We start from the raw sequence: 71,467 nt of genomic DNA on the forward strand, positions 1-71,467 counted from the left end.
AGGCCAAGAAAAATTAAAGAAGATCAAGGAAAGGAAGAGAAGAAGCACGAGGAGGGTAACAAACCCCAAAGGTTATAACCTTCCAAAGACGACGATGGAGCAACCTCTCATGACTATGATAAAACTTCATATAACAAAAGGTACGATGAATGTATACTGTTTAAATATGGTACTCCTATTAGGACATTGAAGCTATTTAAAGTTTCATTAGATGTTATCCTATAAACCAAGGTTGATTAAAAATCATCCTACATGTTGGCCTATCCTTATTCCGAAATCATAAAACAGGAATGAACTCATATGTCAAATAGCGACATAATAGATAGCGACATAATATACCTTGTGATAAATACTTTAGGAAATGAAAGCTTAAGTTCAAAGATGATAAAACATACGAAATTAATTAGGAAATATATTCATGGGAAAACCCATATACAGACAAATTTCTAAAACATGAAGAAAAAATATTTAAACGTTCTGGATTGACATGTCTTGAGGACCTTCTTCTGTTACCCCATTGACGTGTTTTGATAAACGATTTTTACCCAAGCAATTTCCTTGAGAGAGACGACTTAGGGTTTCCACTCTACTACAAATTTTCTGAACCCTAATAAAAAATAATTTTTAATTTGCACGAGTTCGACAGCTCGTGTCAAATTTGGCGCCGTTGCCGGGGAAATTGCATCGGTCTAAATCATTTTCTGAATTTGATCATCTTCTTCTTCTTCTCTAGTTTTCGTTTCTGTTTCTGAAAAAAAAAATCGTAAATTTCTATTTGCACACCTGTCTTATTTTGCGTTTTGCACTTGTTTGCGTTTCTTATTCCGATTTCTGCACCTTTGATTCTGCATCGGAATTTGATTCTAGAGAGGCATCTTTTCTCAGTTTGTGAATTTTTTGCATTACGGATTACGTTTTAGGCAATTTTGGGCAAATTTGGGAAATCGGTAAAACTCCAGTTTGAGAGATTGGTTCCGGGAGTTCTATTCCCAACTGAGCATAAATCACACCCCAAAATGGTGTGAGGTGACCCTTAATTTTGCCAAATTCTATCGTCTGCTAACCCGTTTTGCTGTTTATTTGAAATTTCAGGACGTATCGGGTATTTTTGCTATTGTTCAACTTGCTCTGATCGCTCTGAAAATTGGTGAAATGAAGAAGATGATCATCCCTGTAAAAACTCGTGGGGCTATGCCCCACGATTTAGGCCTTGATTTCGCCAAATTCGTTCATTTACTATTTTATTTTAATTTTTGAAAAAAATTATTTGATTTCTAAGTTCCTAGGATCAATTAAAAAATTTGTGTGGTGGTCTCATAATTTTTAAAAATCGTTTGATATTGTTTCTGTATTTATTTTTATTATTTTTCATAAGTTTCGTGTGTTTTCGTATGTTCAGTATCAATTCTTGCTTTCTGCCTGCGCCTATGATGCATGACTAGGAGTAATATCAATGTTAATGATCTGTTTGCATTTGATCCTGAAATAGAGAGAACATTGCATGCTGCTAGAAGAGCTCGTAGGTTGACTTATAGTAGAATTACTAAATTGGATCCTATTTCTGAGCATACTGATTTTAATTGTTCTAGTTCTTTTAATAGAGTAGATTTTACCTCTTCAAGTGATTGTCTAGTTAATTCTGAAATCATGGATAACAGAAGTTTGAAACAATTGGCTGAACCTGATGTTGAAAATTATCAGCCATTATGTATTCGTTATCCTGATTTAAATGTTGCATTTGAATTAAAATCTGGTTTGATTCATTTGCTGCCAAAGTTCCATGGTCTTGCAGGTGAGGATCCTCATAAGCATCTGAAGGAGTTCCATGTGGTATGCAGTACTATGAAGCCACAAGGAGTAGATGAAGAGCAAATCAAGTTGAGGGCTTTTCCATTTTCTTTAGATGGTGGACCTAAGGATTGGTTTTACTACCTGCAGTCATCCTCCATTGGAAGCTGGAATGATATGGCCAGACTCTTCCTGGAAAAATTCTTCCCATCTTCAAGAGCCACTTCGATCAGAAAGGAAATAAGTGGCATAAGGCAAGCAAATGGGGAGAACTTGCATGAGTACTGGGAGCGATTCAAGAGGTTGTGTGCAAGCTGCCCGCACCATCAAATCCCAGATCAACTGTTGATTGTGTACTTCTATGAAGGGTTGCTTCCCATGGACAGAAATCTTTTAGATGCAGCTAGTGGTGGAGTCCTCGTCAATAAAACACCTGTTGCTGCAAAAGAATTGATTGCAGAGATGGCAGCCAATACTCAGCAATTTGGCACCAGAGTGAACAGCAGTGCGGTGTTCCAAGTGCAAGCATCCATAGTCCAATCTTCAGCAGCTCCTACAGTAGCATCAAGCATGGACAATCAAAGAATTGAAAATAAGCTTGATAAGTTAAACTCGCTGGTGAGACAATTGGCAGTAACACAGATAGTGCAGCCTCCCACTCCACAGATGAGCAACCCGTGTGGCATCTGCTGTAATCCTCTTCATCCCACAGATGGCTGCCCTTCCTTTCATGATAACATCCCTCTAGTTGACCAGGCAGTAGCTGCAGTAGGAGTTTTTCCTGGAAAATCGCAGTATCAGCAGCAGCAATGCAATCCCTTCTCCAATACTTACAATCCTGGCTGGAAGGATCATCCCAACTTGAAGTCGAATCAGAACCTGAACCAGCAGAGCCTTCCTCCTTATCAGCAGAGGCAAAATTTCCAGTAGGCTGCACCTCCACATCAATTGCAACAGGAGCCACTAGCCCAACAGCAGAACAACTGCGGTCCTTCACTATAAGATTTGGTGAAACAGATGGCGACGAGTAACTTGCAATTCCAGCAGCGGACCGAATCTATAATTCAGAACCTCCAAACACAGATTGGGCAGTTGGCAACATCAATGAGTCAGGTTCAACCTCAAAGTTCCAGCAGTTTTCTTCCTTCGCAAACAGTTCCAAATCCAAAAGGGAATGCAAATGTCAGCGCTATATCTCTGAGGTCAGGCAAACAACTGAATGAGCCCCAGCAAGCTACAGTTGAGGATGAACTAGCATTGGAAAAAATAAGACAGCGCAAGAGAAGCGAAAATTTGACAATGAACCTGAGTTCTCCGTTCCGCTTCCCTTCCCTCAAAGTGTCATCAATTCCAGGAAATTGGCAGAAATAGCACAAGAGAAGGAGATGCTAGACACATTCAGGAAGGTTGAAGTTAACATTCCTCTTTTAGATGCGATCAAGCAGATTCCAAAATATGCCAAATTCTTAAGAGAATTATGCATCAATAAGAGGCGGCTAAAGGGGGACGAGCTAGTTAGCGTGAGCCGCAATGTATCAGCCCTCATCCAACCCATGCCTGAGAAATACAAAGATCCAGGTACATTTACTATTCCCTGCATTATTGGAAGTTCTATATTTGATGATTGCATGCTAGATTTAGGTGCTTCCATTAATGTCATGCCTGAGTCTGTTTATAAGTCCCTTGGTCTTGGCCCTTTGCGTGCTACTGGTGTTGTTGTCCAGTTAGCCAATAGGAGCAATGCATTTCTAGGTGTGTTTAACCTTACCCAACTTTAAGTTATCAACTTTAATTCAATACATGCATCAAGGTTCCATTTTTATCCATTAAAACTCATGCTCAAGGGTTGGTGACACTTTCCCAAGACTCAAACAGAGTAGCAAAGGCTCATGGAGCTCACCAATCAGCCCTCAAGGTCCCGTTTTCACAAGGACACGAAAATGACAAGCAAGCAAGGTTCTTTCTCACCAAAGGTGGCTCCTTGAAGCTCAACAAGCAAGGAACAATGGTTTTCCAACACTCAAACCAACAAGTCAGCCACAAACTCTCCCTCACAGAAGTTGTAAGTTCAGAAATGGAGGTATCACTCACTCTCAATGCTATTCTACTCTCCCTCAAGGTGCTTTGATGAAGGTTCCAAGAAGAAAATGGCCTCTAGGCTCACAAAGAAGGGGAAGAAGGGCAATGGAATAGTGTCAAGACTGATCAGCCTCCAAGTCTTACGTAGGATATTGTATGGCCTAGGGTTTTGGGACAATATATATATATATATATATATATATATATATATATATATGCGGTTTAAGTTAAAACACACTGTATTAGAACTAATAGCTACGCTTAGCATTTTAATCCCAAACTTAGGATTTTGAACCTACTCATTTTTCTAAGATTTGTCATATTTTTATTTTATTTTTCGCAACACCTTTCCGGTACGCGCCTTTCCATAACCAGTATCAGTTCTGGAACCAGTTCTCATTATTTTAACTTGAAACTTGTTTTACAAGTCCTATATATTATTCTAGTGACATATACACACTTTTCATAATTTTCCGGGATACTTCATCGGTACACATTTATACCGAGTAGCAGAATCGGTATCTGCACTTTTCGTCAGAAAAGCGACTTTCAACGTTATTAATCACTTACCAATATTATTTAAGCCTTATCATAAATATTAGGGTTAATTATGGAATTATTTCCTAATTTCACATAATTAATTAATTAACTTCCTTAATTAACGGTGCAGGTTCTTACATTTACCCCACCATTTTAAGGATTTTGTCCTCAAAATCAGAAACATACATGTCTCGGAAGTCGGGATACTGCCGGAGAAGCTCGTCCTCTCGCTCCCAAGTGCACTCCTCAGGAGTTCTCCCAGTCCACTGCACTTTGACCATCGGAATGATCTTGCTCCTCAGCTGCTTCTCGCCACGATCGAGAATCTTGAGTGGTCCGACGGGAGTTTTTAGGTTCTCCTGAACCTCCATATCATCCGGTTGCACCACGTGCGAAGGATCCGCTACATACTTGCGAAGCTGAGACACGTGAAACACGTCGTGGATGTTGGTCAAGTTCGGAGGCAAGGCAAGCCGGTAGGCAACAGATCCTACTCTACCAAGTATCTGGTAGGGCCCAAAGAATCGCAGTCTCAGCTTCCTCACTCCGAGTGCCCGACCAACACCGGTGACAGGTGAAAGTCTCACAAACACGTGCTCACCCTCACTGAACTCCAGTGGACGATGCTTGACATCGTAGTAACTCTTCTGGCGATTCTGCGCCTACTTCAGCTTTTCCCTGATCAACTGGATCTGCAGGGTGGTATCTTGGACGAAGTCCAAGCCAAACAACTCGTGATCTCCAACCTCAAACCAACAGGTAGGAGTCTGAAACCTCTTAACATACAATGCCTCGTAGGGTGCCATGCCCAGGCTAGCATGAAAATTATTGTTATATGAAAACTCCACCAATGGCAGGTGCCTATCCCATGCTGAACCCTGCTCTAACGTGCAAGCCCTCAACATGTCCTCCAATGTCTGGATTGTCCGCTCAGTCTAAGGGTGATAGGTTGTACTCAATCTCATCTGAGTCTCAAAAGCTCCCTGCAGCGCCTCCCAGAACCGAGATGTGAATTTCGGATCCTATCACTTATGATACTCTCGGGCACCCCGTGAAGCCTCACAATCTCGCGAACATACAGTCTGACCAACTGCTCGGTAGTGAAGCTCACCTTCACCGGAAGAAAGTGGGCAGACTTGGTCAATCTGTCCACAATGACTCAGATAGAGTCACGACCAGCCTGAGTCTTCGGCAATCCCACCACGAAGTCCATGAAAATGCTATCCCATTTCCATTCCGGAATCTCAAGAGGTTGAAGTTTACAGACGGCTTCTGGTGTTCTATCTTTACCTTCTGGCATATCAGACACAAACACAGCTATGTCCTTCTTCATGCCCGGCCACCAATAATTCCACTTTAAATCCTTGTACATCTTGGTAGCACCTCGGTGGAAAGTAAACTGGCCCTTATGAGCCTCTGTCATCACTTCAACAGTCAACGGACCTCGAGGAACCACAATCCTCTTCTGAAAGGTCAATAGTCCATCCTCATTCCAAGACACACCGTCCTGGTTCTTCACATAATCTAGGCACTCTCTCTGCACTTGCGCCTCTTTGATCTTCTCCATGAGTTCGTTCTTAACTTGCACGGTTTCCATTTCGAGAAGTGCACCTCCAAACAAAGAGGTCACCGTCAGATCTCGAAACTGTTCGATGATATCATAATCACCCATGGTCAAACTGGATAGACTCACAGATTTCTGACTCAAAGCATCAGCTACCACATTGGCCTTGCCAGGATGGTACTTCAACTCAAAGTCGTAGTCCTTCAGATACTCCATCCATTTCCTCTGTCTCATGTTCAGCTCCTTCTGATCAAACAAATATTTCAAGCTCTTGTGATCACTGAACACAGCAAACTTCATGCCATAGAGATGATGCCTCCAAATCTTGAAAGCAAACACAATAGCAGCCAACTCCAAATCATGAGTCGGTTAGTTCTCCTCATGAGGCTTCAACTGCCTCGAAGCATAGGTAATCACCCTGCCCAACTGCATCAACACACAACCGAGCCCCTTTCTAGAGGCGTCGGTGTACAACTTAACTTCCTCCGCAGGATCAGGAAGGACCAACACAGATGCGGTAGTCAGTCTCTCCTTTAACTCCTAGAAACATTCCTCACACTCGTGAGTCCACACAAATGGAGTCTCCTTACGGGTAAGGCGAGTCAATGGCAGAACTAGCATGGAAAATCACTTAATGAACCTTCGGTAGTACCCTGCCAAACCCAGAAAACTCCTCACTTCGGTTACCGTCTTGGGCCTCTCCCAATCTAGCATGACCTCAATCTTGTTAGGATCCACTGCGACTCCCTCTGCAGAAATCACATGTCCCAAGAACTTTACGGACTTGAGCCAAAACTCACATTTGGAAGGTTTAGCATAAAGCTTTTTCTCCTTCAGCACTTGCAAAACAATCCTCAAGTGCACAGCATGTTCCTCCTCAATCTTGGATTAAATCAATATGTCGTCAATGAAGACGATCACAAACTGATCCAGGTACGGCTGGAAAATTCTGTTCATATAATCCATGAACACTGCGAGTGCATTGGTGAGTCCAAAAGGAATCACCAAATACTCATAGTGATCGTATCTCAAACGAAACGTGGTGTTCGGGACATCCTCCGACTTCACCCGAATCTGATGGTATCCGGACCCGAGATCGATCTTCGAATACACACAAGCACCCTTCAGTTGATCCAACAGATCATCAATGCGCGGAAAGGGATACTTGTTCTTGATTGTCACCTTGTTCAACTGCCTGTAGTCGGTGCACAATCGCATAGTCCCGTCTTTCTTTTTCAAAAAAATGACTGGTGCTCCCCTTGGAGACACACTCGGTCGAATGAAGTCTTTCCCCGAAAGGTCCTCGATGTGCTTCTTCAGCTCTGCCAACTCTGGTAGCGACATCTGATATGGAGCCAATGAAATGGGCCCCACACCAGGCAATAAGTCAATGGAGAACTATATCTCCCTCTGCGGCGGAAACTCAGGGATTTCCTCAGGAAATACCTCGAGGAATTCCCTCACCACAGGAATGCCAGTGATATCCTCATGTGCCCCACTCACCAAACCTCCCAACATGACATATCTGAATGCCCCTGCACTCAAGGCTCTCCTAGCCTGCAGTAATGATATATAGGGCGAGGAACTGGATGTCGAGTCACACGGAGACATCACCACTCACTTCGCACAACAGTCAATCATCACACAATTTCTGGACAACCAATCCATGCCCAAAATAATCTCCAAATTGGCCATCGGCAATCCTATCAGATCTGCCGAGAACTCACGGCCATCCCACTGAAACGCTACATCGCGATGAACAGTGGTAGAATCAAAATTTTCTCCGGTGGCGGTAGTCACCCGCAACGGTGGAGAAAGCACAGACATGGGCAACTCAAGCCCCACAGCAATCGGGGTAGCAATGAAAGAATGCGTAGCCCTGGAGTCAAATGCTTGCAGCCATCTCGCAGCAGCAATGGGATCAAGCAACCCATCGAAGGAAAGTGGCTTATGCTTGCGGAAAGCATTAAGCCGGTGGTCTATAATATCGCGATCCTTAGCAGGCTCCACATAGGGTTCCATCACCCCAGTGAGTTGACCAGTGCCCTCAACATGGCTCTAGCTGTCATCCTGAAGACTAGGTGGAGGCGGCGGTGGTGGTGGCGGTGGAGGTGGTGGTGGAGGAAACTGACCCTCAGTGTGGCCAGCCCTCATCTCCTCCAACATGACCCTCATCAAGGTCATGTTCGCCAGCCTATTTGCCTCAAGGACATCTTCTGTGGCCTTCCGGTTCGCCTCTCGAACGGCGTCCATCATCGCCTGGTTGGCCAATCTAGTGGCCTCCTGATCGGCCAGTCTAGCCGCCTGCATCTCAGCCAATGCAGTCAGGACAGGATCCGCGTGATCCTCAGTGGTCTCACGGTTCCTCCTAGATAGTACTATGACTCTGCACAAGTTACACAAAGAATGAGTTGATCAGGCCCACACAATGTTGTCACCTATGCATTATCATAGCAGAATCCAACAGAGAGAACACACAAGATAGACTCGCAACCAAACATCCTAAGTTATTGCAATACATACAGGTTTTTTCCTTGAAATTGCTCTAATACCATAAAATGTAACACCCTGTGTTAACCCAGTTTGTTAACATGTCATCATATTAAGCCACGCTTAATTAAAAATTTGCAAAATATCTTTTTCTGTTCAATTATTACGTCATTATCATTACTAAGTTGAATTACCTAATTCATTTTAAAAATATTGCCTGTATGTAAATTGCAAATAGACACCTAACTGAAAATACCTCTGTTGGACGTTTAGCAAGTGCACTAGTCGTACAAGTAATAAAATGATGAGTAAAGATCGTTCCCACGAGGATTTGTGTCAAGCACTGACTAACCATATGTACTTGAGTTGAATCAAACAAAAGTTCATAGATTGCATAGATTTCTTGTCACCAGAAACTACACTGAATTGAATTAAAACTTGATAAATAATTAAAATGTAAATTATAATGTAAACAAGTAGTCAAATGTCATTTTCCCTCAAACATGAATTTATAGATGAACCAATTTCCATTATGAATTATCTACCATGTGATGTTGATCAACCTTTTTCTTATCATCTCAAGATGTAATCCCTTACTACCCTGATAGACACATTAATCAGAAACCCTAATCCCTTGGTGATTCCTTTCTTAATACATGCATTAATTACTAAGGTCTTAAGAACACATCAAAATCCTAGCATCAATCCCTTGACTACTAGAACACTGATGATGAAGTTGTCAAAAATAGAGAAACAATGTAAACATGTCTGTTCTACACTATTCCTTAACATGAAGAATTAATCAAGATAACTTCATACAATCACATAATAGATAAACAAAACATCTAATTAACCATTCATAAATTCAAACTTGAGTTCCATTGAATCAGACTACAAAGGACTCTACTCAGACATAATTGAAACACAAACAAGAGAAGAAAGATAGATCAAACTCCATTGTCATGATAGTTGAGTCTTCAATCTCCAAGTACAATTACATAGGAAATACTAACTATTACAAGAACTAATCCTAAAGAATTTGGAAATTCAGAGAAAATGAGGAGTCAGATCAGATCTATGAAAGACCTGATCTGATCTCCCTTCTCCTAGTGTGATGCGAAAAGTCAGAATGAGATATGATAGATTGGATCTGATATCTGGAATATCTCAGAATGTGAAGGCCCCTTGTCCTTTTATAATTTACAAATTACAACTGAAAACTGACATGGGCGCTAAAACTCTCATTTCTGGACGTTTTAGCGCTCAACCTTAACGGATGCCCAACTGCTTTTAACTGTCTTGGGCGCTAAAACGCTCAGTTTTGGGCGTTTTAATGTTCAGCACCAGCATCTTTTGTGCAACAGGGCGCTAAAACGCTCAGTTTTGGGCGTTTTAGCGCCCAACACTTAGAATTTTCCCATTCTTCAGAATCTTCTTCCTTCTCTCTTTTGCTTCTTGAGCTTCATTTCCCTACAAAAACAATGTAAATTTTCAACAAAAGCTTCAGAACTTGTATGACATTAACCTCTTTTCCATCCATTTAATCACACAAATTGATATTAATTCATGCTTAAAAACCTGATGAACTAAGGGTTCATCAACCTCATAAATAAATAAGTGAGTATCTAAGTCACGGATCTACAACACGTAGTCCGGACATAATCCTGATACGATTATACAACTTGAAGCAACTAAAAACATAAAATCAAGTCAATGTGGCATGGACAATCCCCATGCTCACCAAATAAGGCAACAACGCCCAACAACAGTCTCAAATCAAATAACATGAAAGTAAATATAAAGCAAAGTCAGCATCCAGCAAAATCATCATAATAGCATGCAATTAGCTAAGCTCCGGCCTCCTGCCGCTATAGGTCTCAACCCCCGCATTACCTGAACCTGAAATGGTGCCCCAAACTTGGGGTGAGATCTCTAAACAGAAATCTCAGTAAGACAAGGGGTCCTCAAGGATCTTCCACCCCAAGCTCACTTACATGTGCAATATAAGTTCCAAAATCAGTGCAATGCAGCAGATATTCATATCATCTGTGTTATAACTATTCTACTGATCAGAGGAATGCAGGAATACGTCTATTACCCACATAAGTACACGCTCATGCTGTACCCGCCCATAGGACCACCCCATGGCTTCCTGTCTAGGCAGAACACCACATACATATCATATAGAATTTGCACTTAACAGTTCAATAGCATTTCAGTAAAACAATACATGAAAACATATCATGCATATAACCGTCCCCCCATGGGACATGGTGGAACAAACAATGGCTAAACCGAGGACACGAAATCTTACCTTTTAAGCTAGCTATCCAAACCAAGGATCCAACCAAGCTCAAAGTCCACACACAGTACAATCACAATATGTTTTGGACCAGCAATAATATCAACAACCAAAGCTTATAATCATATAGCAAAAGACAACTCTTTTACGTTTCATGTCTTAAGGCTTCTCACAAAGCCACAAATCCTTAATCATTTGATTCTGACTTAATTCAATTATTATAGAAGTCCCACTTCATCAAACTAGGGTCCATAAACCCATAACAGCATTCTGTATAAACAGTACCGATACTGTTCTCGAAAAACCCAGAATATCCGGATATATGTCGGGGGCATATCCGGATATCTGTCTGGCAATATTCAGATATCCATATCCGGATATCATATTTGGATATCATATCCGGATATCCATATCCGGATATTTCGCGACAGAATGCAGTTCTGCATTTCGCGAGATATCCTTCCCAAAGGTGGTTCATTTCACGATTTCAGAAGCTTAAACATGCATTTCTAGGTGTGTTTAACCTTACCCAACCTTAAGTTATCAACTTTAATTCAATACATGCATCAAGGTTCCATTTTTATCCATTAAAACTCATGCTCAAGGGTTGGTGACACTTACCCAAGACTCAAACAGAGTAGCAAAGGCTCATGGAGCTCACCAATCAGTCCTCAAGGTCCTGTTTCCACAAGGACACGAAAATGACAAGCAAGCAAGGTTCTTTCTCACCAAAGGTGGCTCCTTGAAGCTCAACAAGCAAGGAACAATGGTTTTCCAACACTCAAACCAACAAGTCAGCCACAAACTCTCCCTCACAGAAGCTGTACGCATTTATACCGAGTAGCAAAACCAGTATCTGCACTTTTCGTCAGAAAAACGACTTTCAACGTTATTAATCACTTACCAATATTATTTAAGCCTTATCATAATTATTAGGGTCAATTATGAAATTATTTCCTAATTTCACATAATTAATTAATTAACTTCCTTAATTAACGGTGCGGGTTCTTATACGCGGCACCATGGCTGGACTCTGCACCAGCAGGAGAGGCTGTTGAAGGTGGCACCATGGTACCAGAGGGGATGGCATCATCAGCAGCTCTTCTCGCTGTTTTCGCCTCCAATTTGGCCAAGGTTGCAGACATCGCGCTATCTGGAATGCACAAACAAATTCGCATCAGAAGACAAATCAACATAGTAAAGATAAATACCACATCATATTAAAAGAATAATTTCATAAACTATTTACCCAAGAAAACTTTAATGTCGTCATCAGTGTATTTATTCAGAATAGTATAGATACTCAAATAATTTGTGTCAGACACTTCCCGCGCGATCTTACACAAAGTAGTCACTGTATGCCTCTCCAAGTCACTTAAGTCTTCAAAAGTTATGTTCAGTTTGTACTCTTTTGCGAGATATCACGTCCAGTACAAAGGAAAGATATGAGTGTTAAGTTCTTCTCTCAGATAGAAGGGATGACAATCCTCGCTGGGTAGATTTTAAAATATTCAGTGCTCCACCTGTGCACTTTCCTTTGATAGGAATCACATAATTTGTGTTTTGCGTTCCCCCGAAATGATACCCAACTGGCTCGCGACCCATATACATTGAATAAACATAAAAATGACTCGGGAGACTGAAATAAATTGTACACTTTACATACCATCTTATACACTCTAATAAAATCCCATGCATTGGGGGCTAGTTGGGAGGGAGCTACATGAAGATGCTCCAGAAGTTTACAGACGAAAGGAGAAAAAGGAAGCCTCACTCCTAAGTTTAAAAATAAAAAAGCATACATCATAAGAAAATGCTTGGAGGAACTGTCTCCGCGCGATGAGCACACTCGCTCATTCATGGGAACCACAAATAATTCACATTTATCATCTTGTACTTTGTTTACGGTCAGATGAATTGCAACCTTCAGCTCCTATAGTTCCCCTGGAGAGCTGTAGATAGAGACAGTGTCTAACACGATGCCAGACACCCAATCTAAAGCCTCTTCATCCCAGATGCTCCGTGTGCCTGACCCAGTTGCCTCAGGATCGTGCTTTTGTTTCTTCTTTTTCTCAGCCGCATTGCGCTTGACCATGATCTCTTTAATTTCAGGTGAGATGAAATTTGGTTCATAAGAGGAGGTATTAGTAGAGCTAGAAGAAGTAGACGAAAAACTAACGAATGTAGAATTAAAGTTGTCAAAATTCCATTTTTTATACGGATACCCAGCAAGGTAAATAACATTTAAGGGAAGTGGACTTGGACTTTTTTGGTCTGGCTGATCCCGCGCGATAGAAGATGGAGTATTGCACGATGAGGTTGAAGTAGGAGATTCAGGACTTAGGACATTAATAGGGTCGTGACAAAACCCAGAATCTGAATTGGAATCACTTGATATGTAGATAGGATTTGCCATTTTGTTTAGAGATTTTGGAAAAAGAGATGAACTTTGTTGCGACAAAGTCCTTGATATCTTGTAATTAAGTTTCCGGGATGAAGATCCGACCTCACTACATCGACGAACAGATGAACAACTATTATTAATTTTAATTCTCTCCCAGGGTGAAACACCCTTGCCCGCCAGCCACCATTCTCCAGTCCCTAGAGACCGAGACCTAGGAAAGGATCTTGGTGGAGGACTGGTGGACCCAGACCTTTCGACCATTCTGATAAAATTCACAAATTTGCGATTATCAAGCATACCTTAAGCTCAATAAAAGGGAAGAAACGTAATAAAGACAAGAGAATAGTAGAATAAAAGAAAGGGTAGCAACATACCTTAAGTTTTATACTTCAACGGTGGAGTGGACAGCAGGACGTGTCAAAGATCCAGGAAGTTCACCGGAGAAGGAATACTAGAGAAGAAAGCCTTTTGCAACAGAGATAAGTGCTTAGAGTGATTTCCCTCCAACTAAGTAGCTTAGTACAAATACGAAAAGTCACCACAAGGAAACCCAAAAGGTTAAAACGTGTTGAGTAAAACAGATGAAAAGGGGGGCATGTGGAAAGAAGGCAAATAGATTAAAACCTAAAACATCCCATGTTTGTCACTAATACACCCACGTAATTACGGTGGCATTAGATACCCCTGACAGTTAACATCCAATCAACCGTCCCAAAACGACAAGGTAATGATGGCCTTTTATTGTGAACACTGCTTGGTCGAACCGAGAGCTGCTCAGGGATATTTTTAAGGAGAAATAATACAGAGTGATAATCGAGATTGCAAACAGGAGCAATCTACTCTGACGGAGACCAACCCTCTTCAACTATACGCAAGCGTACGTGTCAAGCAATACATGGTGTTGTTAGCCCCAGATTTATCGTCCTCAAGGAGCAGTTGTGAAGAAGGAATCGTTCAGGGAAACTTAATTCTTAGAAAAATGAAAGGAAAGTAGTTATTCTCAACCAAGCTTCACAAGGAGCAATCTCTAGCCAGCTAGTTAAACAGTGTTAACCATTCTGAACTAGATGAGAGCAGTGAATAACTTAGCATAGTCATCGAATATCAAGGCATCAAATTGAAGTAACTCAAAAGAAATTAGTGAAGTGATTATAAAAGCAGCAATAGATAAGCACAATTTGGTTGTCGTGAAGAAAGTTATAACAAAAGTTTGATGTGAGATTGAGTTTAGAAAGAGTTAAGTAGGTGTTTCGGGTTCCACATTTTCATCCATTTGGTTAACCCTGCTTGGTAGCATATTTTAAAACTGGATTCTGCTCCTTTCGTCGTTTTGCCACAAGTAAGTAAAAGAGCAAGGCCTTACTCTCCACATTACTCCGTAGAACTTAGGGTTAAATGCAAGGAAACCATGCTGCCTTCTCAAAAGAGCCTGGATTCACATGGCAGTGCTCTTCATTCCAGGTGTTCCTCCCTCTTTTCTTCAGGCTGAACTACCCCAAGATCTTGAGACTGCTCCGCACGCCCTTGTCAGTGTTTCATCGACCGAGTGGTCCCGGGATGAGGTTGCCAGCCCAAAGGGTTTCACAGAATCAATATATTAAACCAAAGAATAGCTCAAAATTCATTCATAAAATATGTGTTCCTTACAAAGTTATCCTAAGACAAAAGGGATTACTTCTATGGAACCCTCACCTACTTAGAGGAAGTTAGCTCCTAGCGAGCATTACAAAAGAAAAATATCAGGAAAAATAAATGGCAAGCCCTCGAATGGTGTCCCGATCCCTTCTCATGAAGGTTGATTCTTCCTTTTATAGAGTTCTTCTGTCAGATCCTCATCGTCCCTTTCATCAAGGGTTGTGCCTTCTTCAAATCATCTCCAATAGTCGGTCTACTTTCTGCCAGCTCAGCTCTGCATGGCAGTGGTCCCCCTTGCTTTTGGTGCTTTTTCTCGGGTGAGAATTTCGGAATCAGGGAGACACCTCCACCTTCTCTGTTGTGGCTGACGTGGAGGCTCCTAATTGCTGCCTTTTAGTGCTTTTGTACTGTAGCAGGCTTTTATGCTCCCTTCTGCGCAACATTCTTCCTTCTTTTCCTTAATGTGTGGGCCCTTCTGTTAGGTCTCAGGTTTCCTGATCAAAACAAATCAACCCAATAATCATATGTGAAAAAGATAATGTCAATTTGCTCCAGGCCTACTCTAATTCTCATTTCAAGTATTGCTCTGGTCCACTTTTCAAGACAATTGCTCTTCATGGAAAAAGAAGGTTAAAGAGAGTGATTTGTGACCAAAACAGGGATTTTGTGGAGTGATATATACTTAATGGACCTCAACTTTTGAGGACCATCAAACACCACAATGCAATGCAAACGTGCTAAAGACATATCGCGCTTAAAGAATATCTATATCTCCTAGCTTTGAAAATACAAAAGCTGCGAGCTAGGGGGCAACTGATCTGGATAAAGTACAGTAGGCCCACCAAAGGTTAAGGTCCAAAGATCAAAGCCCAAACCCGCAGGGCCCAAAACAATGCGCGATGTCTTCATCGCATAAAGGATCAAGGGGCGCGATGGTTTCATCGTGCCCGAACCGCCTTTAACATAACTTCAGAGATAAGGAAACGATCAACGATACAAGTAAAGATCCATCGCGCCATAGAACCAATAAACAAAAGACAGCACCAGCTTGCCACCACTCTATCAAGATAGCATGATCTATTGAGATAAGGCCAGGAAGACACCACCTGAACCTGCAGCCTATCTACTGCCAATCAGAAGACACACTGTCTGTTGAAGGCGACATCAGATTTACTATATAAACAAAGGGTACAAACCCATATATGACAATCTAATTCAGTAAGAATACCACGTAAGCCTGACTTTGATACTGACTTGAGCATCAGAGTGTCATTGCAGGTACCCCCAGTCAGGATCATCGCGCCAAAGGAGAATCATACACATCATATCCTCAACAACTATCAACAACCCAGAAAACAGACAACCAAACTCAAAGTCTTCTCACGTCAACTGTGTGTGACTAGGCCCGGTACATATTGGCTAGCCCATATTGTATTAGATCGATCAAAAGCATATTAGAGTGTTGACCACATGTTGGTATCCGACACAATTTTTTTTTTCTCCCAAAAAAAAATATTCGTGCATAAGAGATAATCATAAGGAACAAACTAATAACGGCTATGTTTGATTTCTGTTTTGCAAAACAGTTTTTTAGTTTTCAAAACAAAAAAACTAAAAAACTCGTTTGGTAAGACCTGTTTTGTAAAAAATATTTTGAAAACTATAACTATTTTTTTGTTTTTAAAATCAAATTTAGAGAACATGTCTGAGTTGTTTTTATTTTCTGTTTTGGTTTTTAACTTTCAAAAAGAAAAAAATATAGAAAACAACTGTTTCCATAACTATTTTACAAAACAATTTTAAAACAAAAAAATCAAAACACAATCAAACAGAACATTTTTCACCTTCTTTTTTTTTCGGCACTTTTTATAAGCTTACCAAAAACAATAAACACAATGAATAAGCGAATAATATATTTTTCGCATTCTTTTTTGTAACACTCTTTATTATTAGAGTAAACACCCTTTTTAGTCCCTGGCAATATCTACGAAGTCCTTTTCAGTCCCTGACAATAAAAAAGGACCAAATTGGTCCCTGAAAGTACAAGAAAAGGGCCACTCTACATATTTGGGAGTTGACATAAGGACTAATATGACCCTTTTTTTGTAATTTCAGGGACCAATTTGGTCCTTTTTTATTGTCAGGGACTAAAAAAGACTTCGTAAATATTGACAGGTACTAAAAATGGTGTTTACTCTTATTATTAAGTGTCGATAATATTCGGACTCTTGATTGCATCATTAAACACCATGTCGGTCGAATAACTATAGACGATTTCCAAACGATGTCGTTTTACAAGAAAACGACACAGGTTGGGTGGTATAAAATGGTCGTAAGAAAAGAAGCTTAAGCGAAGTGAAAAATCGCAGGGATTGATGGAAGAAGATTTAGATTTTGAGAAGAAGGTTTCGATAAAGGACACGATGGAGGTTGATCCAACCAAAATCGTTGCTTTGCTTCGCGGTTTCCTTGGAATTCAGCAACGCAGAGCCCAAGCCTATTCCAAGCTCAAAAGGTTTGTTTCAGTTAGATTGCTAGGTTTTGTTTGGATTCCGCGGAAGTACTTTGAAAATCAACTCTCGTTTTTCTTGCTTTCTATTTTCCCCTTTATGACTGTGTCTCGTTTCTCCGAGTTTCTTTGATCTGGAATCTAGGGCTCCGTTAATGTTAGTGATAGTGATCCTTAAGGGTTCGTATTTGAGCTTGAGGCAGAAACCAAAATAATAAAAATTAAATAAAATATAGAAAACTCGTTAAATAAAAAATATGTGCAAAGCTTGATTTCAAGTTTGATCCAGGGAAATGGGCCAATAGTATAGTTCCATTTTATTTCCTTTTTTTTTACTCATTGTGATTTCGTGAATAGAAAGGGATTCCATAATATGTAATTAAAATTCCTAGATCTTTGCTATTCATATTTTGTTTTATTTTATTTTTCCTATTTTTAATTTATTTTGTCTTTAGCTTTGAGATGCATATATCAAAGGGGTAATGCTACATATGCATATTTTTATAACTTGAAAATTCATAGCACGGTCATTGGATCTCTTATAGTGTGTCAAATGTTACTTTTCCATGAATCTTCAATACAAAAACTCTCTTGTGCTAGTGTTTACATGGTGGTCCAATCTCTAACTTGGCAGGGGTTTTTCTGACTACATGACTTCTGGAGGGGAATTGGCTTACCAGAAGCTTTGCAGTGAAGTCACAATAGAGTTTAATGATTGCTCAAAAAAAGTTCGACACATGATCCCAAAATTATCTTCTTCTTCTTTTTTCTAAAAAAAATAAAAATAAAAATAAAAATAAAAATGGGGCTTTTGTTTAATTTTACTTCATTTCTTTAACTTCTTTATTTTCTGCTTTAGCATAGGTCCTTGAAATGGAGTCACTATTTCGGAGCCCTGACTACTGCCGAGTCGATCTAGCACAGCTCCTTAGAGCTGTTCAAGATCAGGAAAAGCAGAAACTGCATCTGGTATGTCAGTGTTTGTATCTATGCATGAAATTTATATTTTTCTATATCAACTTATCTTCATGTACTGTGCTTTTTATATCTTCTCTCTAGGTGGTGTTGATCATCAAACTAAAACATGCTACCCTATATATTTCAGACTTTCTTTATGTTTATTATCTGGATATCAAGTGAGAACTCTTTGTCCATTGGGTATCCAGCTTTTCTATTGTTATAATTTGTTGAAGTCTTTAACTAACTTAGTAAGCATAAAAATCCTGTTTAATTCGCTATGAGTAGTGTCATAATAAATTGACTATGTTGGCATGCTTAGCCTGGGTATTGAAGTTTCATGCCCCCAAGTAGTGTCATAGTTGCGCAACCTGTTAGGGTTCCCTCTTATTTACTTCTTCCATTTTTTTCTCTTTACTTATTTTTCTTTTCCTTCAATCTTTTCTTGTTTTTTTATTTGGGTTCATTGACCGCTAATCCCAACTAATTTCGGATAAAGTTGATGTTGATGTTGATGCTCAATGCCAGACCAAATGTAAGATTCAAACCACTTGTTTCAGAAAAACAAAATTTTATGCACTTAGTTACACTCTTGGTTGGACTAGGTTTGTTTCTCCAACTTAATAACTAAAACTTTAGTCCTAATGCAAAATCTGACTGCACCACTTTAAGCTTATGTCGGTTTGGCCACCAAGAACAGGCTAATACATGTATATTTAAACCCTACTAATTCTACCAAACAAAAATAGGAAATTAAACCCTAAAAGGGCTAGTCTATATTTAGACATCTTTTGTTAAAAATGATTTTATGTTTCTTAATTTCTTGTACGTCAGTTCTATGTAGTAAGTGTTCTATGTGGAACTGATCTGGCTTAACACTTTTATTCCATACAGATACATACCCTATCACGCAATGTCGGTTTGGCCACCAAGAACAGGCTAATACATGTATATTTAAACCCTACTAATTCTACCAAACAAAAATAGGAAATTAAACCCTAAAAGGGCTAGTCTATATTTAGACATCTTTTGTTAAAAATGATTTTATGTTTCTTAATTTCTTGTACGTCAGTTCTATGTAGTAAGTGTTCTATGTGGAACTGATCTGGCTTAACACTTTTATTCCATACAGATACATACCCTATCACGCTATAAGGTAAAAAATAATAGTTCTGTTGAATGGAACAAATTCATTTATTTTGCTTCCTCTTCCTCTGGTGGTGTTGCTTGCAGTTTTTTTACCTTGAAAATTTTGCACTGATCACATATATCAATTAGTTATTCTGCTTGCTCTTGATTGCCTTCATGAATTAGAATTCCTTATTCTTTTGAATTGCACTTTGCTGTTTCTGACAACTCAAAATATAAGTGTCATTCATTCAAATGTTAAGTCTTTTCTGACAATTACTTTAATTTAAAGACAGCTACCATTCAGATGTTAAAGAAAGCCGGCCGCCCATCCGAACGCCTGGTGAGCCATGAGAATTGCAAATATACAAAGTTAACAGAGCATGAATGTGTTCATGTTCAGGAGATTACTGAGGCTTCTGGAACTGAAGAGGCCGAAGCTGATGCTGAGTATGATAATGCTTTCAAGGAAGCTATTAGAGGTGTCCAGGATGCTGTCATGGCCATAAATGAACATCTAGAAGAAGTCAGATATGAAATTGCTGCCCTTGAAGCTGAGTGATTCTTTGCTAGTTCATTTATTAAAATGTTAATGTCTGAGATTCACATTCAAGCTTAATCATTTGCCTGTGAATGGATAGGTAGAGTCTAGAGACGCTTAGTGCTAACAAATATTGCTATGTAAATAGACAGCCTAAAATGAAGTTCATGAATTTTGTTCTGTCATCAACAATTTGTAATAATTACTAAAATGGGAAAAAATTCAAGCGTTATTATTAAAATACCTTGTTTAAACTTTGGTACTCAATGGAAATGGATGGTTATTTGAATATGTTCTTTGGTTCAGACTTGTCCTGCCAAAAACGAGCAGAAAATTTCAGCCATCGGTATTTTTCCTTTTCGATATTTGAAAATGAAATGTCCTTTGTCCAACATTTTAAAATTAATTTCAGCTCCAAATTCATGGAAAATAAGGTTAGTATCGGTTCTGCAATGAAAAAAGCTGTTCGACAATCCTTAAGGGGGCGTTTGGTTCAGGAATTTTTTTGGAATAATAGGGAAATGAGATAGATAGAGAAATGATTGGAAAGATAAATAAAGTGAGATAGGTAGAAAAATGTAAAAAAAAGTTGTTTGGTGGGGAAAAACTTTACTGGGAAAATTAGGTAACTTTATGAAATCAACAGTGCATTAAAAGTCAGATAACTGGTTTTCCGAAAAATCTCACCTTTAAATTGGGTTTCTAAACAGTGCGGATATCTATGTTTCTCATAAATCCAGACAAATTGGATAGATAGGTTTTTGGTGAAAAACGTTGAAACAAACATGGTATTTCTAAAAGCCATACTTGAGAAAGATAGATATCCGCTGAAAAACTTTCAACCAAACACCACTTGAGGGGGTGTTTGGTACAGGAGAAATTTTTATTTGTCCGGGAATCTCGATTTTCAAAAATATGATTTTTATATTCAGCTTAAGATAATATCTGAAAATTTAAAATTTTAAAAATTTCAGTTTCTCGAGAATCTAAGAAAAATTCGTGTACCAAACGGTCGCTAAGTGTTGCAAAGGTACGAACTACAAAGAAAATCCCATTTTCGGCTTCTGTCAGTGAAGGAATTGATGACCAAATAGGACAAATTTTTTTGGGGGGAAATATTAATTTCATGTTGTAATTTACTATTTCATGTTATAGACATAAAATATTTGGTATCCATTTATTTATTTATTTTGTTACTTTTCTTAAAAGAGTGGGCCCATATATTTCATATTTATGACGTAAAATATTAGTCTTCTATATTATGGGATTAGTATATTTCAATTTTTTATCTAAATAAAATTTAACATTATAAAATCGCCAATTAACGATGCAACTATGCCCTCTGAAAGTAAAATCAGAGCCAGAAGCCCTTCCCATATATGCGGGAGCTGTAAGTCATCATAGGCGTTAGTACACTTTATTTTATTGTTAGCTTGTTTAGTGTGAGATATAACGTCTGATAGTATAAGCTTATATTATACGTTATAATAATTTTAGTTGTTTAGTGTGACCATCGTATAGTATAAGCTAATACAGAAGGATCCCTTTATACATCAAAACTAGTGTATTACCTGTGCGTTGCATGGAGAGAAAAAAAGTGATTTGTTTGTCTCGTAAAAACTAACGAACACATAAAAATATATTGCTGCATTTTACCTTGTCATGTAGTCATTCAAAAATTATAAAGTTTGACTCAATTTCTTTCAGTATTTCCCAGAGATGATCAGAACATATAACAGCGTTTATCTATTACATGTCTGTAATAGAGTCAAGCATAATAAACATAATAACGCAACATGTGAACAAAAAATATTTAAATGTTGTGCTTGACATGAAGGTAATAAGAAAGATGCCGAACCTATACTTGCAAAAGTTATAAAACCCATTCCGCGATGCACTTGTGATTCTTCCTCCTCTTAGAAATGAATGATAAGTAATCTATGAATGAAAGTATGAAAAAAAAAAAACATTAATCTGTGAGTACAAATCAAAAGTGTTATAACAATACATCAATCTATTGATTACCATGAAATATTGTTTGTGCAAAAATAGTAGTTAACAATATACCTATTGTGCATGAAATACGAATCATCCTGCATGACAATAAAAAATTAGCAATTAAAAAAGACCGAACGTCAAACCAAATGGCAACGAAGATAAGTAAAAAAGGACTCCCTTACTATTTTTTTTGTCTTTACCTATGTTGGGTCAAAGCTTGTTGGGTGGAAAATATTTTATGCTGTAAAACGTTTCATTAAGAGAAAACACATTTGCTCTCTTAATTTCAACCCAAGTGCGCAAGTGCACGCATCAAGTAATAAATGGGAGTATTAATGCCCAGATTATCGTTCCCATGAGGATGGAACTCTAATTAATGCCTTATACTATTTTACAAAGAATGAAAATGAAAAGAAAAGTTAGTAATCGACCTATTTGGTCAAACGTTCCCTACTGTCTTGACAACGTTCCTCAAGGACAGTAAGTTCAATCTGACAGCAAACAGTTCATCGCTTCGTTATGTATGTTATCCTTCTTTTTGAGGGAAGGAACAACAATATTCATGAGAGGTTTATAGATACAAGATTAAATAAAGAAAAATACTACAAACAGTAATAACAGTAATTAAGAGACAACAAGGTGGATGGTTTGAAAACAGTTTTAACAGAAGGAACGGATCCACTGCTCCTTTCTTAAATAATTAGTTTCTCTACTCAAGACTCAACATTTTTGTATATGTTTCAATCTCTTTACTGCCAACTCTGATTCCTCAGCTCATGGACTAGATGGCTTCCAAGTTTCCATATTCCTATGGCTTCCTTGACTCCAACAGGTACTGGGTACAGGACCTTTGAGTGAACGAGGTGGTCCCTTATTCCTAAGGCAACCAGCAGTATTGTTTCCACAAGACTGCCTTCCCCCTCTGGTTAAGTTGTGTGAAATCCCTTCCTTATGGAAGTTCCTTTCTCAGTATGTGTTCAATTTCCATTGATACACAATGAATATAGCTCACTTAACCAGAGAAACACAAAAGCTGTAATACAAGAGCTTTGAAAGTAATTCTTTAAGAACTTTGCAGTTTTTTCGCTCCACAGATAGTTTAGCCCATGGCTACTAGTTTAAACATAATTATTCCAAACTGAAGTCTCATAGACTCGAGATTCAGTTCAGAGATAACGAATGGAAAGGAGAGAAATAACACTTGTATTGAAATGAAAACAACTTGATTACAACAAAATGAAAAATGGAGAATATGATTGCTGCTCGTGAGGAGTCTCAAGTGGATGATACAGAATGAAGAAGAAGTGTTGTCACTTAACTAAAGTTAAAACTATACAAATATAAAGAAAACTATAAAATAAACTAAGTGATCTCTTCTTAAGGAATTCGATCCTTGTCTTCGTGTTGGAACGTCCTATTTATAGGCAGAAGAGTGAATGGCAAGCTTGTAAATCTCTTGGAGTTGTTTTCTTGATTGCATGAAAGGGGCAGTGTGAACAGTGCTTTGAGGGGCGCAAGTGGCTGGATGGGATAGTTATTGTTGAGATTTGTCTTTCCTTCTGATCTCCCCCATGCCTTGCTTTCCTTTTCAGCCAATAAGAACCGTTTATTCCCTGCTACGCACATTTCTCCTTGGTTGATTGCTGCCCACTTGTGCTTAATTGGAAACTTCTTTTCAACATTTCCTGAAAAGTGGTCAGAAATATTGAGTAAGTGAAGCAGGTGTATTTAATGTTCCAAATCCGTTCCCCTTTATATATATTTTCCAAAAGATTACGTCACCTTTCGTTTCCCACTGTGTTTTTGTAGTAAAGATATAAAACATGTGTTTTTAGTGCTAAAGTTGCTCATCAGGTGAGGGAACGAATGGTATTTTGCCATAAAAATAGGCTTAGATGTGAACGAATTTTCGTCCCATCAAACACCCCAAAACTAAACTGTTGGTTGTCCTCAAACAACTAAGAAATAGTTGCTTAGGCTGCTCAATTTCAAAGAATAGTTCAACTTCATAAGCTTGAGCCAGTAAGTAACCATAATATTTTCAAAGAATGAACTACTTTCCACAGATGATAAGTAAAAAGAATTTGTTCCAAGGTAAGTGAAGATTGCTGATCTTTTGTCTCCCTATCACTCAGGGCTTGGTGTTTCTCTGTCTATTCCTGGATGTGATTCTTCAAACTTGCTTATCTGCTGCTTTCCTAAGAAGTGCAGGGGTCTTTCATATCAAGGATCTTTGTGAAAAATGATTGATAGAAGGTTTTTAGAAATGGACTGGTCACAGGTCTTGGGTCAAGGACATTTTTCAGTCCTTCTGTTCCGGAGATGGACTTTTTCTGTTTGAGGGAACACCTTATCTTTTTGTACCTTCTTTTCTTCCTTAGGAGGAATCTTTTCTGGTATTTTCTTCTGAATTCTTTTGAATGGCTGTCCCTATTTTGTTTTCTTATCTTCTTGTCCTTTTTGCTCATTTTGGATTTGTTCCTTGCCCTTTTTTGTTGACCTAGGAATGAGTTTGAGTGTGTGGGGTGGTGCTGTGGTATGAATGAAAATGGAAGTGTTTGTTTGATTGTAACGGGTTGAGTGTTTGAAGGTTGATCCTTGTTAGTGAAATTCACCTGTTCTTCAGCAGTACTGACAACATCAAGACAAGTTTAGAAGTTTCATTGTGGTGACACCTCAGGAACGCTCTCATGAGTAAGTGTTTGGCATTTTTCGTTCCTCATCAGTTTTAGTTCACACAGATCAGCTTTCCTAAAAAATCTGAAGATTAAATTCATTTCTCTTTTCCTGTTTCAAGCATTCAGAGTAAGAACAAGAATGATTACTTATTGATTTTGTGCTTCATGCCATTGGGTATTCAACTTTTACAGCCACAATACTATAACTGAAATGTATGCTCCAAACAGTTTGAACAAAAAAAAGATTTTTCATTTCAAAAAGAAGTTAAAATTACACTAGGGAACGGAAAACAAAACAAAAGGGAAATAACATAAAGCAATAAATGGGTGTATGTGGTTCTTGAACCACCCCAAAACTATGTTCCTGCCATAGAACGTAGGTCAATAGTTTGGATTAGAGGTGAACATCGGATGTTCCTTCCTTGTTGGGAGCCTTGTGGTTAAGTGTAACCACCCCAAAACTTTGCTCCTTGTGAGAGGGCAAAGGTATCCACTGGGTTGCCTCCCAGTCAGCGCTTAGTTTACTGTCTTTAGCTAGACATGTTACTTACTTCTCAATTGGAATCAGAAAGAGGGATACTTTCCTCTTTTTCATCTAATGTCTCATCAGAATATAGCTTCAACCTGTGCCCATTGACTTTAAAAGAGCAGCCATGTTCAGTTCTTTGGATCTCAAAAGCTCCGTTTCCTGCTTCTTTCACTATTTGGTATGGGCCAGTCCACCTTGATTTGAGCTTTCCTGGGAACAGTCGGAGTCTGGAGTTGAATAACAACACTTTCTGACCAACCTTGAGCTCTCTGTTCCTGATTTTTTTATCGTGCCATTTTTTCATCTTTTCTTTGTACAACTTGTGATTTTCATAGGTGTTTCCTCGGAATTCTTCCAGTTCCTCAAGCTGTAGCATTCTCTTCTCCCCTGCTGCCTTCTCATCTATGTTAAGAGCATAGACTGCCCAGTATGCTTTGTGTTCTAATTCCAGAGGAAGGTGGCACGCTTTGCCAAATATCAATCTATAGGGGGAGCATCCTAGGGGTGTTCTGTAAGCTGTTCTCTAAGCCCATAATGCCTCCTCTAGTTTGAGAGATCAGTCTTTCCGAGAAGGGTTCACAACCTTCTCTAAGATCCTCTTAACCTCTCGGTTAGAGACTTCGATAAGTCCACTGGTCTGTGAATGATATGGAGTTGCAACTTCGTGTTTGACTCCATATTTTTCCAACAACCTCTCAAACTGGCGGTTAATGAAATGTTTTCCACTGTCACCGATGATACAGCGGGGGTCCCATATCTTGTCAAAATATTTTTCTTTAAAAATTTTATAACCACCTTGGCATCATTAGTAGGTAAGGCAACAGCTTCAACCCACTTGCTTACATAATCAACGGCCATCAATATGAATTTATTCCCACAAGAAGGGGGAAAAGACCCCATGAAATCAATGCCTCATGCATCAAACAATTCAACTTCTAATATGGGGTTAAGGGACATCTCATTCTGTTTAGTTAAATTATCCTCCCTTTGACATTTATCACATTGTTTAGCATATTGAAGAGCATCTTTAAAAAAGGAGGGCCAATAAAAACCTGATTGAAGTATCTTGGACGCAGTTCTGATTCTGCCCAAATGGCCTCCATAGGGGGATGAATGACACTGAAAAAGGATTTGAGGTTGCTCTTCTTTTGGGACACACCTCCTTATCATTTGGTCCGCACATCTTTTGAATAATAAAGGTTCATCCCAGAGATAGCTCCTGCAATCATGAAAAAATTTCTTTTTCTGCGTCCAGCTTGCTTCATATGGTTCCAGTCCTGCTGCAAGGAAGTTAGCTATATCAGCAAACTAAGAAACGTCAGCTTCTTTATCAGTGATAACAAACAATTGTTCGTCAGGGAACGTCTCCTTGATAGGTAGTCCAACTTTCATATGTTCCAATCTGGATAGGTGATCTGCAATTTGGTTTTCACAACCTTTCCTTTCTTTGATCTCTAGATTGAATTCTTGCAATAGTATGATCCATATTATTAATCGTGGTTTTGCTTCTTTCTTGACAAACAGATATCTGAGAGCTGCATGGTCAGTGTGAATAATGACTTTGGATCCCAGAATGTATGGCCTGAACTTTTCGTAGGCATATACTACGGCTAACAGCTCTTTTTCAGTGACTCTGTTGTTCACCTGAGCTTCATTCAGGGTTTTGCTGGCATAGTATATTCTACGAAAGAGTTTATCCTTTCTCTGCCCTAGAACCACCCCTATAGCTTGGTCACTTGCATCACACATTAATTCAAAGGGTAAATTCCAGTCCAGAGGTTGAATAACAGGCGTAGTGACTAATTTACTTTTCAAAGCTTCAAAGGCTTTCAAACAATCAGAATTGAATTCAAAGTTCACATCTTTTTCTAACAGTCTACACAGAGGTCTAGCTATCTTGGAAAAGTCTTTAATAAACCGTCTGTAGAAACCTGCATGCCCCATAAATGATCTCAGTGTCTTAACACTTACCGGAGGTGGCATCTTTGCTATGGCTTCTACTTTGGCTTGGTCTACTTCTAACCAGTCCTTGGAGATTTTATGTCCTAGGACGATCCCTTCTTTTACCATGAAATGGAATTTCTCCCAGTTAAGAACCAGGTTAGAAGAAAGACATCTTTGAAGAACCTCCTCTAAGTTGACCAGACAGTGATCGTACGATGTTCCCAAAACTGAGAAGTCGTCTATGAAAACTTCCATTCCTTCACCTATTAAATCAGAAAAAATAGAGAACATGCACCTTTAGAACGTTGCTGGTGCATTGCACAATCCAAAAGGCATTCTTCTGAAAGCAAACGTTTCGTAGGGACAAGTGAAGGTGGTTTTGTGTTGATCCTCTGGTGCTAAAGCAATTTGGTTATATCCAGAATATCCATCAAGAAAACAGAAGTATTCCTTACCTACTAGGTGGTCTAACATTTGATCTGTAAAGGGCAGTGGGAAATGGTCTTTTCTGGTAGCATTATTGAGCTTTTTGTAGTCCTGGCAAATTCTCCATCCCGTAACTTTCCTGATGAGGATTAGTTCATTTTTTGCATTTAATTCTACAGTTATGCCCCCCCTTTTTGGGAACACACTGAACAGGACTTACCCAACTGCTGTCTGAGATGAGATATATGATCCCTGCATCTAACCATTTGATTACTTCTTTCCTAACCACTTCTTTCATGATTGGATTCAATCTCCTTTGATGTTCTACTGAAAAGCTGTTAGGGTCAGTCAATAATATTTTATGCATACAGAAAGAAAGACTGATACCTTTAAGGTCGGCTATGGTCCATCCAATAGCTCCTTGATATTTCTTCATCTTGCTGATCATCAGTTCTTCTTGTTCCTTGGTGAGTAGTGAGGAGATGATGACAGGCAGAGTGTCATTGTTTCCCAGATATGCATACTCCAAGTGCTGGGGAAGAGGCTTTAGTTCCAAGTCAGGAGGTTGTTCTGAAGATGGTTGTTTTTACTTGCTTTTCCTCTTCAGTTCTTTGCAGGGGTTCAGGTTTCCTTTCTTGTAAGTAACAACTTTGTTCTTCTTTTTGCAAACTTTCTTCCATTTCTTTGACTTCTGAGTTTATGTTGATCTGGTTATCTGTTAGAGTGGTTGCAGAGCATTCTTCCAGATCTTCATCCTCATCATGAAATTTCATTGCCTTAATGACATTAAATTTAACTTCATCATCATGTACTCTCATGGTAAGTTCCCTTTTTTGCACATTGATGACCGCTCCTCCAGTTGCTAGGAACGGTCGTCCCAGGATGATGGGAACGTCAATATCGGCTTCATAGTCCAAAATGATGAAGTCAGCGGGAAAGATGAATTTATCTACTTTGACTAGTAGATCTTCCACCTTACCCACTGGTTTGACAATGGATCTATCTGCCATTTGTGATGTTATCGTAGTTGGTTTTGCTGGTCTTGTGGCTAATTGTTTAAAAACTGATGAAGCCATGAGATTGATGCTTGCCCCTAAGTCACATAAAGCTTTGCCTTGATAAATGTTTCCTATTACACAAGGAATGGTGAAGCTTCCCGGATCTTGTAATTTTGGTGGAAGTTTGCCCAAGTATTGGCAGTTTTCTTGTGTCATTTTCACGGTTTCATATTCCGTTATTCCTCTTTTTTGGAGAGAACATCCTTCATGAATTTGACATACTTGGGAATTTGTTCCAGTGCATCCACCAGAGGTATGTTGATGTGGAGTTGTTTTAAAATCTCCAAAAATTTTCCAAACTGCTTATCATCTTGTTGCTTCCTTGTTCTTTGGGGAAACAGAATTTTGACTGGTACTTGCTTTGTTTATGGTGGACTGCTTGTTCTGCTGTTGTCTATTGGGGTTTCATCAGTCTCAACTTCTTCATCAAGCTCTAGGTTTTGTTCGACAGCTGCTTATTGTGATACTTTTGGAAATGCTTCAGGCGGCTTGTAACGTTCCTCCCTAGTGTCTTGGGTTGAGGTCTGGGGAGCTGATGCAGTTTGTGTAGTAACTCTCCCACTTCTTAGTGTGACTGCCTTGATCTGTTCTGGTTGAAATTTGGGGGGGACGTCAGCATCCCTTGGCAAAAGTTCTGGTGTCCTCTTCTTGAGGCTAGCAGCTATCTGTCCCAGGTGGGATTCAATATTTCTGACCACAGCATCGTTCCTGGTGACATATTCTTTTACATAGCTTTCAAGGGTATTGATGCGTTGGTCTTTCCTAAGGAACGAAGCATAATTGGTTCTTCTTTGTGGTTCATATACTCCATTTCCACTGCTTCTACCTTGTTGATACTGTTGTTGCTGGTTGTTGTATGGTTTCTGGTTCATGGGTGGTCTCCATTGTGGATTATGGTTCTGATCCTTCACTATGGTTCCTCCAGGGTTTTGATTGTTGTTGCTTCCTGCATTCTGAGTGTCTCTGTCCTGGGTGAAGTTTCTGTTCCCAAAATTTTCTGCATAACACACCAAGGCAGTAGATGGACAGTCTGTTGAATCATGAAGGTCACCACAAGCTGAACATGGTTCATTCTCAGTTGCTGTGAGTTGTAAGACTTCCATCCTTGGTTGTTCTTGATCAGCTTTCAGATTCTTCACCTCATTCATCGGTGTGGCCAGCTGGGATTCCATGGCAGTTTGTTTGTCTAATTCTAGCATGCCTGACTTCCTTACTGGGCTCATCTGTTCCAGTGGCTATTGGAGACATCTTTCTGCAGTGCCTTCTATGATTTCATACATGGATTCAAGGGTTCTTGTAAAAAAAGTATCCTCCTACAACAAAGTCTAAATGTGATTGAGAAGTATGATCTATGCCTTTATAGAAAGACTGTAAAATTCCCCAACTCTCCACCCCATGGTTTGGACATTTTCTGATGATGTCTTTATATCTCTCACAAGCTTCATAAAGATTTTCTCCATAAAACATTATAAAGTTAGAGAGTTTTGCTCTAACATCAGCTTGACGAGACATAGGGAGAAACTTTTCTATGAACTTGTTAGAAAGTTCCTCCCAAGAGTGTATGGATCCAGGGGTGAGAGTTTTCATCCATGTTTTTGCTTTTGAGTCTAGGGAATGAGGGAACAGCCTCATTCTCATACTTTCCTCTGTCACACCCTCAGCTTTGAAATTTTCACAGATGTCTTGAAAGTTTGTGAGGTGTGTATAAGGATCTTCTGCAGGGAGTCCATGAAAGACTCCAGCTTCCCTTATCATGTGGAACATGATGGGTTTTAATTCAAAATTGGGAGCTACAGGAGGGAGGATTACTCCCCTTTCTGGTCTGTTCCTGAAGGGAGCAGCCAAAGCTCTAAAGTTCTGTTCAGGAGGGATTTCATCATTGTTATTGTTATGATCAGCCATGTTTTCAAAAAATATTTTCCCTGAGATTTCTTCTTCTTCTATGTAAAGTGCGTTCTGGCTCAGGGTCAAAGAAGAACTCAGGTATTTCAGTGGAGTGGTGAGAATCAGTTTCAGACTCTTCACTTATAAACCATAAAACAGATAATATGAATCAGCAGGTTATGTGAATAAAATAAAAAAGAAAATGAAATATACAGAGTATGTATGTACTTAAAACAGTAATAAGGACAAAATTTAGTGTATCTATCACCGACAACGGCGCCAAAAACTTGTTGGGTCAAAGCTTGTTGGGTGGAAAATATTTTATGTTGTAAAACGTTCCTCAGTTCATTAAGAGAAAACACATTTGCTCTCTTTATTTCAACCCAAGTGCGCAAGTGCACGCATTAAGTAATAAATGAGAGTATTAATGCCCAGATTATCGTTCCCACGAGGATGGAACTCTAATTAATGCCTTATACTATTTCACAAAGAATGAAAATGAAAAGAAAAGTTAGTAATTGACCTATTTGGTCAAACGTTCTCTACTGTCTTGACAACATTCCTCAAGGATAGTAAGTTCAATCTGACAGCAAACAGTTCATCGCTTCGTTATGTATGTTATCCTTCTTTTTGAGGGAAGGAACAACAATATGTTAGTATTGTTTAGAATTTAGAATTTAAATTTAGAATTTGAATTTAGAATTTGAATTTAGAATTTAAATGTTTGAACGTTTGAATTTAAATGTTTGAATTCGAATTTGAATTGGCTATGAAAAGTTGTTTCATAACAAAAGGATAAGATAAGATCTTGTTGGAACAAATCCCTAGTATCAAGAGGAGATATTTGAGCATCATCCAAGGTTGTTTGGGGCGCTAATTTGGGTTGTTATGAGTGTCATTTAGTCAACCAAATAAGCTCCAAATCAGATTTGGTTGGTTGAGAGAATAAGTGAGTAAGTTGGTTCAAATTTGAATGCAACTACTCAATGTATTTGGACTGCATTGTGGACCAAAGGGGTGCACCATATGACTGGCCATATGATTGTCATTAGGTCAGAATTTTGACAAGGTTTAGACCTAGTCTCATGAGGATTAAAAGATAGGTTGTTGGAAAAATTTGAATTGCAACAACTCCACCTTTTTCTCCCTTGGTGTGCGCCACTTTGATCAGATTTTTAAGTGAAATTTTTTGACTTGAATGCTTAGACTCTCTCATCTCCTTTGGTCATCCTTTTGTTAGGTTTTCTTAAGAGAGTTTTGAAGAATATCCTAGCCACTTCTCATCAATTCCATGCGCCACTTTTGTGAAGTTTTAAGCTGAAAATTTCACTCATCTAAACACATTAACCTTGCCTCATCCTTCATCTATTGAACACCTAGCCAGCCTTCTTTGTGGTGTTTAATTGGTGGCTTTTCAAGAAGGGTTATTGCATCTTGATGTAGGGTGGTGTGGATCAACATTAGAGGGTTTGAAGCCTTTCAAACCTTACATTGATCACCTTGGAGTTTTAATCACGAACAAGGTATATCATCACGTCCTAAAGTACATATCTTGATTGGCATGTGTGTTTTCGCTTTTGAAAAATTTTGTTTTCATCCTCACATGCCTATGGCCTTCAAGGCCATTCTTTCATGTTGTTGACCTATATATTTGAGAATTATTAGATAGTTAGGAAGTATACAATATCTTAATATTTATTTGATATTTGATTGAACAACTGTGGATAATTGTGTAATGTTTAATATGAGGTTAAACATTAAATATTTGATATTATGATATTTAATAATCTAAAATTTTTGTGTTTGTTTTTCTTCTTCGTCTTCTGAAGTTAATTTTATGCAATAATTTATATACAGTAATTTGCTTATTACTAAAAATTTAGAAATATTTTTTTTATTGCCAAAATTTAGAAATATTTATTCCTTTATTTGATTACGAATAGAAATTTAATAAAATATATTATGGGTAACCATCTTCAACTAAAAAAACAACGAGACACCTTCTGCATCGTAAAACTATGTTTGTCATTAATTTTTTTGTTATTCATATGTGTATACTTCAACCGATTTCTTTTAATTTATATGTATCAGGATTTTTTTTTGTTTTTTTATAAACTACACGTTGGTCTCTTAATCTTGATTTTTGTCTGAAACCTTATGATATTCTTTTTATTTTTTTTCCTAAACCTTTTTTTAATGACTGATTTTTCATCTTTTGTAAAGAGGGGAGCCATTGAGAAATAGAGACAGATGCCTTTGAAACCTCTTTCAAAAAATTTATTATTGCAAATTTTTGGAGATACTAATATAACTTTCATAGAATCTATTATAGACACCATTTAATATTAAGTTCCAAATCTCTTATTTATTTTATCTTTTAATAATTGTGTCCTAGAAAATTTTATTTATAAATTTTATTTAAAATTTACATTAATTTTTACGAGACAAACTTTCTTTTTTCTTCGTAAATTTTTTTTTTGGTAGGCTACATGAAATACTACTTAGTTATCATAATCAACATGCAAAAGTGGATAAATATGCACGTTAATATTAGCATTTTACGAGATCAGAAATTCAAGTAAAATATCAAAATTCAAGAATTAGAACAAAAAATCTATTCAAAATAATTAGCTTAGTAATTAGAGTTATAAATAATCTCTCTATATATATATATATATATATATATATATATATATATATATATATATATATATATAATATGCATAAATAAAATTTAAATAAGAGAACTGATTTTTACTTTTTGTTGTTGTTGTTGGTAGAATCTGATTTTTACTTCAATTCAATCAATTTTTGTTTCTTTTCTAATTCTTGCTATAGTGTCGAAATCATATACAGTCTTCAGGTCAAGTAAATGGGCATATTATGACAAGCTGGAAATATTATCTGATTATGATTTGGCAGTAATTCAGGGACCACACTCACAGCACAGGCCATCCCCAGAAATGAAAGCCACACTGATCTGAAACAAAACAAAGAATAAGAAAGCAATATCACTTCTTCATCCTTCTTGTTATTCTTCTCAATTTCTTCTCTTTAATTAGGGTTTTGCTCTCTATTATATTTTCACTTTCATTTTCCAATTCTACCCTTCCATGGCCGAGGTGATCAACATGCCGCCAGATTCTATCGACCAATCCCCCTCTGCTTCAGCTCCTCCGCCGCCTCCCGCCGCTCCTCCCGTCGCCGTCGACGATGATCTCCCGCCTCCGCCTCTTCCTCCGCCTTCGCGGCGGAGGGACCGCAGGGACGATAGGGATTTCGACCGCCACCCTAACCGCAGCCGCGGAAGCGATTACTCTGACCGGAACGTGTCGCCAAGGGACCGTGACAGGGACTTCAAGCGCCGACGCAGCCCTAGCCCTGGCTACCGTGACCGCCGTTATTCTCCTCCTCCTCCTCCGTCGAGACGTTCTCCTCCGCCGTATAAGCGACCGAGGAGGGGGAGCCCCCGCGGCGGCGGCGGAGGTTATGGACCTGATGAAAGGTGATGTAAGCTTTTGCCCATCGCTGGGGCTTTTGTTGCATGTGATTTAAATGGATGAAATTATGTTGATTGATGTAATTAATTATGTTTATAATCTACGTAACTGGGTAATTAGGTCTTGCATGCATCTAATTCATCGAGGGCTTAGATTGATGCAACTCGTTTTAATTTAGAGCTTTGGACCTGAAAGTTGTGTTTAGTTTGCCTGAAAGTTGTGTTTAGTTTTGTGGTGAAAATTGTAGATTGCATTGGTTGTTCACTTGTTGTTGAGACATTTAATTTAACCTTTTTCTCAACTTTGCCTGTTTGAGTAAGACACAGTTGATGGTGTAGTCTTTTTAATTTGTTTAATTTTTTTTTTTTTTGGGGGTGTCAGGTGTGTGTGCGCGCGCGGGGGTGCTTGCATATTTTTATTCTGATTTTGTTCTACAAAATTTAATTGCTGGATCGTATCTGTTTATTCAATTGCATTTGATTGCAGCGGCATTTTCTAACTTTTAAGGAGGTGTCTTTGGCACAACAACTTGATTTGGGTTAAAGATTAGGTGTTTGGGGTCTACTTGTCCTCAGGCACATGGCCATTTTAGACGGGGTTTCACTAACAGACATGTTGGGGGATTGAGCAACTTTGTTCCATTGAATTTTTATTTTTTCTTGTTTGTTTCTTTTGTTTAGGCTGGTTCCTTATCTCGACCCTTCTGCTTGTAATTTTTTTTCTCTTCATCTTATGAATCTTTTCTTTTATCGAAATATCTGTTTATTCAATGAAATAAAAATTGAGGATTTTAGAAGTCTTCATAGATTTTAAAGTGTTACATCGTCATGGATTTTGGTAATCTTTATGGAAATTTATTTTAAATGGGCATAATTCGTTTATATTGTGGATAACTAAGAAAAGAAGGGGAAAAAACATGAACACCTGTTGTCAAGGGTTTAGACATATGGCTATAAGCATAGTAGTTAATTGCGCCGCAATAGCTTCGCAAGCCGCGCCGTATGGGCGTTGCGGTGCCTCTCCGTAAGAAACCGCGTCGCGCTGCACCGGAATGCAATAGCGGCCATTGCGATTGCATTTGCGGTCATATTGCTGTCATAAGGCAAAATGTCAATTTTGTCCTAAATTTAAATGTGTAACAGAAAGAATTTAAGGGCTTTTTAGTCTATCCGCGTCTCTCTCTGTCACTTTTGCTATCTCTGCCTTTAAAAAATGTTTCTTTTTGTCATTATTTATGTCATATATCTATTCTGCTATTTCTGCAACTGCAACCCGCTATAACGCTATAGCGTTTTTCTGGGTTGGCCGTGACATGCCACAATCCGCATTTGATAACTATGGCTATAAGTTATTTTTTCCGTTTATTTATTAGGGTCCACGTGGAAGAACATTGCATAGTTTCTTGTGTTTTATGTATTTTTTCCCCCTTGACTTGATGTTAGGGGTTATCCAATTTTGTTCTACCTTTTGGATTTTCATTCTATTTCACTCTATTTTGTTTTTGAAGTGACGTCTCTATCCTAGGTTTCATTGAATTGTGACCTGTCTACCTGTGCAAGTTCAAATCCTTTAATGTTGGCAATCAGTTTCAACTTCCAAAAAATTGCAATGTTTATAGAACTATGTTGTTTTGAATTATAAATCTTATGTAGAAGAGGAAGAAATCATGCTAATCCAATCATGTTTCCTAAATAGCTAAAAAGAGTTGCAAGAATCCAATCATTTATTGATCTTTTTTTTTGGTGAATACTTCAAAACAAATCACAGAAGTTGCATAGATGAATATGTATATGTTCTACTGTTCTATTCATCTACGTTTATAAATGAAAATGTGTGCTTACAATCATGTAATTTCTGATATCTTACAAATCACGTCAATTGTAACATGACTACTTGTGGATGAATGGTTATTTGTTGATAGAGCGATGCAATACCATTTTCTTGCCATCGTATTATTATTTAAATTGTTTCTAGGAGATACATTGAAAGGAATTTTTTTTTAATATTTTTTTTTTAAGTTTTTGGTAATTGAAAAATCTTTTAGAGAGTATGTTTAACATGTTTGTGTTTCATCGTTTGCTTTTGAACTCTGTTTCTTTACATCCCTATTACCCTAGTCTATGCATCACACTTTTTACTAATATATATATTTTTATTTACTTCATTGTGTGAGTAAAGCAGATTTGGCTATGATTATTTTGGTGGTTATGAACGGGGAATGGGTGGAAGACCTGGTCACACAGATGAGAAGTCTTATGGCAGGTTCGCACATCGATCTGCTGGGGGATATCAAAATGGGATTTCCGGTATGTTAATAGTTGCTAATAACTAGGTTTTCCTTTCGTCATGTGAATGACATTTATCTATAGCTATAATACCAGTCTTACTCTTTTAATTGAACTAACTTAAACTCATCACATCCCACTTTTGAATGATAATCACTCTTTGATTTCATGGTTTCTGCATTTCATTTTGATGCTTATTATGAGTGTTAACTGGTACGTTACTGCTTAGTGCAGAGAATGTGACTGTTGTTTTGGAGATTATTCAATAGACATACTATTGAATCAACATGATTAATGCAGACGGCATGTTAAACATACTGTCTAAATTTTTTACCGTTACAACAAATATAAATATCAAAATCCTACATTTCAATAGTCAGTACATATCCTGTGCTGCTCTTTATTTTATTCAGTGTTCTTTGTATGACTGTCAAACATTACCTGATGCATGCTGCAGGAAATGTTTTATAAAAGTTCACTTTCATTTGCTTGGTCAGAAAAAAATTCTCAGATTCAATGATTTTTACATAAGATGTTGTAATTTACGGTTCTGTTCAGTCAGTGAAAAATGCTGAAATGGTTATAGGTCCTAAAAATCTGTAATCCTTTAAATACAAAAAATGGCAAGTGCAAGGAGAATTTGTATAATCTTATAAATATTAGAGTTCTAGTTATCCTTATAGTTGTTGCCATATATATATATATATATATTTTATGTTTAAATGTCAAATGTCTTGAAAATTGAATTATAGAAGGGAGAGTGTCATATACTCAGTGAGGTTCAGGCCTTGCTGTAACTGAAATCTGCAATTAAAATCGATTATGCCAGACCTTGCTTTTTCTGCTGTGATGATGCCCTTGGTCTCTTGGTTCTGTGCTGTGTGCTGCATGGGCATGTTGATCTTGACAAGGGGATGAGATGGGAGAGATGAGAGAAACCTCACTTAGTAAAATGCACATTTTAGATCTCTTGTTTCCTCCCCACAGATTAATGACAATGGGCCACAAACTGTAGCCCAAATTACTATGATTGAGATCTAACAAGTAAAATAAGAAATAAAAGTAAAAGACCGTTATTATGTAATGGTTTGTTTAACTGTTAGTTGTCATTTTAAAGGTATTTTGTCTATTTGTGTTACTTTTATGTGTGTGTGTAATTGTATATTTAATATAGCTTTTTATTAGAGGTAGGATCTTCTGTTGTGTTAAAATCTCAGTGCAAACTCTCCTTGTCCAGTCCACAAAGTTGACGGCCTTCTTGATTCTGATTGAATGGTCAGTCTGGTTCAGCTTGTAGAACATTGTACATGTAATGCTTAGGGTGTTTTTGGATAAGCTTTGAAAAAAATTGTAAAGAACCTTGAGGGCTCTCCCACATCTTCAGCTAAACTCCACTTTTGATGCTTGAAGAGTGGACAATGCAACAGGCCCAACCTACCTGTGCTAAGAAACGCCACAAGAGAAAGTGGGGGGCGGCGAGGCTCTGATACCATGTAAAGAACCTTTGGGATACACCACCCTAAAAGCTAGCTCAAAGGGTGGGAGTGCTCAAGGCCTTATAAAGGCCATATTAGTTGCCCACACAATCAATGTGGGACTATATATTTCAACACGCCCCCTCACGCAAGAGCCCTTTGGGCTAGAAGCGTGGAATTGCACAGGCCCAATCTTTGGTTTACCTTTTTGTGCTTTTTATTTTAATTCCACTTGAAAGTGGGAGGCGGTGAGGATCGAACTTGTGACCTTATAGTCACTCAAGCTCTGATACCAAGTAAAGAACCTTGAGATACACCACCCAAAAGCTAGCTCAAAGGTGGGAGTGCCCAAGGTCTTATAAACTCCACATTAGTTGCACATACAACCAATGTGGGACTATATATCTCAACAAAAATGCTTTTATGATATAGGTGTTTTTGAGAGTTGTTTTTTTTTTTTTTTTTGAAGCCACTCTTTCTAGCTTATAAGAAAAGTAACTAAACTTGCTGTTTTTTTGGGGCTTTTGGTTTTTTTTCCTCAAAAACTTATATTTTTTAAACTTTTTTTTAATTAAAAAAGCATTCTTTTCTTTTAAAAAGAACAAACTAACGGGCCCTTGATCCATGTCTGGATAAGATGCTGCAATTATGAACGAGTTATTATGTTGGGCTGGTTTACAGCAACCTTATTCATTAGTAAATTGTTTGATTCTCTACTAACCAATTTTTTCCATGCTGCTGTGTTGTAAAGTTGTAACCATTACAATCTTTTTTATGATTTATGTGTCATTCTATTGATAATATACTATAGATTTTTTCCTTTGAGCAATAAATTAATAATAACAATTTTTCTGATGCATTTCTAACTTCAATTTCTGCTTTATTCTCGGTGAAAAATCAAGACAAATGTCCTATTGAATTGAAAATTTAAAGAAATGTAAAATCACATATTTGAGTTTTATCCAGATTGAGGAATGGCATGGCAGGAGTCAATCAGAGAAACAAACTCTCTTTAACAACTAGAGTCTTTTGAAGTTTTGTTTTTTCATCATGTTTAAAAATTGTACTGCTATATTAAAAACTACTTTATCTTTATTCTTTTTTTCTCCTTTATCAATTCTTTTTGTTTACTTTTTTTCCTTAAGCCAGTCAGATTGTTTTCAAATTTTCCTTTTAAACTGAGCATTTAATCCGTAGTTTCTTGCACAGTGTAATTCTGTGTTATTCAATGACATGCATATAACTTTTCAGCAGTCATAAAAAGTAAAACGAAAATAAAATCTGGATTTAAGAAGTTTTTCTTGTATTCTTTTTGTTGGTTTAAGAGGGTACTCTTTCTCTCATGTGCCCTGCCTTCATTAATAAATATTGACCATAGTAATCAATCACGGGTAGCGGTCCACATAACTACACGTATATAAATGCTAAAAAATTAAAAAATTACCCAAATTTAAAGACATTTATTCATAATTAATGATACTCACTTTTATTCTAACCAAGGATCTCAAGGAACAAAAAAGAAGCAACAGAAATTCATTGAAAGGAACTAAACAAAATTGTGTGAGCTATGACTGATTAATTGAAACTGAACAGTGTTGAAATATTACAACTTATCTAAACTTTATTTATATAAATTGTGCAAAACTGTAAATTAAATTAATTACTAATGAACACATTATCACTTTAAATTAAAATAATTGTGTTATAGAAAATATACAATTATTCGAAATTAAATAATAATATATTAATTATTAGTTTAACTTATTCACAAAAATTAGCTAACTTTATCTCCTGGAGATCAAAACAGATTCAGAATGTAAGATGTTTTTTGGGCTTGTCCTGTTGCAAGATGAGTGAGAGATTTCTTAATATTTTTTCACTTCCTGCTGGAGATCGAAACAGATTTAGAGAGAGATTGTGATTACGCTGTATTCAGAGAGATTGCGCTGCATGCTTGCCGGAAAATGGGTGGTAGAGACAGATCAAAATATTTCTTGCCGGAAAATGAGTGAGAGCAATCGAAACAGTCAGCTGCTGGAGATTGTGATTTAGAAGGAAGATAGAAATAGAGATAGGGTTTCAGAACTAAAAAAGGGTTAAGTCTGTTATACCCTTAAAACTAAAAAATTAATTCATTATACCCTTACAACTAAAGAACTTCCCTTCCTTCTTTGTAGCGCTAAAATTGTGCTGAAATGGTCGTGGACCACTACTTGAGATTACGGCCGTTAACTGTAGCGATCTGCTATGGCGCACAGTAGCATTGCTATTTGCATCTATGACATTGACCCTTTCATTATATGAGGAATTTTGATTTTTGCTTTTCTCCTCTTCCCTCCTTTGGGGAGGTTCTTCCTAGGTGTTGTTTGGTGTTTATATTTGAAGTTTAGCTTTTGTCTTTCTAAATCTCAATTTTAAATCTAATATTATTGTGAATTTTAATTGGGAAATGTTTGTTGAAGACCAACTCCTATGAGCTATCAAGTGTGTGCACCTTTTTTTCCTGGTTGCAGTCAACTTACTGTTAAAGTGTTCCTATGTTATTGGTTCATTTTGCAGATGTGGATATGAATCGCGGTTATGCAAATTTGCCAAGTGGAGGTGCACAAAGGTTAGCTTTGCACTAATTCTTTAATTTAAACCATGAATTAATAAATGTTACCTGCCTCGTATCATCATGTTTTTCTTGTGCATCATAGACAAGAAATTTTATCAATGGGAAGGTAGTTGAGAAAGGAATTATGGCTAGCTTGCAAATATACTTGTAACATTGCAGGATCAGAAACATGAGATTTTGAGGTTTATGCTGTTGAGAAATTTTCAAATAATCTGAAATAGAAATAACTAGTTTACATCATGAGAGGGAAGCTTCAATTCAAGAGACACCGTACTGCAGTGATTGTACAAGGTCAACACAATATCTCTGCTATTATTTGGTGGGCCATTTGGGAGATGAGATTACGGGTTTTCTTATGAGGATTTCGATGTGTGTGTGCATAAAAAGGATTTGGGCTGTCAGAACCTCAGTTTTCCTCTAGCAATAAATGGGTATCTGAAATTTGGATCCAAAGGCACTCTATGAAGACCAAAGTACTGGATTAAAATCACCTGCAAGTACAAATGACATTCAAATTGATGTTACCTTTTGTCAAAGGAAATTTATGAAAGAAGCTATTCTGTCATGGCAATTAAATTTCAGGGAAGTAATAGAGGACACTTGTTGTCTAGGAACACTAAGGGTCTGTTTGGGAGAAGTGGTAAAGAGGGGAAAGCTTACAAAAAATAGTATGCTTTCCATCCCTTCTCTCCCTTTTCCACTTCTTTCAAACGGGCCCTTAGTCTTCTTTCATCGCTGGAGCTTTGTCACATTGGTTTTGGTTGTATACTTCGAGGAAGTTTGATTTTGCAGGACTGCTATTTCAATTTTCAGTATAAACTTATAAACAATACTATATTTGGAGGAGGGATCAGTTTGGACAAGATACTAGTGAAAAGAAAAGCATTGAGTGAAATTGTCAAAGAAAGTAGCCATGAGAGAACAAAATACATTCATGAATGAGTATTTTGTATATGATAAAGTTTGTAAAAATAGTAGACTGCCCTAATTGATTATATTTTGTTGAAACCTTCGTTTTCTTTATATATATATATATATATATATATATATATATATATATATATATATGAAGCTCAATTTATACAATCATGAAAGGTTGTTCTAGTGGGAAAACTCCATGTCAAATCAAAGGTATTTCTTGCATGCTGTCACTTAGCACACATTTTGGAACATGTGGAAGGTATATTTTGTTGCAATCAATAGAATAAATCTCCACATTCCATCTATGCATCGATTCTGTTCTGATTTCTTTTCCTAGATGAAATTTCAGCATTCTACTAGAAGAGCTTTTGGACCACCCAGTTCATTATTCTTTGTCTTGCCTACTAGTCTGCTTTTGATCCCTTTTGGACATTTGCGTTCTGTGCTTGTTGCTGCATGCTTCAACTTTAGTAAAATTTCAACACTAAGTGTGTATTCCACTTCTGAGTTTTATTAGTAAATAGCAAAAGTGACATATTTGATTTATTATTTAAAATACCTCTTTTTAATTCCCTTGAGCGTTAGTTATTGAGGTTTCACTTTAAAATGTTGATTATGCTATTGCTGATTCATGGGGTGTAGGTTGCCTTTATTTTACTCTATTTCACAGTATGATATTTTGGGAAAGTCTGTTAATATGAAGATGGTTGTGAATTATTCCAGAGAGGGGTTGATGTCCTATAAGCAATTCATTCAGGAGCTTGAGGATGATATACTGCCAGCTGAAGCTGAGCGGAGGTAAGTTTTGGAGAATAACATCCTTTGCATTGTGCATAAGCTCTATGGACTGAAGAATTTATGGAATATTCATTGATAAATGATATGTGTAATTTATTTTTCTAGGTATCAGGAGTACAAATCAGAGTATATTTCTACTCAAAAACGAGCTTATTTTAATGCTCATAAGGATGAGGAATGGTATGGGTTTCTCACCGCTGCTAAAATTTCATTTAACTATTTAACTGTTTACTTTGTAAAGTATAAAATTATAAATTACATCTTGTTCCAAGTACAAGCAATCTTGTGTTCATTCCTTAATTTGATGTATTTTTTTTTATGTAGGTTGAAAGATAAATATCATCCAACAAATCTACTTACAGTAATTGAAAGGTGAGTTTATACAGATCTTGCAGTTTAATGAAGAACTGGAGATTTTAACTCTAAATGTTGATCATATTCCAGTATTTTTACTTTGATGGTTCCTAGATAGGAAGGTTGATTAATATATTGATTAAGATATCTAATTGTAATCGATCCTATATGGCGCATCATCTTTTAGGAGGAATGAAAATGCTCGACAGCTAGCAAAGGATTTTTTGCTTGATTTGCAGAGTGGAACATTAAACCTGTATGTTCTTGTCCTCTCTCAGTATCTGTTTGCCTGATCTTCCTCATGCTTTCAATATTCTTGATATAATGAGAATACTTTGAATTACAATTAATGCAGAAATCCTGGTTTAAACTCCTCTTCATCCAGTAAATCAGGGCAAGCCAGCGAGCCAAATTCAGAGGAGGAAACTGATGCTGGTGGAAAACGAAGAAGACATGGTAGGGGATCTAATAAAGATAATGATTTCTCAGCTGCTCCAAAGGCTCACCATATCAGTTCTGAGCCTAGACGGATACAAGCAGATATCCAACAGGCTCAGGCTGTTGTTCGTAAGCTGGACATGGAAAAGGGGATTGAAGATAATATTTTATGCATCAGTGATCATAATAAAAATGATGATAAGGCTCACAGTGGATCTGTGGGCCCCATAATAATTATACGGGGCCTAACATCTGTTAAGGGCTTGGAGGGTGTTGAGCTACTGGACACACTTATTACATATCTTTGGCGGATTCATTGTATAGATTATTATGGCATGATTGAGACTAACGAGGCCAAGGGTTTTAGGCATGTGAGACCAGAAGGAGCAGGGCATGAAGAAACAAGTAAATCAGGGTCTGAATGGGAGAAGAAACTAGATTCATTTTGGCAGGGAAGGTTGAATGGTCAGGATCCCTTGGAATTAATGACTGCCAAGGAGAAGATAGATGCTGCAGCAGTGGATATGTTGGATCCATATGTTAGAAAAATAAGGGATGAAAAGTATGGATGGAAGTATGGTTGCGGAGCTAAGGGCTGCACAAAGCTTTTTCATGCGGCTGAATTTGTGCACAAACATCTGAAGCTAAAACACCCGGAGCTTTTGATGGAACTAACATCAAAATTGCGTGAGGATCTTTACTTTCAAAATTACATGAAGTAAGTTATTAATTGACGCTTCTATTATTTAGTGGCTAGTGTTGCAAGTTTTGGTGGAAATATCACTTATAGTGGCCTTACTATTTTAGTGATCCCGATGCTCCTGGTGGAACGCCTGTCATGCAGCAACCTCAGGTAGACTCGTGATTTTGTTTACCGTACAATTATATATGTTGAAAAAAATCATTACCTAATGATGATTCATGATTTGATAAAACAATCTTAATGGTTATATATTTTGGAAACATTTGGTGTCTAGGTTTTGGTAGTTGTGTATCCCTATTCCCTATGGCATTTATGCAACATTGCAAACGGGGTCTGCACAGCTTGTGAAATTAGCAAATTTTTTTAATTTCCATCTAAATATTTGCTGTTCTGTCTATGGGGCAAGTAGCCCTATATCAACCTTAGGAAGTTATTACTGAGGCATAACAATGTATTTCTACACAACGTCATTATGGTATGCTTTTCAAATGGTCATGATTCATTTTTGTTCTATTTGCAGAAGGACAAGCCTCTAAAGCGAAGATTAGGTCTGGAAGGCCGATTGAAAGATGATCGTGGTAATCGGCGGGACCAGGATAGGAGTGACAGAATAAATGGAGATAGGCTTGACAATTCCCCATCCCGTGAAAGGCACATGGGAAACCATGATGAAGCAATGTATGATGCATATGGAGGGCCTGCTGTTCCTCCATTCACCTCAGATATGCCCCCTCCTCCACCAGTTTTGATGCCTGTACCTGGTGCTGGGTTAGTTGCTCAAACTATTCTTCTGAATTTGATCCACTTTATTGCTTGATTGGGATTTTGTTGGTGCTTATATCATTTGCTACTCTATAGGCCTTTGGGACCCTTTGTTCCTGCTCCACCGGAAGTTGCAATGCAGATGTTAAGGGAGCAAGGAGGGCCATCTTCATACGATGCCTCGGGAAGGAAGATGCGATCTGGTCCTCACATGGGTGGACCAGCACCAATAATTGCTGTTCCTCCAGCTTTTAGACCTGATCCTCGACGGATGCGCAGGTAATTATTTTGCAGGACCCTTGTTCAGATGTTCACTTATGGTATCTCCAAATCATACTATCTCCTTTTTACAACTGATGAATGGCCTTGCAATTGACAACTTTTCTGCCTTGCAACTTTTATCTGATCTTGAGATTTTAATCTGCCTTGCAACTTTTATCTCCTTTTTACATGGCCTAAGAATGCTTAGGGTATCTTCTTCAGTACTAAAATTATTATTTATCCATTATCTTATGATATTTTTTTATTTTTTTATTTTTTACTTTTGAAAGGCAAGCTCATTTTGTAAAAAACTTCCTTTATCTTAGCATTATGACCTGAAGAATAGAAGTTCTTCGAGACTAGCAATAATGTTTTGAAGGATATCCATGTAAAAGATTGTGACTCCCAACTGATGAATGAAAATATTCAAATTTCTATTTGCAATTGACAGATATGGTCATCTACTTGTTTATTGTCTGTGATTGACTTGTATGAAATATTTACTCATTTCCCCAATGGAGGTGCAGTTATCAAGATCTGGATGCCCCGGAAGACGAAGTCACCGTGATAGACTATCGGAGCTTGTAGGTGTCACTGGCTTTCTCTAATTTAAATGAGATTGGCTGGGCAGCATGCCTGTTCTTGTCAAATGATATCTTGCTCTTTCAATGAGAGCAGCAGTATGCCAGTAATAATGGGGTCAGGCTTCATTTCTTTCTTAAATTTGCTTGAGAATCTTGTTAACTTGTGTGGTGAAATTTGAGCTGAGGGAAGTGACTTCGATATTGTACTAGAGTTGACATATGTAGATTTTTCAACAAACTGCCATCTGACTCTGCATAGAAGGATAATTTAACATAATGAGCTGATTTGTTATTTAGTGGATAATCTTCTGGGTTGATTTGACTTACTTTGATTTTGCATTAAACTAAGTATTTGTAGAGACAAAAACAGATGTAAGACCTGTTTGTTCTAGACCCTTGTCCGAGCATAGAGCCAAGAAGAAAAAAAGGAAACAAATTATGTGACTATTAGCGTGTTGAACGGAAAAAGTCCATTCGCCCTAGATTAACATTAAAAAAAATAAAATTCTATTACTGTATTACAGGACAACCACCTTCCTGAATATGCACCCACATGGCCTCCACAATATTTCCACTTGCTAATACTGATTTAAATGTGGGAGTCAGCGTAGGTGAACCACCGCCACCCTTTGTTTCACCACATTGGTTCCCTCATCTCGTAAAAGTCCATAATCTCCGGTTGAATAAGAAAAAAAAATAGTTTGTGGATAGTAAAACTTAGTGCAAGAAAATTATGTTTAGTTGCCTGTATTAGGACCGGTCCAATTGATTCTGGGGTGGCCCATAAAATTACCCAATTACCTTTATCCTAACAATATCAATAATTCTTAACACCCAATTTTGTTCTCAGTTAGGAATGGACTTGTTGATGCGCAGACGATTAACTTTTCACTTTAACAAAATTGCAGTAGAAATAATAACCAAATTCAGCTATTTTTATAGGGTTCATTTTTTCTACAGTCAATGTAGATAAGTTATTTATGTTGAGTCCAAAACGACGTCGTTTTGAAGCAGAAATCAAGGTATTTTTGTAATTATAATTTATTTCAGGGTTACAATAGTAATTTTTATTATAATTTTTTTAATTTTTTAATCTAAAATGACGTCGTTTTGGAAGCGAATGTAGATAATTTGTCTATATTAAACATTAAAGCCATTGTTATATATTTTCACTAGTAAATAATGTCTATTTGAGAACCTATCAAAATGAACAGGTAAATTACTTACTCACAAATATATATTATCCTGCGTAATTGATTGAAATCAAAGTAAACATGAACTTTCACCAGCTGTACTGAACCTCTATGCAGATGATTCAATTGCGAAGTAACGTTAGCTCGAAGAAATATGCATATCACTCGTCCGGTTTGGAAGATAAATTATAACTACATTTTAAAATTTTAATTTCAAAAGGGCCGGCTTGGCTCAGCGGTAAGCTTGCTTGCCGTGGTGTGTCAGGTCGCGGGTTCGAATCAGCCTCTCTGCAAAAGGCAGGGGAAAGACTGCCTAGAGTATTCCCTTCCCCAGACACTCACGAAGTGGGTATTTGAACTGGGTCGGCCCTTTTTTAAAAATTTTTATTTTAATTTCAATTTTGTCAAAATTGAAATTGATTAATGGGAAAAGTGTGTCATTTTAAATGATGTAAAATTGTGTCATTTTAAGAGAGAGAAAGAGATAGATAAAGGAGGAGAGAGAGTTGACAAAAAAAAAGGTGTGAGTCCCACATCTTTATAAGAGTGAAAGAATATAAGTTGTGTCATTTAAAAGGATAAACACTTTTCTCTTGATTAATGTTGCATTCTATGTTGGATAATTAAACTAATAACGAATTAAAATATAAAAGTATAATTTTGAATTGATTAGAATTTTATTGGAAGATATCAACCGCGACGGTGATTGGAGTTAAGGATGTGCATGAATTGGTTTAGTTTGATTTTTATGCCGAATCGAACCAATTTTAATGGTTTGGTTTTTCAAACTAAACCATTTTTAGTTTTCCAAACCAATTTTTTTTTTCTTGAATCGGTTTTGATTTAAAATCGATTTTAAAATTGGTTTAGAACCGGTTTGTCTGTTAATTAATTATAAACTGTATCTGAATCGGTTCTTGATTTGGATAAAATACAATAGACTCACAAGGGCTAAAATCCAATGATTAAGGCCCAAACAAACAGGGCCCAGACAATGCACGATATCTCCATCGCACATAAAGAATCAGGGGGCGCGATGGCTTCATCGCGCCTAAACCGCCCAAAACAAGACTTCAGAACTAAGGAAGGAATCCATAATATAAACAAGGAACCACCGCGCCATAAGTCAATACTCTAAGGACAGGACCAACTTGCCTCAACTCTACAAAGGTAGCTTGACATATAGAGGTATAGCCTGAAAGGCACCAGCTGAGAAGAGATAAACTTGTAGCCCATAAACGGCCAATAAGAATACATACTGCCTACCAAAGGTGGTATCAGACTCACTATATAAACAAGGGGTACACACCCAAATAAATCAATCTATTTCCAGTAAGAATACATCACAAGTCTAACTTTGATACTGATTTGAGCGCCGGAATGTCATTGTAGGTACTCCCAGCCAGAGTCATCGCGCCAAAGAAGAACCACATCAACCTTCCATCTAACAGTCATCATCAACCCAAGAAGTAGATAACCCAACTGAAAATCTTCTCTCTTCAATCGTGTGTGATTAGGCTTGATACACATTGGCCAACCCATATTGTATTGGACTGATCAATTCTAAAATAATTTCTAATTGGTTTTGAACTCGTTCAAGATCGATTTTCAAAATTTTGAGCCTTTTTATATTTTTGCATTTGAATATATTACTTTTTCCGTAATAGTGAGTTGTTACAATGATGTTTATTTATCTTTTAAATGATGATGCAATCCAAATTATTTATATTTCTTATGAAATAATTTTTCTTTTAGATTTCAAATTTTTAATTTTCAAGTATTGAAAGACATTTTTTCAAAATAATTTTATTTATTTATACATAATGATATATACACATATTTGTATATACATTATTCTATATTAATATAATTTTTATTAAATAATTGAAGCTAATTTTACTTTATTTTACATAACCTTATTAAATTTTAATTTTAACATGTACTTTTAACCTGATATGTAATAAATATTTTATATTTGAATATTACTCAAAGATGACGAGCTTATTTTTTACATTGGTAAAGTTTATTTTCTTTAACGACAAAATGCAATCAAAATCATTGTATTATCATAATTGGTTTGAAAATATTTTATTTTAAAAAAATACCTATTCACACCTCATTATAAAATAAAAATATGAGAATAATAGTTTTTGTAAATTAATAATATTTACCATTTATATTAAAAATAAGGGAAAAATTATCTAATGTTACTTTAGACAATTTTGTCTAATGTTCATTGAAACGACGTCGTTTTATGGTTGAAAAATTAAAAAATTAGAATGATAAAGACTATTATAACCCTGAAATAAATTAAAATTATAGAAACACCATGATTTCCGCTCCAAAACGACGTCGTTTAGGTGAACATTATATAAAGTTATCTAAAGTAACTTTAGAAAAAATAAACCCTTATAATAATTATAAGAATAATATTTTTCGAAATTTTGAAAAGGAATAGGGATTTTCTTTAAAAACCGGTTTGGATCAGTTCTTTTGGTTCTCAAACCGGTTCAAGTAAAGGGGTTTGGTTTATAAACCAATTTAGATAAACTTGTTTGGTTGATAAACCGGTTTAGAAAAATAAGGATCTTTTAGATTTTCTGCACACCTCTTATCTTGCTATAAGCATTAGGGTTGGGAAAAACGAGCCAACCCGTCGTAACCCGTCAAAAATGAGCCGGGTTGGGTTGGCAAAAATGAGCTGCCAACCCGAGCCAACCCGGCTCGTTTCAACCCGTGAAAAAATGAGCCAACCCGCGGGTCAAATGAGCCAGCTCGCGGGTTGAGTTTTTTTTTTAATAAAAAAATACAAAATATAATATAGAAAAATGGACAAAATCCACACATGTTGTCATCATTTTTCTTCCTTATCTAAACTTAAGTCCCTAATCTTCTCACATCCCTGCCATTTTTATGTTGTTAGGTTGTGTTGGCTTTGTTTGGTTCAAATATCTTACCCACTTGGTAGCAAGTGGTTCTGATTGTTTCTGGATGTTGATGCAAATTTGTTGTGAAGAAAATTCGAAACTAAATATTTTGCTTTTATTTCTCTTTATGTAACCCTTTTTTAAGCTAATGGAAGCCACATAGCTGGTGCATTAATACTACAGAGTCATTTAAATAGGTTGAAAACGAGCCAACCCGCGAGGCAATTTTCGAGCCAACCCGCAAGCCTATTTTCGAGCCAACTCGCGAGCTATTTTTTCAAGTCAACCCACGAGCCATATTTTTAAGCCAACCCGCGAGCCAACCCTAACCCGACTCGGGTCAGGTTGGGTTGGGTTTTCTGGCTCGTTTTTTTTTTCGAGCCAACCCTAACCCGGCTCGTTTTTTCCGGGTTAAATGCGGGTTGGGTCGGGTCGGGCCAGGTTGGCTCGTTTTGCCAACCCTAATAAGCATAGTGATAGTGAAGATAAACTTGAGGGAGTTGCTTGATGGTACATGTTATACGTTGAAATAGGATAGTCAAAATGTACAATTAACAAGGATCCTGTTATGGAGAACTTGTGCCTACCAAATAAACGTTAAATGTCAATTTAATTTTTAGTGGGTTTAATTGAGCAATTTTTAAGAGAATGAAAGGTCAAGAGTCAGCAGTTTTCTTTTTGATTTAAATGTTCAGTTTTGTGTTTTTTAAGTTTCTGAAGTTATGTGAGTTTATTGTGGGGTTAAGTGTCTTTATGTATTTCTTGTGGAGTTACAAGTTTTGTATTTTAAAACTATTATTTGAATGTGAAAGTAAATACTTCTTCTGCCTTAGTGAAAAATATCTCCTTTCTTTCTTATTGTTCTCCCAACAAATTGGTATCAGAGCCAATGGAGAGTGTGACCGGTAATTGTCCGCTACCCCAACTAATGAAGGCGAACTACGAGAATTGGAGCATCCAAAAGAAAGCTCTTCTCTAGTCTCAAGACGGTTAGGAGGTGGTCCAAGAAGGTTTTGAAGAACTGGCAACTACCGCGGGATATACGGCGGCTCAAAACAAGGCGTTGAAAGAGACACGATCGAAAGATAAGGCGGCATTGTACATGTTGTTCTGAGAAGTTGACGAGTCAGGCTTTGAGAAGATTGCGAGTGCGACAACTTCAAAAGAAGCATGGGACATTTTGGAAAAGGTGTACAAAGGAGTCAATCGAGTTAAACAAGTTCGCCTTCAAACTCTTCGCGGCGAGTTGGAAGGCATAAAGATGAAGGAGTCAGAAGGTTTCTCTGACTACATCACGCGTGTTCAAACCGTGGTGAACCAACACAACCGAAACGAAGAAGCATTAACTGATGCACGAGTTGTGGAGAAGATTTTGAGGTCATTAACCGACAGTTTCGAGAATGTCGTATGTGCCACAGTAGAGTCAAAGGACCTAGCAATGCTCACTGTCGACGAGCTCGTTGGTTCTCTCGGGGTACACGAACAACGTAAGAAGAAGAAGAAAGAGGAGACACTCGAGCAAGCACTTCAAACCAAGGCATCAATCAAAGACAAAAAGGCACTCTATTCTCACAACTTTCGAGGTAGAGGGCGTGGCCATGGAGGTCGAGGAAATGGTCGCGGTGGTAGAGGTCGCAGTCAAGAAGGGTATTATTAGAAGAAGGGGCAATCAAACCAATAAAATTGGTGTGGAAGAGGATGCGGTCGTGGGAGAGGCGGTCGGTCAAATTATTCCAACATCGAGTGCTACAAGTGTGGCAAATATGGTCACTATGCGAAGGATTACAACTCTGATAAGTGTTACAATTGTGGCCAGGTGGGGCATTTCGCAAAAGAATGTCGAGTTGAGAAAAAGGTGGAAGAGATGACCAACCTAGCCACAGAAGATGAGGCGAAAGAAGGTCTTCTCATGATGACACACAACAAAGGAAACTTCAACAATGACACAGTGTGGTACCTTGACACGAGTGCAAGCAACCATATGTGCAGGCACGAGCACCTATTCAAAGAGATGCGTAAGGTGAAAACTAGACATGTGTCATTTGGAGATGCGTCGAAGGTTGAAGTCAAAGGCCAAGGTACAATTTTTTTCTTACAAAATGTGTATTACGTACCAAACCTCAAGAGCAACATTTTAAGTATAGGGCAACTCATGGAGAAAGATTATTCGGTACTTATGAAAGACCGGGTTTTACACTTGAAAGATAAGCAAGGGCGTTCGATCGCTCGAGTTAAAATGGGGAGAAATCGCATGTACAAGCTGAATTTGAGAAGTGTGTGAGAAAAATGTTTGCAGGTCGACGTAGAAGACAAGGCGTCACTGTGGCATCTCCATTTTAATCACCTACATCATGATGATCTAAACGAGTTGGCGAAGAAGAACATGGTGCACAGGCTACCAGACATGGACTACGAGGGAAAATTTTGTGAAGAATGTGTGCTCGACAAGCATGCGAGAACTTCGCTTCAAAAGAAGGCAGAATATCGGGCTAAACAACCTCTTGAGTTGATTCATACCGACATATGTGGACCAATCACCCTGAATCTTTTAGCGGTAAGAGGTATTTCATTTCCTTTATTGATGATTTCTCACAAAAAACTTGGGTTTATTTTTTGAAAAAAAAATCTGAGGCGTTCGAGGTGTTCAAAAAGTTCAAAGTTATGGTGGAAAAGGCAACCGGTAGACACATCAAATTCGTACGCTTTGATAGAGGTGGCAAGTATACTTCGACAATTTTCATGGAGTATTGTGAAGAGCAAGGCATAAGGCGATTTCTAACTGCACCGTACTCTCCACAACAAAACGGTGTAGCCAAGAGGAAGAACATGACCATTCTCGACATGGTCCAGTCAATACTCAAGAGCAAGAAGATACCGAAGGAATTTTGGGCGAAATCCGTTCAATGCGTCATCTACGTGCAAAATCGATGTCCACATGCAAAGTTGGATGATCAAACACCGCAAGAGGCGTGGAGCTGACAAAAACTGACAGTTTCTCATCTCAAAGTATTCGGTAGTGTGGCCTATGCACACGTGCCGGATCAGCGAAGAACAAAGCTTGAAGACAAAAGCAAAAGGTATAATTTTATTGGGTATGATGAGAAAATAAAAGGATACAAGCTACTCGACCCAATAAGCAAGAAGGTTGTGGTGAGTCGTGATGTACGAGTTAATGAAGGAAGCAAGTGGGATTTGAATAACTCAACAGAGGTTATCATCGAAGTTGGAGAATCATCAACTGCTACACCAACAACCATACCGACAAATCCTGAAACTACTGATGAGGAAGATGAACCGCGGCAACCCAAAATGAGAAGTTTGCAAGATTTGTATGATTTGACAAATGAGGTACACCTTGTATGTCTTTTGTCGGATTATGAGAATATAAGTTTTGAAGAGGCGATGCGAGACAAGAAGTGGCAAACTGCCATGGACGAGAAGATTAAAGCAATTGACCGCAACAACACATGGGAGTTAGCGAAATTGCCGAAAGGAAGTCAGCCCATTGGTGTGAAGTGGGTGTTCAAGAGAAAGATGAATGCTCAAGACGAGATAGAACGGTACAAGGCGCGACTTGTTGTAAAAGGATATAAGCAAAAAGCGGGAATCAACTATGACGAGGTGTTTGCTCCCGTTGCTAGAATGGAGACAATCTGATTGCTCATTTCACAAGCGGCTCAATTCAAATGGCCGATATTTCAAATGGATGTCAAGTCGACATTCTTGAATGGTGTTCTCGAAGAAGAAGTCTACATCGAACAACCACCTGGGTACATGAAAATCAGAGAAGAAAAGAAGGTGTTGAGATTGAAGAAGGCGCTTTACGGGTCGAAGCAAGCACCGCGGGCATGGAATACTCGTATCGATGCATACTTCAAGGAGAACGGGTTCGAGCAATGTCCCTAAGAACATGCCCTTTATGTGAAGAAGAGTGGAGGTAATTTGTTATTTGTTGCTCTTTCTGTTGATGACCTTATTTTTATGGGGAACAATGATGAGATGATACAAGAGTTTAAGAGCACAATGGAACGAGAATTCGAAATGACAGATCTTGGTTTGATGAAGTTTTTCCTTACAAGGAGAGACGTGTATTTGTGTGTCACAAGAGGTATATGCAAAAGAGATTCTGAAGAAGTACAAGATGGAAGATTGCAACCCAGTATCAACACCAATGGAACCGGGTGCAAAACTCTCGAAGTTCGATGGAAGAGAAAGAGTCGGCGCAAGCAAATACTAGAGTTTGGTGGGAAGCCTTCACTATCTCAAATGCACAAGGCCAGACCTTTCGTTAAGTGTTAGCATTGTAAGTCAGTTCATGGAGGAGCCGGTTTATTCACATTGGAAGGCGTTGAAGTGAATCCTACGGTATATCCAAGGAACAATGTCACTTGGGTTATTCTATTCGAATTCGGAAGATTACAAGTTAATTGGGTACTCCGATAGCGATTGGTGCGGAGACTTAGACGATCGAAAAAGCACATCGGGATATGTGTTTTTTTTTATGGGTGACACGGTATTTACTTGGCTTTCAAAGAAGCAATCGATCGTGACGCTCTCGACATGTGAAGCTGAATATGTGGCAGCATCTTGGTGTGTATGTCATGCGATCTAGCTCAGAAATTTGTTGGGCAAATTGGAGTAACAACAACTCAGTGCGACACTAAAAAGCGAGGAGTATGGCAATAGTATCAAATAGTTTATGTATCAACGAATCGCACGTAGAGATATTGATAACACACATAGAGTTAATGGTATTTCATAACTAATTGATTGAGCAGCAGCTCGCAGACCCCCCAAAAAGGAATATTTATTATTTGACCCATATCCTGACATAAGAAGTCCAATGGGAGCAATACTCGAAATAGCAATCCATAAAAAAACACCTATATTGAGATCAGATACAATAAAATTATACCCCCAAGGAATTACTGAATAACTTATTAGAATTGATATGACTGATATGGACGGTCCAATACTAAATAAACGAATATCCCCTCTTGATGGAATGATATTCTCTTTGAAAAGCAGTTTTGTTCCGTCTGCTAGAGCTTGAAGAACTCCAAAAGGGCCGGCGTATTCAGGTCCAATACGCTGTTGTATACCTGCAGATATTTCTCTTTCTAACCATACAATTGCTAGTACACTTATTGTGATTCCCAATACAAGAAGAAAAATGGGGGCAAATACCCACAGAATTCCACAGACCTCCTTTAAATACGCCACTCTGGAAAAAGAATCGATATCTTGTATTTCTGATGTATCAATTATCATTTCAACGATCAACTTCTCCCATAATGATATCTATGCTACCTAGTATTGTCATAATATCAGCCAATTTCATTCTTTTAACTAATTGCGGAAGAATTTGCAAATTGATAAAACCTGGTGGGCGAATTTTCCATCTCCAAGGAAAACCATTCTGATCCCCTATTAGAAAAATTCCCAATTCCCCCTTCGGGGACTCAACTCTTACATAAAGTTCTTGTTTTGACAATTCAAAAGTAGGAGACGGTTTTTTACTAATGAATCGATATTCAAAATCATTCCATTCTGATTTCCTTTCTCTATCAAAGCATCGGATTTCTAAATTTTCATATGGCCCGCCAGGAATTCCTTCCAAAGCCTGTTGAATCATTTTTATGGATTCCATCATTTCACCAATTCGAACTAAATAACGAGCTAATGAATCTCCTTCTTTTGCCATTGAACTTCCCAATCAAATTCCTCGTAACACTCATAATTATCAACTTTACGAAGATCCCAGTGTATTCCGGAAGACCGAAGCATCGGTCCTGATAAACCCCAATTTATTACCTCATCTCCGGTAATAATGCCTACCCCTTCAACCCGTTCTAGAAAGATAGGATTTCGTGAAATAAGTTTTTGATATTCAACAATACCTGTTAAAAAATAATCACAGAAATCAAAACATTTATCTATCCAACCATGAGGTAGATCCGCTGCCACCCCTCCGATACGAAAAAAATTATGCATCATTCTCATACCTGTGGCAGCTTCGAATAGATCATATATTAACTCCCTTTCTCTGAAAATATAGAAGAAAGGGGTTTGTGCACCAATATCCGCCATAAAGGGTCCCAACCATAGTAGATGAGAAGCTATACGACTCAACTCCAACAGAATTACTCGGATATAGCTGGCTCTTTTAGGTACTTGAATATTTCCCAACTGTTCCGGTCCGTTTACAGTTATTGCTTCTGTGAACATAGTTGCTAAATAATCCCAACGTGTTACATAAGGCAGATATTGTATAATTGTTCGGTTTTCCGCAATTTTTTCCATCCCTCTGTGTAAATAACCCAATATTGGTTCACAATCAATAACATCCTCACCATCCAGAGTAACAATAAGTCTAAGAACACCATGCATTGATGGGTGATGAGGTCCCATATTGACTATCATGAGGTCTTTTCTTGTAGTTGGGACATTCATAGGTTTTTCCTCGATTCATTCTTACAGGAATCGCTAAAAATAAAAATTCATCAAAATTCAAGATCTACAAGATCTAATAAATCGAATAATTCAAAATGATTTTTCAAATTCAAATTAATTAATTTTGGATTCCCGAATATTTAACTGAGTTATTAATTTTTTATAACGTATTCCATTTTTCTTTGACAAATAAGACAGTAATCGTTGTCGTTTTCCCAGAATTTGACGTAAACCTCTTTGAGATAAATAGTCTTTTTTGTGCAATTCAAAATGTGAAGTAAGTTTCCGTATCCTATTTGTGAAATGAAATACTTGAAATTCAACCGATCCCGGGTCTTCTTCTCTTTTTTTTTTTGAAGTTAGCGGTATAAACGAGTTTTGTATCATATAAGGCCCGTCTTTTTTATAGATATTTTTATTGATCAGTAAGGGTAATGACACTAATTTTGAATTTTGTATCAAAAAGAATATTCATTTAATAATCCATTTTTTCAAAAAAAAATGGATTATTAAATTTGATTATGAATCAATTTAAATAGATATAAAAATTATCAAATAGATATAAAAATTATATTTATATAGATTCATAAAATCAAAAATTAGATGCTAAAAAAAAAGACGATTTTGTTAATTCATTTTTGATCGAATGGATCTAGTATTGAATTAGGATCAATGCTTGAGAATAGAAATAATGCGCGCGCATTTATGTAGGTATCCATTTTTGTTCATATATCATAATCATATATGTTATATATGTTACGGTAAATAACAGAAAATGTAATAGATTTCCGAATTTTAAATCGCGGATACATACATATCTTTACTATACTGAAACGACTTCCATTATGCGTATCAAACCAATAGCGATTTATACAAGCTAAATCTTCTAATCGAGAATTTGGCCAAAGAAACAATTTTAAATTCATTAGTTTTTTTTTATATCTATCAAGATCTTTATTTTTAATCAAAACTTGACAGAAATTGTTGACTTTATTCTCGTTGTAAAATATTATGTTTCTATGTGTATTATTTAGATTCCTAGTATTGAAACAAATTAGAATTCTAAATTCTCTACGACGCCTGGTGGATAAAATATTTTCAGGAACAAACAAATCATACGTATTTTTTTCTTTATTTTCCGTTATCTTTTGATCTCTTGTTCTTCGAATGTATTTCTCACAATTCTTCTTATCAACACGACCTTTTTCTGAATATCTTTCATGAATTTGGTCCTTACTCTTATTAATTAAGGAAAAGCCTGTGGTTTGATACATAAAAAATTGTTCGTTGTTTTTTCTAGACAGACGCACTGGTTCGATAATCAATATTCTCTTTTTCATCAAGTCTTTAGTTTTCTTTAACCCTTTCAGAGTCAAATCTTTATGACTCTGAATCACCATAATATCTAGGCTTAAATCTCCCCTTTGAATAGAGGCTATAGCAATTTCTTTTAAACTTATCAATCTAATTATGAGACAATATATTTTGACATTATTCAATATTCTTTGAGTTAACGAACCCCCCCACTTTAAATGAAAACCCAAATACTTTCTTAGTAAGAAATTAAGTTCTGCCTCCTTCTTATTCTTGTATCTCTTTTTCTTTGTACCCTTCTCCCCTTTCCCGTTCGACGTCACATAATATTCTTCAATATCTGTTTCTTGGTTTGAGAGGGGTGATTCAATATCTATCCTACCCTCGTCTTCCGCTTTTGATCGGTTTCGAGTTACAGACTCAAAAGAAAGAGATTTTTTTTTTTTCGAAGGTCTAAAAATGTCTATTTTATTTTTCTTTCCATTCATTTTTTTTTTTTCAATTACATTCGTATTTTCATTACAATGGAAAAAAAGTATTTTAATTGGTATGATCCACGGGTTTCTCAAATATGCATTCAAAAATATAAAAAATTTTGAAAAGAAACAAAATTCCATATTCGATCTAGAACGATTTAGTATTTCTACATTCATTTCCATCCAATCAAAAGACTTTCTAGTCATATTTTTTTCCATCTCTATAATAGCATATTCCTCTATATAATTCTTGATAGAGATATTACCCATTGTATCAAATAACTTTTGTTTATGTGTATTGTAATTATAAGAAAATGCTTGCTTTTTATTTGTTTGGAATGTTGATCTGTATCCAGAAATATATGAGTCTTTCTTATCTGCATAATTAATAGATTTATAGGATAAAAAATCATATCCATTTTTTTTGTTTAATGGTAATGAGTCTACTTGTTGTTTTTTGTAAAGAATTGGTCGAGTTTTTTCATATGAATCAAATTTAGCGAAATATTTCTTTTGAGCCATATTATTTTCATTGATTTTACCTCTCCATTTTTGTGTTACTAATCTGGACCACCTGATATGAGATAAATCATATTGATAATTACCTATTAACCAATTTACCCATTGATTGATTACAGAATCGGGAGGGTTTTTATGTCTTAATTTGGAATGAAATATTCCCCGTGCTCCAAAAAAAGAATCCCTTATTTCATTCTTAAGAAAAAAAGATTTTCCATGATATTCAAAAACAGATCTTAACTTACACTTATATACATTAAGAATTTTGGTTTGTGATAATTTATAAAATACATAGGCCTGGGACAAAGAGGATACGTCACAAGAATTCTGTGAATTCGTACTCCTAGTATTATAAGATTTGTGTATAATCGAAAGAAAGTCAATTATATTTTGATTTGTTTTATCAGTTCTTTCTGTATTTGATTCATTATTGTAAATGGATTTATTTAGAATTTCTTTTGTTGATTTAGAAAAAAGTTGTACATTGATCCTAGGAATACTAATTATACATACAAAGATATCTATGTATACCCTTTCTACAAAAAATTTGAAAAATGAGTATGATTTTCGGGTTAACCGATGATTTATTCTTTGTAATATATGCAAAAGATTTTTTTCCAATTCTAATCTTTTGATACCAAAAGTTGTTTTCTTCGAATTTATATTGATCTCTGAAATTTTTAATTCCCCTTTCTTTTCTTTTGTTATTTTTCCTATTTGCTTTATGATTGTCTTTGTTTTAACATTCAGATCTTTTATTTTTTTTTCTGTCAATGAACAATTTGTCCAATGAATGGATTGAATTGGCATGGGTGATTCGTAAATAAGTGGATTATTCTTAGTGATTGTAGAATCTTTTTTGCTTTCAATCGATTCCTTTTTTTTTTTGAATTTAAGTATAAATAAGTAATTCAGGAGTTGTTTTCTTTTTTCATTTATAACTAGAATACTTTTGCAAATATTTTTTATCATCCATTTTGTTATTGCTTTTGAGACATTTAAAAATAATTTAGTTCTTTCATTTAAAACTAGAAAAAAATCATTTTTCAAATTTTTCGTCTTTCTTTTGAGTTCTTTTAAAATAGGATAAAAAAATGAAAGCCGATCTCGGGGATAACCAGAAAAAGGCAATTCTACTTCCCCCCCCCAAATTGTTAAAAAACAAAAGTTTTTTTTTTTCATTGGATTTTTTTTTTCCTTTTCCGAGGATTCTAGATTGGATCGATGCCAAGGTTTAAGACGAAAAGGGAATAAGATCTTTATCTGAATACCATCTGTTAGCCATTTTTTTGGAAATTCTGTTTCGGATAATTGAACGCCATTATAGGTGCATTTAACATACATTTCTCTATTCCAATCCCGAAAATCTTCTGACCATTCGGGAAATTGGCTCGAGCTTGGAGGAAAACAAGTGTTATGTTGAATTCCCGACTTGAACATGAAATAAACAAGTGCGAGACTGAATTCTCGGCTTACAATGAAATATTAACAAGTGCAAGATTGTTATCCCAGGTTGAAAATGAAAAGAAAAAAGAAAAAAGAAAAAAAAGCGGGTGCTTCCTAACTTGAAAATACAAGAAAAATGGGTACCACGTTATAATCCCAGATATAATAAGTGTGCGCATGAACGCTCGAAAGGAGAATGTAAGATAAATAGGAGTGAGGCTGAATTCCTAACACGAGCATCTATGGGTATAAGGGCTCTAAAAATAATGAACTACAATGTTTATCACTTATTTGTCTTTCTCTTCTCTTTTTTTTTCTCAATCTTTTTTATTGTACATTTTCTTGACAAGGTAGATTTGTCCTTTTGAAGTAGATCATTTACATGGCAACACACTATCTCCAACAAAAAGGAGCAAACCAAAAAAAAAAATCACTCCTCAATTAAATTCAATTAACGAGTGTGCGGTGAAGATATTAATCCATGTACGCATATCTTTGCAAATAATTGCAAAAAGAAGCAAATCAAAATGGAGAAAAATATATTTTAATTAATCACACCATGCATATGGTGTATAGCTCTTTCAAGTCCTAAATTGAACATTGTTCCCACAACAGTTTCCCATGACACCACCTTGATATTCATAGCAGCTCCCCATGGCATCACATTGATATCCATAGTAGCACCCATCATCTCTACGATAACAACCCCTCATTTTGTAGACCGAATTCTTTGTCCATCATGTGCAAGAAAGGAAGTGACTTCATCTACAAAGTCAACGACAAAGGTGATATATCATGTGCCACCGCTTTCATGCAAGTAACGCGGTCATGACCCACTCTGCGTCACCCTCACTGTTGTAGGAGCAATTGGATATGTGGAATGCAACAAATCATCATTGTTCTTTGTAATATAAAACTATACTTCTTGTAGCGTAGAGCTGGAGTTATCCATCGGTGTGGTGACTTCTTTTGTTTGGTGGTATAATATATATATATTTTTTGGATATATGAAAAAGGACTAGAACATACACCATCTAACACACCTATATCCTATCCCTCACCATTAGCCTAACCTAGTGGCTTCGGTGGTATAATTTCTAGCACATGCTATTATGGAGTCTTACTACTGCACGATCAATTGTTATATTTAATTAATTGACAAGAGATTATTATTATATTTGATAAAATATTTTAACAGAAAAGATTGAATTTTTGTTTAATTATTTATTCATCTATTGAATTAAATATAATTGTAATTATTATTAAATTAATTCAAGTTAGAAATTAGTTTTAATTAATCCATTTAATTGATTGGTTTATTGATTTTTTATTTATTTGTTGAATTAAAAACAATGAAAATTATTATTCAATTCATTAACTCAACTGAATTTATTTTTGAAGATAAAATGTTAAAATAAAAATTTAAAAAGTAGCTTATTATATAAAATTGTTTATACAAAAATGACTAAAATAGTCACACATAGCATAAGATATTGTTCTTGTAAAAACCTTGTTTTAGTTTACCAAAAAAAAAACCCTTGTTTTATATAATTAAAAATAGATATAATATGTTAGCTATAATCTCCTTCTTTATTTATAAGGCTTTGAGTTTAGAATTTAAATAAGTATTTAGTATCTCTAAAAGTGTAAGAAATTTGTATATACATTTTGGTTTCTTATGTCGAGAAAAGGGTTTTTTTTTTTTTTTGTCAATGTTATCAAATGTGATGACTAGCCAATGCATTAATGCAATTATGAAGGAGAAGAGATTAAGGCAGACACTCCCCACAGGACGTTTCATGTATAGGACTATATGGTGGAAAAAATAAAAAAATAATTTTTGTTATCTTATGCTATCCCCGTGTTAACCCAAGCCGAGCTTAATATTTGAATAGGATAAGAGATCCTAATAAGATAAGTTTATCTTATGATATTGGCTCACCAAATAATAGATAAAGACATGATATGATAATCTATCTGTGGAACCAATGCAGAATATAGAGATTCAAGGATTTTGATTATAACAAACAAAGCATCAAAAGAAGACTTCAAGTTGCAACAATCAAAAAGAAATAATCAACTAATATTCATGAAGTCCATCAAAATTCAAGCTACAAAAGAAGAATCTAAATCCAAGAATTCTCAAGTAATATACTTTAGGACTTAGAATTAATTGTGAAGGTAATTGACTTCTTGCATGAGTAAGCTCAAAATATTTCTGTTAAAGTACATGCATTAAATCATCATTTGATAACAAAAAGGATTTATAGCATCACGTTAAAAACATGTTTTCAAGATTCAATCAAGTAATTAAACATGTTTGAAAGGGATTTAAAATATAGAAGAATGCTTATGAACGTATTTCCAACATTTCCAATAGGTTGGCAATCGATTCCCACTCTTTGGAAAAGTTGGGAATCGATTCCCACAGCAAGGGAATTGATTCCCTCATGCATCAGAGGACCAAAATAACGCTTATAAACGGCTAGTTTTGCAAAAATGGTTGTACAAAGGCTCATGGGGCCCTCTATAAATAAAGATTACTGTTTCATTGATTGGTCAACTCTTCTTGATCATAATTCTTGATTTAATTCATATCATTTGCTTATTTTCATTCATCTTGATCATAAATACTCTTTGAGCTTTATTCTTGTGAGAGTGTCAACACCCGTAGTTCTTCAACTTGTATAATCTGTACTTTGATAGTACTTAGCTATTCTTAAACACCTCCATTTGATTTCTTGAATAGTTAGGGGAGTGAATCCTTTACACTTGAAAGGTGATCACCAAATTCTTAAGAAAATTTGGAGTGTAAAATTGTGAGGCATCAAGAGCCTGAAATCTTGAAAGGTGTAATGGTTTTTCAAACACCCTCAAGCTTGATAGCTAGTGAAAAAGTTTGATCGAGTGACTTCAGTCTGGACGTAGGTCACGGTGGTGGTGACCGAACCAGGATACATCTAGTTTGTAATTTCTCTAACCTTAAACTCTTTACTTTAATATTGAAATTGCATTTTTAGATTGTGTATACCTATTTACTTGCTTATTTTATTGATCACACACTTGCTCTCATACTTAGATTTTTTCTTGTTAAATCATTTTATTGAAAAAATACTCTTTAAAATATCAAAGGAGACACTTTATGAAAAGATTTTATAAAACTCAATTCACCCCTCCTCCTCTTGAGTATTAAAGCCACTTGTCCAACATATCCTATCATATTCATCTTATCAGGTGAATCAAATAATGGATAAGGACATTATAGGATAGTCTATCCTATCTTAGAACTCATTTGATATGGACCGGGACTTCAAAGTCCCTATCATAAAATGAAAAACAAAATGGACGGAGGGGGAATTTGTGAGGAAGAGAGGGATTTAAGTGGAAGAAATTTTTTCCGTTTTGAAAAAAGATGCACCTAAAAAGTTGTGGGCCGGGTCTATAATAAAAAAATCCCCTATCTTATCTATCTTAGGGTTAATAATTCAAATATGTTTTATGTATATTCTTGTTTCTCGTGTCGAGAAAAGTGTTTTTGCAGCCAGGGATAGAGAGTTTAACATGATCCATAAGGCCCAGCTAGCTTTGCTATATATTGGGCTTGGGTCTACAAAGGTGAAAACCCAACTTACCCAATAAAAAGTCCACGTCCACCACACGACATCTCTCGCCGCCATTCGAAGCTCTCCCATGACTTTCAGAGGTGTACGCTTCCCAATCATCCACGTGGCAAAACTTCGGCCGTTTAATTTCCACCTCAGCAAAACTGCATTCTATTCTAGCCGTCAAAATTTATCTAAGACCAATACCAATTTTTTTTTTTTATCTAAGATAAGTAGAACAACAAAAATAGAGAAACTCAATTAAAATGAAAAAGATAAAACCATAAATCAAAATATCAAATAGTGTGAAACAGAAATAACAGAAAGAACTCAAATACAATCTGATTCTTTTGCAATTTGAAATTAGAAAATTTTGAGTTGAAATTTAATGATAATCACTAATCCTAGCCGTCCAAACTGATTGTTTTCAAAATATATAAAGAGATTCTCTCGGCAACAACAACATTCCATTGACTCCTTTTCGCTTCTCTGACTCTCACCTCTCTGGGTTCTAGAGAGAGAAAGTGACAGAGAGCGAGAGCGAGAGGGGAAGATAGAGAAAAATCATATGGTATGTACGTTGTTTTTAATTTTTGCTCAAGTCGTGATTTTTTATCCACGTGATGTTGTTTGAATTATAATTAGCTCAACGGGGTGTTTTTTTTTTTGTATTGGTGTTTCTGTTGCTTGAAGTTAGACCGTTAGAGAGAGAAGATCAAGGTTCCTTAGTTGTTTGCCTAGATATATGCTTTTTTTTTGTGAAGTTGTATGAATTATGATTTGCTTAATTGATTGCTTGCTTTATTATGGTTTTTTGTGAATTGGGTTTCTGTTCTTCTTCTTCTTCTTCTTCTTCATTCATTGCCAATTTTAGTTTTGCGTCACTTTGTGGTGATACTTTCATTTACTTTTACTTGATCGTTGTAATTACTCATAATTAGTTTGGGGTCTGAGTGAGGGAGATAGAGAGCGCTAAAGAAGAATAAAAAGGTTGGTAGATTTTTATAAATTTTATCCTGAATTGAATCGAACCTGTGATCTTTTATGGTTAAAGCGATTATTATTATTTGATTTGGTGGGTTTAGTGTTTCTATTAATTTTTCTGGAGATAGGTGCCATTTTGATTAGGCCTTGTCTGTCCCTATGTGGGCCTGGCATAGTGGGCCCTAGGTGACCCTTAATAGGACCAGGCAATGAGAGAAGGGAACTCTAACACAGGACTAATAGTGTGGACGATTTCTGTACATACCCTTGCAAATTAGAATAAGCTCTCTTAAACCTTTGTGCGAGTCATATACTGAGATGAGCCTATGAAGTCTTTATATTAATATAAATATATTATTTATTAGGGTTCCATAGATTTTGCTTTATTTGAGAGGTTTTTAAAGTTAATTAAATATAAGCCTTGATTAGTTGACTTATATGTTTGGTAGGGTTGTTGGAAGCTTAGAATACAGTTCCCAGTTGCAGTTTTTAATTTTCATTGTGGCTAATACTGGAAGTTGTCTTGATTTTAAGTTTGGTAACAAGTTTATAAGCTTAAGGTCTATGTATAAGCTTAAGGTCTATCTTGAAAAATGTAAAGAGTGAAAATTTCTAATTGCCTTGACTGATTTACAACACAACCATTATACCTTATACTATTTACACTGTGGTTTTGGGAGACTGTGATTTGTTGGAAAGTCTATAACTTTTTTTGCTATTCACAACTTTCAACTGAACAAGATTGAAATAAACAAGGAGGAACTTTCATCTTCAATAGAGCTAGTTTGTGTCAAATTCAGATATCTTGTTGTTTTCAAATATTTTAAAATAATGAAACAAATGGGGTTGAAGATTTCCTTTTTCCATTGGAATGTGTCTCTTGTCAGTGAAATGTGCTTTTCAAATACTGAGTAGTTTTGGTTTAAATATTGTCTTGTTTTCAATATTGCTTAGTGCTGATATGAAAGCATGAACGTTGGGCTAGATTAGCTCAATTTTTCTATGATCCATTTTGCATTTCATTTTATGCAATGATGTTTATGTATGATCTGTATTTTGTTTTTGTTTCTTAGAGTTGAATGCAAACTAAAAACTGTCAATTGCTTGAATTGACTATAGACTATTCTTCAGAAGCCCAGATAATGCCTCCCCCTGAAATGAAGGCTAAGCCAACTACAACCTGCAAAAGTGAAGGGAATTATCCCCATGTGTCCCTGAAGTCAAATAAAATATCTAAAATGCCATGTTCCAAGGTCAGAGTAGATCATGGAACGGAAAATTTAGCAGTATCAAGCCAAACATCTCAAGATGGTAAGCTTTTGATATGTGAACAAATTGAAAGGACCAAAAATAAAATGCAATCCGTTATGGCTTTGATGCAGTTGATTTCATAGAATCTTTTGATATATATTTGGAACATATGGTGCAAGCAAAGCCAATCATTATATAATAGGACATGTTTGATGTAGGTTTTAGCAAAAATGAAGACTCTTCCACGGAGCACGACAATGAAAAAAACCAAACGGTTGTGGCGCAGACATGTCTTTCATTTAATGGATGTTTAGGTTCAATAGAAGAAAAGGTAGGGCTCAGGTTCATCTCATGTCTTTATCTATATGATATGAATTAGGATCCTGGTCTAAGATTTATGGCAATGAACTGTCATATTTAATTAGTTGTCTTCGTAAAATTCAACATGCATGTAAGATGAGTGCAAATTATGATTTATCTGAGTGACCACTTTGTCGTCATTACTTCTGGGGGCAGAAGCATGATGTAGGAAAAATTAAGCAGTAAATGGCTAATGGTTGACATTATTTGCCCTAAATTAAACTTCGGGCTTGACTTTATGTGTGCCTTTGGATGCAAGTTTTGTAATACAAGTTTTGATCTGTACCCTGTTTGTTTGATATATATGTCTACTTTTCTGGATTGTATTATCCTTGTCAAGTAACCTAAGATTCTGTGTACTGTGCATTTATGTATGTTTGAGTGTTGCATCCAATTACTACTATTGCTCAAAACATTACTTGATATCCTTGATTTATGACCATAAATGTGTAAGCAATAAAGAAATATTGCACCTGCATTTTTGTCTTGTAATGTAGTTTTGGAGATGCAGTTGGAATAGCTGGATTGAAGCATATTCTTATTTTATCACTTCATTAACCTTTTTTTTGTGTGGATATCCAATCTAAGATTCAGTTATACCAAGTGGTGATTCTAAATCTCTAGCTTTTTCTTCTAAGATTCAGTTGTGAGCCAAGGCAACCTTGGAATTTTCTTTGCAATGAAAATTAGTCTGTTGCATCATAATTTGGCACTTCTTATATCCTTTAAATATATATATATATATATATATATATATATATATATATATATATATCAAAATATGAATGTTCTGTTTTCTTGACATTACTTATGGTTTGTTTGTGACAGGATTCTTTGCCATTTTCTCTTTCCTCAAGTTCGGAAACAATGTTGTATTATTTTGATGAGCCTAACGATGCCCTTTGTAAGCAATTTGAAGCAGGTACCCACTGGAAACCACACTAGTTAAAATACTGTTCTTCCTTTTCTTGAGATAATAAAGAAACTTAATTAAAGAACTAACGGACAATGCAAAAGTTGAGGATGAACCAAAAGATAACAATATACAAATTGTCAAAGGTTAAACATATCAAATCCTTTCCTTTGCTTCAAACCATTGACCAACACCATTGGCCAAAGCACCATAACTAGGACAAAAGGACAATCCATTGGGTTCTTGTGTGAGGGAGTTAGAGAAATATAATATACGATTAATGCGGCTTTCACCTTGAATCTTAAACTTTTGGGTGGAATTGGTACTTTACAAATCCTAATCAATATAAATGTCTAGTGTCTACTTTAGTTTAATTCTAGTATGTCGCCTGCTGCCCCTTCCCCAGGTGGGCCACAAGCAATATTCTTTCCAAAACTAATGTTTACTTACTATAATTGTATTTTTATTATCAATTTCACTTATAATGCACTTCTGTTTGTAACAATTGTTTGGATCATTGCAGTTAGTAGGGAGCAAATGACTAGGGCATCTCTACTGGATTACAGTAAGTTCTCCAATTTCCAAATGCCTGATGCGTGTGAAGTATGTCTCACTGGGTTTTCCAGCAACGGGGTACCTGTTTTTGATGATATTTTCAACTATAATACCCTTTATGATCTTGGATTTACTGGGACAAATCTGATGTATGATGCCACTGAGGGAATCAGGTTATTTCCCACTGTTGATGCCACAATAGAAGCAACAGATTACCATTATGGAGGATCCTGTGAAGAGTTTCCACATATGTCTGATTCTTCATGGTTCCATCTCATGTGCCATCAGGCCAAGCCATTTACTGAAGAACTTGTTTTCAACTCGGGTCAGTTTGATTCAGACGGAGTAGATTATTCTGATCCAGAGGCATTTGTTAAAAACTTTTTGGAGTTATCAGATGAATTTAACTCATTGCCTGCACTTGTAAGCAAAGAAACAAGCAGAATGAAGCATATTACCCTTGTTCTTGATTTGGATGGTAATTTTCTATCATCTTTGTCTGCTCTTGTGCTTTTACTCATAGATTTTTACCCATTTAATGGGGAAATTTTCTTTAATTATACCATGATCAATCAGCTTCACCACCAGAAAAGCTAAAGATGACAGTTTCCTGTGGGACAATGTTTTATACTTTAGATTAGTATAGGTATCATTTCAATCAAATTAATTTGACCAGCCCAAAGAGTAGTAGGTTCGATTCCTGAGAGTCGTAACTCCTGGATAAGGTAGAGAGGTTCAAACCCAAAACTTGATTAGTCAGACCTGTTAGGGGCTCGGATCAGAAAAAAAAAAAAAAGGTGGATCAACACAAAGTTAAACTATTTAGCACATAGCCATTATATTTGGAGTACCCACCTCTCTGTTCTCGGGTCTTTTCTGTTACTTTTTGCAGTATTTTGTTATCCAATTTTGGAATTATGTTTAGGAAAAATCGGAGAAATCTTTGCTATTGCTTCAGTTAGTTTTCTAAACAAATTTTATGGTACATTGATTATTTGACTAGATCCTTCTTAGTCCTAAAATATATAATATTGTTGGTTCATCTCTGCAGAAACACTGGTCCATTCATCAATGCGGCAATGTGATAATGCTGACTTCACAATTCAAATGTTGATTGAGAAGGAGCATACTGTATATGTAAGACAGAGACCCTTCCTCCGAGAATTTTTGGAGAAAGTATCTGAGATGTTTGAAATCATCATTTTCACAGCTAGTAAAAGCGTGTATGCTGAAAAACTGCTAGATGTTCTTGATCCTGATAAAAAACTCTTTTCTCGACGATTATATCGAGAATCATGCATCTTTCTAGATGGCACCTACACCAAAGATTTGACAGTTCTTGGAATTGACCTGGCAAAAGTAGTCATAATTGACAACACTCCTGAGGTATTTCCTTGATCTTCATAATATTTACAGGTTTTCATGTTCTTCATTTATTTCTTTCTTGAACAAACATTTTGGTGTTATATCAGGTATTATATTGTAGTAGTACTTAATTTGGAATATAATTACTTAAAAAAGGCCTTATTTAGATAATTAATTTGCATGTTTTCATTTCAATATTCATTAAGTTCCAATAGATTATTTGCTTCTATTGGAAAATACTTTCTTCAGCTTACTAGAATTTTGTGGGTTTTTCATGATTAGATGTAGACCTTTTTATTTGTTTGGTCCTTCATTGCTTAGGTTTATGATACTGAAACTTCAACTCTGTTTTCATTTTAGGTGTTCAGATTGCAAGTTGATAATGGGATTCCTATTCAAAGTTGGTTTGATGACCCTTCTGACTCTGCACTGATTTCTTTACTTCCTTTTCTGGAGAAACTGGTTGATGTAGATGATGTTCGTCCCATCATTGCAGAGAAATTTGGTTCTAGGAATTAGTTTTGCATTTGAACACCCCTTGCCCTTCTTTGAAGCATTAGATAGCTCTAATCTTAGGATATTGCATCCTTTCAAATAACCCCTAGTTAGGTTTTTATTTCTATGTTTTATTATTATTATTATTTTTTTATGCCATGTTGCCCATTTGTTAGTTGTTTTAACTCTTCAGCGAGTTTTCACAAGTGACTACGATTCTGTGATAGGCAGATAGTATATAGGTAAAAAAAAAATTGTATATAAACATTACAATAATTTCAAGTTATGGCTTTTGACTATTATTGTTGTGTACACGTTTTTTTTTGAAAAGTTTGTTATTCATGTTATATTTCCCGTTTTTCTTCTACTGCATTATCAATGCTGTTAGCCTGTTAGTTGCTGCTATGTGGTGTCATTTAGACCGGGTTTATCTTTTAGATTATATCTGCTTTATAGTTTTCGGGACACATGGAATTTAAACGCCGGCATCAGGATTCTTGTCATTCATGTAATTATATATTATTTTTTTAACTTATCTTATATATGGAAGATTAACTAATATCTATACTTATTCAAAACAAAGAAAAAGAGAGATGAGTGAAGAGAGAGAATCTGGCAAGGAAGCGAGATGCTACGGCGGAGGAGGAAGATATTCTCCATCGAAGCACAAAAAAACCTAAAGGTCCTGCTATGGAAGATCAAACTATGGATGATCACATGGCAGAGGAGGATATCCAGGTGAATGTGACTAGCAACGGGGAAAAAAGGAGGAGTCAGGTGATTCATCTAACAGGAAGTTGGTGTCATATAAAGATTCTCTTCTTGGTTTTAATGGAGAACCCCATGCTGCTGATAGCGATGAGGAAGATTGGGTAGAAAAACTACGTAAGGAAGAGGACGAAGAAGAAGAGGATGAGGTCTTTGTTACGGTTGATGGTGAGGAGGATCCTCTTTGCCCAACGTACTCTTTTTCAAAAGCCTTGCATTTAGAAGGTTACAGACCTTGGAGACAGGCAGTGATTGTGAAACTTCTGGGGAAGAAAGTTGGAGTTAGATTCTTACTCGATCGTTTACTGAGAATGTGGAATATCTCAGGCACATACGAGTTCATTGATATGGAGAATGACTACTTTTTGTTCCGATTTTCCAATAAGAATGATTACTCTAATCTTTTGGAGGATGGTCCTTGGATCATAGCTGATCATTATGTGGTAGTTCAATGGTGGCGTCCATTTTTTAATCCTTATGATGATGAGATCAGAAAGCTGGCAGTTTGGATTCTTATTCCAGGACTTCCTATTGAATTCTATACCTCTCATCATCTGTGATATATAGGTAGTATTTTTGGTCGCACAATGAAGATTGATAGGAACTCTATCAGGAAACGTGATTCTGGTGAAGGTCATATTACAGAGAGAGCAAAGTTTGCTAGAATTTGTGTCGAAGTTGATCTTAGGAAAGGATTTTTGTCAAAATTCCGGATTGTTGATCGTATCTTCCACGTTGGATATGAGGGTCTCCACTTAGTTTGTTTTGCTTGTGGAAAGTATGGGCATAGAAGGGATCAGTGTTCTCATAGTAATCTTCAACAAGATATTACGACTTATTCTCCTGAAGTTTCTGACTCGGTGGTGCATAAGCAGCCAGAAAAAGATTCTGTTCCGGCGAAGGAGGAACCATTTGGGAATTGGATGCTGGTGCAGCGTAACCGTCGATCAAGGAGCATAGCACAATCAAAGGAGGAATCATTACCATCGGGTAGGAGACAAGTTGGCGTTGTTAATAATGCAGCTTTACGTAATAAGGCAGTTTCCAATTCTGATCCTAATCACAGATAGGTCATTCAATCAGGTTCTAGATTTCAAGCTATTTCTGAGTCGGCTCAAAAGGATAATAATATCTTAATTATTTCCGATTCTCCAGTGATTGATTCAATCAGCATTGAATCTGGTCTGACACGAATTAATCATGGGGAATTAATTGCTCGTAATGAAGAACCGTTGGTGAAAAAGGATATTCAAATGGAAACAGTTTCTCCATCTGCTAACCTATCCGCGGGCAAGTCGAGAAAAGAGGTCCAAAGTCAAGGAGTAAAATTCAAAGAGAACCAAAAGAAGAAAGCAACTGCATCATCTGCTAAAGTTCATCAGCTGGTCCAGAATGCTAATATTAGCAAAGACAGATTAAATGCTTCAAAAGGTGCAGAATCTTAAAAGAATAATTTTAAACTTGATTCTCAGAAGAATATGTCGGAGGATTTCCAAGATAGAAAAATTGTCTTGCACCCACCCTTCTTTATCTAAATTTCAGAAGAAGACGTCTCATGTGGTTAATGATCAGCAAGAGACTCTTCCTTCTTCTAGTGGCTTGGATAATGGAGGTAAACATGGAAGACCACCAGATGCTCTTACGTTAATGAGGAATTTTTATCAAACTCACAAGGATTCTATCCCTTTGGATAA

At 36.6% G+C, this 71,467-nt stretch overlaps 6 protein-coding genes and 1 pseudogene across 9 annotated transcripts; 4 read left to right on the forward strand and 3 right to left on the reverse strand.

The window, feature by feature from the left end:
* The first annotated feature begins 1,434 nt into the window (after positions 1–1,434).
* Positions 1,435–2,718, forward strand: LOC133292130 (uncharacterized). The gene has a single exon (XM_061490506.1). It carries the CDS (start codon positions 1,435–1,437, stop codon positions 2,716–2,718), a length of 1,284 nt encoding a protein of 427 aa, XP_061346490.1.
* A 14,417-nt stretch (positions 2,719–17,135) lies between these two features.
* LOC133292129 (uncharacterized) lies at positions 17,136–20,200 on the forward strand. Its single transcript, XM_061490504.1, has 4 exons — positions 17,136–17,317; positions 17,946–18,039; positions 18,176–18,280; positions 19,689–20,200. The coding sequence occupies exons 1-4, from the start codon at positions 17,178–17,180 to the stop codon at positions 19,956–19,958; spliced, it is 609 nt and encodes a 202-aa protein (XP_061346488.1). The 5' UTR covers positions 17,136–17,177; the 3' UTR covers positions 19,959–20,200.
* Positions 20,201–33,395: 13,195 nt separating this feature from the next.
* On the forward strand, positions 33,396–45,459 carry LOC133292128 (serrate RNA effector molecule-like). 2 transcript variants are annotated; one of them, XM_061490503.1, is made up of 12 exons: positions 33,396–33,959; positions 36,133–36,260; positions 40,274–40,325; positions 41,976–42,050; positions 42,156–42,230; positions 42,375–42,422; positions 42,592–42,660; positions 42,760–43,560; positions 43,650–43,695; positions 44,069–44,313; positions 44,404–44,586; positions 45,096–45,459. In XM_061490503.1, exons 1-12 carry the CDS (start codon positions 33,568–33,570, stop codon positions 45,154–45,156), a joined length of 2,175 nt encoding a protein of 724 aa, XP_061346487.1. In that variant the 5' UTR covers positions 33,396–33,567; the 3' UTR covers positions 45,157–45,459. The 2 variants fall into 2 exon arrangements, with proteins under 2 accessions (XP_061346487.1, XP_061346486.1); XM_061490502.1 differs by having other exon boundaries at positions 36,136–36,260; positions 44,066–44,313.
* Positions 45,460–53,976: 8,517 nt separating this feature from the next.
* LOC133292126 (NAD(P)H-quinone oxidoreductase subunit 1, chloroplastic-like) lies at positions 53,977–54,543 on the reverse strand. The gene has a single exon (XM_061490501.1). The coding sequence runs from the start codon at positions 54,541–54,543 to the stop codon at positions 53,977–53,979; it is 567 nt and encodes a 188-aa protein (XP_061346485.1).
* A 1-nt stretch (position 54,544) lies between these two features.
* LOC133292125 (NAD(P)H-quinone oxidoreductase subunit H, chloroplastic-like) lies at positions 54,545–55,869 on the reverse strand (annotated as a pseudogene).
* Positions 55,870–56,151: 282 nt separating this feature from the next.
* LOC133292124 (protein TIC 214-like) lies at positions 56,152–59,417 on the reverse strand. Its single transcript, XM_061490500.1, has one exon. The coding sequence runs from the start codon at positions 59,376–59,378 to the stop codon at positions 56,451–56,453; it is 2,928 nt and encodes a 975-aa protein (XP_061346484.1). The 5' UTR covers positions 59,379–59,417; the 3' UTR covers positions 56,152–56,450.
* Positions 59,418–63,553: 4,136 nt separating this feature from the next.
* LOC133292131 (uncharacterized) lies at positions 63,554–69,313 on the forward strand. 3 transcript variants are annotated; one of them, XM_061490508.1, is made up of 7 exons: positions 63,554–63,653; positions 65,186–65,377; positions 65,536–65,648; positions 66,506–66,599; positions 67,114–67,623; positions 68,197–68,531; positions 68,871–69,313. In XM_061490508.1, exons 2-7 carry the CDS (start codon positions 65,209–65,211, stop codon positions 69,027–69,029), a joined length of 1,380 nt encoding a protein of 459 aa, XP_061346492.1. In that variant the 5' UTR covers positions 63,554–63,653; positions 65,186–65,208; the 3' UTR covers positions 69,030–69,313. The 3 variants fall into 3 exon arrangements, with proteins under 3 accessions (XP_061346492.1, XP_061346491.1, XP_061346493.1); XM_061490507.1 differs by having other exon boundaries at positions 63,572–63,653; positions 65,140–65,377; XM_061490509.1 differs by having other exon boundaries at positions 63,577–63,653; positions 65,198–65,377.
* The last annotated feature ends 2,154 nt before the right edge of the window (positions 69,314–71,467 follow it).

This window comes from Gastrolobium bilobum, unplaced genomic scaffold, assembly GCF_033153095.1.
Source record: "Gastrolobium bilobum isolate Gb01-03AN ecotype WA unplaced genomic scaffold, APGP_CSIRO_Gbil_v1 utg15895, whole genome shotgun sequence".
NCBI classification, from domain to species: Eukaryota; Viridiplantae; Streptophyta; class Magnoliopsida; order Fabales; family Fabaceae; genus Gastrolobium; species Gastrolobium bilobum.

Bases quoted from the DNA above. Each gene is read 5' to 3' on its own strand.
- LOC133292131 (XM_061490507.1), top strand. From the start codon at position 65,146: ATGCAAACTAAAAACTGTCAATTGCTTGAATTGACTATAGACTATTCT. The intron at 66,600-67,113 runs GTACCCACTGGA...GGATCATTGCAG, and splicing joins TTGTAAGCAATTTGAAGCAG to TTAGTAGGGAGCAAATGACT. The intron at 68,532-68,870 runs GTATTTCCTTGA...TTTTCATTTTAG, and splicing joins TAATTGACAACACTCCTGAG to GTGTTCAGATTGCAAGTTGA.
- LOC133292129 (XM_061490504.1), top strand. From the start codon at position 17,178: ATGGAAGAAGATTTAGATTTTGAGAAGAAGGTTTCGATAAAGGACACG. The intron at 18,040-18,175 runs GTTCGACACATG...GCTTTAGCATAG, and splicing joins TTAATGATTGCTCAAAAAAA to GTCCTTGAAATGGAGTCACT. The intron at 18,281-19,688 runs GTATGTCAGTGT...TTTAATTTAAAG, and splicing joins AAAAGCAGAAACTGCATCTG to ACAGCTACCATTCAGATGTT.
- LOC133292126 (XM_061490501.1), bottom strand. From the start codon at position 54,543: ATGATAATTGATACATCAGAAATACAAGATATCGATTCTTTTTCCAGA.
- LOC133292130 (XM_061490506.1), top strand. From the start codon at position 1,435: ATGACTAGGAGTAATATCAATGTTAATGATCTGTTTGCATTTGATCCT.
- LOC133292124 (XM_061490500.1), bottom strand. From the start codon at position 59,378: ATGTATGTTAAATGCACCTATAATGGCGTTCAATTATCCGAAACAGAA.
- LOC133292128 (XM_061490503.1), top strand. From the start codon at position 33,568: ATGGCCGAGGTGATCAACATGCCGCCAGATTCTATCGACCAATCCCCC. The intron at 43,561-43,649 runs GTAAGTTATTAA...TTACTATTTTAG, and splicing joins TACTTTCAAAATTACATGAA to TGATCCCGATGCTCCTGGTG. The intron at 43,696-44,068 runs GTAGACTCGTGA...TATTTGCAGAAG, and splicing joins CTGTCATGCAGCAACCTCAG to GACAAGCCTCTAAAGCGAAG.